Genomic DNA, 72089 nt, shown 5'->3' with positions numbered 1-72089 from the left:
ATTAAAAAGAAATGAAGATTGAAGAAACATAGTGGTACACTTCCCCACAGCATAACAATACTCACATGTGATGTTGATCAATTGACATGCATTAAGCTTCAACGGCTAGCTTTAAAATGCACCGTTCTTAAAGAAAACCTTAATTATATAAGATGAGAAGGCAGTTATTTAATCATTGATAATGATATCATGATATGGGCCTTATCTAGCCATATACACAGGCCCACAAAGAGTTGCCACTCTTCTCGTGGTATTCCAAGTTCAAGTCTTGCCTACACTGTCATCATTTATATTTGGGAATGTTTTGATTTGACGTCAAGTAGCTCATGCCTAATGGGCACTCACAATTATTGGTACCCTCATCCACAACTTCCTCTTTACAAAAAACCGTCACCAACAAGAATCCCCAGGCATCATAACCAAGCGATTTATTTCATTATAATATATTTGAACTTCTTCTAATCACTTCAATTATTTAACGTCGTCAAAGGTTGAAAATGAGTTCGTGTTGTATAGAGGTGGATTAATTATTTTGACGTAGGCCACCCAATGGAGGATGTGAGACACGCCATGATTAGTAGCACTCATGAATTGGTCCAAATAGTTGTGTGCTGATCCTAATGGAGCTTACTGTAATGTCATTTTGCTTTCAGCTGTTTAAGCGTATGCAAATATAGTTCCTATTGTCACATTTTGCTCCTCTTTGGAAACACACATGAGGGAAGCATTGAATTGTGGGAGAAAGCTAATGGTGCCCCCCTCATAAATATATATTCACCAATCATAAATTAACCAACATTGATCAAAATCAATATCATCATGATCAATTACATGTATGGATATAATGAAATAGTTACATGACGACATCGTTATAGATAAGGAGAGAGGGAATACCAGACAAGGTTTCCTGCGGCATTTGCACATATGATAACAATATTCATGTCTTACTAAATTTTACCCTTTTAGGCTCTGTATACAGCAACAAGATATTCTTGAATTTTCGTTTTCTTTCTTTTTTTGATATGCAGTTTTTGTTTTCTTTTTATTGATACCATATGTAGAGCTTTCTTTAATAATGCAAAGATCTTTTAATACAGACAATTTCGTTGTATCAATGTCAATAAAGCCTTAACAACGACAATGAGTGTTATGCGATTTGAAAAACATACAAGCTAAACCAGTTAGACGCATAGGACCATATTTATCCCAATAAGTTGCCATTTTCATTATCATAACAGATGTTACTTCCACTTGTGAAGTTTTGCTTCTTTCATCCTAATTCTTAAAATTGCAACCTTAACTAACTTCTTACTTCGTTTGATCATTATTGGTATGCATCTGCAGCTTTCATCGTTTTCCTCAATTTTGTTTTTGAAAAACAACTTCAATTTCCAAACAAAAAAAAAATGTTTGACAAAATGACTTTTCTCTCTAAAAATAATGACTTCTGAATCACTAAAAAAATAAGCACTTATTTTTAATTACGTAAGAAGAGATGGGGGAGGCTGTGACCTAAGGCAAACAGAGCCAGCCAAATTCTGCAACAAACTCGATCACCCTTATTCCTAAAGAGTAGAAATCCAATGATGTAGCACATATTTGAAGGTAAAGTGAAGCCCATTAAAGAATATCAATGGGCCTTGTTAATTTCAATATTACTATATTTTTAGAGACACCATCACTTTAAATTAGCATTTTTCCTTTCACTAAATCCATTTTTTTTACACAGTAGCTGAGTAGGGATCTTAAAACTAATTTCTAGACTAAGAGCAATACGGTTACCAGAATATGGCAACAGCTTACAGCATTCATTCTGTCAGCTATCAAGCATTTCATTTTGTGTGTGTCTATTGTATAGTGAAACCTAAATTATTACTACACGTATGGACAAGTTTTCACTATCGCGTGGTGCATATTCGTGTTTAACATGAAAAATAATTGACATACATTACTTTTTTTTTTAATCTCATTTTTATCCCATTTTCTTTCTTATGTCTCTTTAATTTCTATCACATTTTTTTTCTCCATCTTCTTTTATTTTTCTATTTATCTCCTTTCTTTTCACCTATACACCCTTTTTTTGGGATGTATGAATATTATAAGAGTAAGTATTGATATTCATTCACCATTTTTTTTAATGGATTGAGGAGAAAATAGAATAAAGATAGAGAAAAGAAAAGAAAAAGGAAGAGAGATAAAATAATAGAAATGATAGATGATGTGATGAAAAAGGAAGAAAGAAATAAAAACAACATAAAATAGAAGATAAAGTGAATACATAATGAGTATTATTGGAGAAAGAATATCTCTATTTCTTTTATTCCTTAATTAATCTTTTGAGAAAATAAATAAATGAAGAAGATCCATACTTTGTAAAGAGTGAAAATTATTTTCTCAAATTTTTAGTAATGAAAGAAATAAAAAAAATGGAAAGAATCTTTTCTCATATTATTGATATTGTAACTCCTTGAACATCTGCTGTAAACCGAAAGATGAATCAGAGAAATTTAGTGGTTTTAATTTTGCTACGAAGGATAATTTAGTCGCTAACAATATTGAATATTTTTTTATAGAAATAACCTGTGCATGATTTAGACCATGAAGATTATAGATGAACAATATTTTTGGTGAACGAGTACATCAAGGTCTACCCTAAAAGGCATATGGTGCGCTACACTATGCAATTGGAGGACGCATTTTCTATGTAAAAAAGCATAGAAGCTCAAGTCAAACAACAATGGAAGCGTTGTCATCATCTTTTTATCTTCTTCTTTTTTCATGCATTTGCAAATTGCTACATAATAACATAATTAACATTAAAATATTTTTCAATAAATATTTTATCTCCATATATGTTGTTGCTTTAAAGAAAGCAAGGCAAACAAATTGTCCACATACACTTGGCAATTAATATTATATTTGCTTAAGATGAAGAATAGGAAACGATGGACTCAAGCTCACCTATTCCACATTATTGCATAAAGATTCCTCTATATTTTCTTTTCTTTCTGCTTTGGTCGAAAAACTACAAGAATTAAAAGATTGTTTCTATTTTATAATTCTCCCCACACTTTACCAATAACTTTTCTGAGGGAATATATAAGTACCACGACGCAATTTGGTTTGTCACTTAGTCCCCCGTATCAATGTCATTATCAATATACTGCATAGTGATTTATTTTATTGGAAAATGTTAACAATAATGTAAAACTATTTTAAGTTAAATCTTAATAATAATGTGTAAAACTATTTTAAGTTAGTTATTCTAAAAGTTAATAAAAATATCTTTCAGGATGTGTTGTGATTTGATTATCATGTAATTATTTTATATTTGATAGTGTATAACTATTTTTCTCTTACATTATGTTTGATAAGACAAAAATAGAAAGAAAATAAGAGAGAAAGGAAAGAAGTGTGGGGACATGATAAATGATCAGATGTGAAAATAAGATGGAAAGAAAAGAAGTGTGTGAAAATAAAATATAATAAAATATTTAATAAATAAGAAATAGAATAAAATTCATAATAATTAAAGTAGTGCTATCAAAATATATATATATAAACTTCCTCTCAAAAAGTGCATCAAAATCGCACAGAAAATATGGGGAGCGTGAAGTTTCGAAAGGGAAGTTATGTTTTTGCATCTTTTACTATTGTGAAGAATTAATAAGCGTGGACGTGATTTATGTAAAAAAAAAAAAATTAGTCTTCTCTTTGTTTTAGTTTTCAATTATTATTTTTTCTTTCATAGTTTTAATTTTAAGATTTTTGTAAAAAAAATTCAGATTTAATTATTATTTTATGTTAAAGATATTAATTTATTATTTGGTTGTATTTGGGAGTGTTTTATTATTTTTTTTATGCAGACTTAATTTATCTATAATAAAAAAAGCAACAACATAATAAAGATAAAGAGTATAATTTAATTTATAATACCAAATTAATTTTTTATTTAATCTAATATAAATCAATTAAAAAAATTTCTTTCTATTTTTTTAAAATTCTTATTAAACAATTCTAACTCTCACTTTATTTCTTACTTAATTAATTACTTTATTTTTCCTTCCACTTCTCTTCTCTTCTCTTCTCTTTCAATTTCTTCCCACTATTAAGAAGACATGTGCAGTAAAAATAAGATGACGTGATTAAAACAAAATAGAAAGAATATTTAATGTGCTAAAAAAATTGTTAAGTAAATAATATAATTCTACCGTTTTAATTATGGAACTAATAAATTTATTTAGATTATTTTTTCTGTCAATATGTAAATTCCCCATATGATTCGATGTTTCCTGTCTTGATCATATTTGTCAATTTGTGAATTCGTCTTTAGAACGTCGCACACCGAGAAGAAAAAAAATATATAACCGCACGGCTCTATATTCTCAAATACAAAAGGGGTAAAAAATAGATATAAAAGAAATTATTGTTCTTCTATATAAAAAAAATTGTTATATTAAAGGAATAAAAATGAGAAGGGAAAAAAAAAATCACCGCCAGAGTCAGCTTTTGTGTTTGTACTATCTGCACTGCTATACAAGTGTAGTATAGTTCACAAGTACCCATATACGAACCATTGTGTTTAGTGCTTATCATGATTTGGAGACACACTGGACATACATTAAACTGAGAATAGCGTCACCCTTACCCCCACTCCTTGAATGCCTGAAAAGAATATCAATCAATAAAAAGGTCATTCTAGACCTCACGACAAGTAAAGCAGTCTACTAAGAGCAAATTACATTTCGTCCCCAAAATGATAATATCACATTTAAAATCATAAGTAAATAAATAAATAAAATACATGGAATGAGTAAAGCAAAAAGTAAAATAAACGTTTGAGTAATTAAACAACATGAGTGGTGAATTGTAGAACGTAATAAAACGGATCCGGATGCAGGGAAATGTTAGTTTGGTATGAAAGGTGAAAGAATAAAACCAGGGGCAGGGACATGCAAGAGTTGAAAACAGGTAGCTGTTTGAGAATTTCCAGGGGCTGTGTTTGATACATCCCTGAAATTGAGAATGTTGTGAACAGAAGAACACAAAAACAAAAACAAAAAAAAGAATAAAAAACGGAAATTAGGCGAGTGGCACGAGGTGGAACAGTTTAGCCATTCACAGCTTCTTCTCGCCGCATCAGACACATCACACATACAACAACACGTTACCTTCGCCTATGAATTTTTCTTAAATCCGGAAGAAAACTAAAATTGTGAAACATCCAATCCAATCCATAATCCATAATCCATAATCCATAATCCATTCCACCTCAACGAATTTACATTCCCGAAATAATGTACAGACGAGAAAGAAAAGAAAAATAAAAGTAAAAAAGGATCTAAATTAAAGGAATTAATCCCCATATGAGTTGAAGATGGTGTGAGGAGTGAGGAGGTAGAAAAAAGAAAAGGGCGTTGGGTTGGGTTCAAGGGTTGTGATGGGAGGAGCCCTGTTTGGGTGGAATTTGGAGCGATGTGGGGTTGTCTTGGCAGGTGCAGGGGGTGGTGTTGTCGGCGAAGGAGGAGGTTCTGCTAGTGGTGGAGCTGGAAGAGACGCTTGGGGTGGCTAAGAATGTGGGTTTCTCTTGTCCAGCCATGATGACCAAGATCTTGTCCTCGTACACTCTCTGAGGTTTCTGCTCCTGGTCTGTCTTCCCTTGGCCAGCTTCCAGGTCCCTCTCCGATTCCCCGTTCCCCTCCAGGTACCCAGACAGCTTCCAATAGGAACATGCAAGGATTAACAGAGCAAAGGCTATGAGACCCAACATGGCCGCTAATCCCCCGAAGAGATAGGGAACCGGAGAATGCCACGGCGAGTGGGGTGCCTGCGGTGACACCGGGGCTCTCTCGCTCATGCTCATGCTCATGTTCATCGGTTCTCTGTATGCTGCCATCTTCCTTTCTTCTTTCTATCCAACACAGCAGGAAGAAGGACCAAAATTATTGAGATTGCCTTCACACTCCACACTTGAGACTTGAGAGGTGCGTGCTGGGGTGGAAATCTATTTATAGACAGCTTTTCATTATGGGGGAGAGAGAGAGAGGGGATTAGTATCGCTATTCACTACCAACAAACAGTGGCCCATTCCCTATTTCCCTTTGCCTTCCTCACTCTCTCGGGCTCGGCTATGCGTTTTCTTACTTTCTCTTTTTTATTTTATTTTACACAACTAAACTTATGTATTGCGTCTTTAACAACACTTTTATACTATTTTACATGCTAAATTTATTAGTTCTTATAATAATTATGTTTAATTGTTAATCATATCCATGATGATTCTTTTTTTAATAATATACCATTATTAAATTCTCCATTTATTATATTCTTTTTTTGGTAGAGGATTGGATTACCATCGCAATTCGCAAGGAATGCGCACTCGGGGGTCTACTCGTCATGTCAATTTCAAAACAGGGGAATAGGATCCTCTTGAATGTTTCGCAACGAACAAACACTAAATTAATAATAACAAAATAAATGAAATACCGCTGGATGTATATTCTATCGTTATAAAAAGTTAGATAAAATAGATGTAATAACGAAGACAGATACAAAATTTATAAATAAAAAAAAATACGGTGTAAAAGGCTGCAAGAATAATACTCCTACACTGTATAAGATTATTTTTAGATCAATATTTGGCACAGTAACAAATTCCTTCTTCTATTCGAATTTATGTATTCTAGAGAAAATTATATATTAAAGAACTTGTACTCGATGTGTGACCTCATTCTCATTCTAATTCTAAATAACGTACAAATGCATGCATGATTCATGAGATTGGATTAATTATTGTAATCTGCTAAAGTTTATGTGTGATATTTAGATAAATAAAAAAGCAAAAATGCCCCCGAATTAGTCTGTAGAATTTGGATCTTTCTTTCGTTTCAGTCGCATATAGAATTGTAAATTCTATCCGGTTATAGAGATTCCGACTTGGGAACCTTGTGATTTGCTCCTTGGCAATTAAGAATTTAAGGTGGAATAATAATAATATCTAAAAAGGGATTCCCCTACTAGATTGCTTGGGATTAGGATGTTTTATTTTATCTATGCAGCAGTATTTTATAATAATTCTAATTGAACCATTTAAATAGGATTCAGCCTGGGGTGCCGTACCCCTTAGGATGATATGTATTATTTTCTGAAAAAAGGAATGCAACATAGGACCATCTGACATAATAGAGTTTAAGATTGGGGTGGGGCCCATTAAGGTAAGGTGGTTCAGTGGTTGTGTAGAGCTAGAGCCCCTGATGAAGATGAGGTAAAGCACAAATCATACGCACTCTACTCTACACTACTGAGTACAGTGGGAGGGGATTCTGTTCCAGCCGTTGGATTAAAGAAGAAAAAGATTCACTGTACTTAAGAAATATCCGTCCTCAAACGGCTGCGCGTACATGCCGTGACGGGAGCGTCCACGCTGTACTCGTTTCTCACGGAATCATTCGTTCCCCGTTTATTCTATTTCGTAGATTTGTGTGAGAATATATTAGTGCATCGCTAATAAATGAAGTGGGTAGAAAGAAGCTGGAAACGGTTTCAATTTTTCAAAAAGCTGCTGACTTAAAAACAAAGCTCAATATAAAAAGTGGATTAAGTTAACAATACTTCAATTTTTTTTTAATTATACGGTGTTATCGATCATTAATTTCTATAAAAAAAATTCATCCATGATTTTTATTCAATTTTTTTCTCTAATTATATATTTTTATATATAAAATTTGAGTTAATATCAAATGAATCGATGACTTGTCCGTATATTTATCCTCTTTGAAACTTTAAAAAGTAAATTTATATTATTTATTGTATCATTTAATCTACTTTATTTTATTAGTAAATTTAAATTCTTTATTGTATCATTTAATCTATCTTTTTTATTTATTAGTACTTTTAATGTGTATGTGTGAAAAATAATAGAAAGAAAATGACATTTTCATAACTATCGTGCAAGAAGCTAAAGGCATATTAGATATCTTTATATCAAACACTATTAATCATTTAGTAGTTAACTGAAATTCAACAATACTTAACTTAATTTAAAACTTTACTTATCAAAATGAATATGAGTAGAGTTTTACAAAAAGAATTTCCTCTAAACATTATATTTGATTGCCTCAAAATTAGAAAGAAAATAAAATAAAGAAAACGAGAGAAAGGAATTGCCTTTAACCATTTAATTGTCATATAAATAAAGAAAAATATTATTTTGGTGGTTTCGCTTCAAAATTTGTTTCCTTCCTATTAAAGTAGAAAAAGAGAAAAATATGTTAATTTAGTTGAAAAGACATAAATGCCATTGAATGATAAAATATTTTTTAATTTATATGGTAATTTATTTTATCATAGGTGGTAAAATACTTTTTAAATCATTATTTTGGTGGTTTCGTTTCAAAGTTTGTTTCCTTCCTATTAGAGAAGAAAAGGATAAAAATATGTGAATTCGGGTGAAAAGACATAAATGCCATTGAATGATAAAATATTTTTTAATTTATATGGTAATTTATTTTATCATAGGTGGTAAAATACTTTTTAAATCATTATTAATCTTTTTAATTTATCATGTGTTCTCGTTAGTTTATTGTTATTATTATTAGCATAATTTATATATATTTTTATTACATTTCATTTTTGTTTATGGAGAATTATGTCACCTTAAATTTAAGGATTTTTTTCATAAATTTTATTGAGTAAATACTCAATTTAGTCCCTAAAAGATGATAAAAGTAGTCGTTAGGCCTTTGAAATTTTTTTTTTTGTGACATTTAGGTCCCAAAATTTTAACTTTATTGAGAGTTGTTACGGTACCTTCAAAGATAGAGGGGTTTTAATACATTTTTTTTATATAAACTCATAAAAGATTTTAAAAAAATTAATTTAATTATAAAATGAATAATCTAAATTATACTTATAAAATAAAAAGTAAGATAAAATTATAGAGATTAAAATTATAAGATTTCAATAATATTATAAAATATTAGAAAAAAATTAATAAATAGTAGATATAAAAAATTATTAAAATTACAATATAGAAATTAAAAAATTTAAGACAAAAAGATAAAAAATATACTTAAAAAATTATTAAAATTAAAATATAGAAATTCAAAAAATTTAAATGAAAAAATAAAAATATATTTAAAAAATTATTAAAATTAAATTATTTAAATATATAATAATATTATTACAAATAAATTAGAATATATAAAATAAAAATAAAATAACTAAATAATTTAAAAATCGAAAGAATAAAATATCATAAATATTATTTAAATAAATTATTAAAAATATAAAATATAAAAAATTGTACCGGTACCCTCTCAAACAAGATGGGTACCATAGAATTTCTCTAGGAATTATAGTTATTACGCACTACTTTCTTTGTCATTACTTTAGATTCTTTTGAGATTGACAAACTTGTTATGATTCTTTTGGCCTCGAAGGTAATATGTGTTCCTTAATGTTAAAAAATTAAACCAAATAGATTTACTAAAATTTATGGCTAATAATCATTTATACTTGTAGCTCTAACTTGAGTTTATTCAAGAAATAAATATACAAATACAGAGTCAGAGAATATCTTCATAATCTTTTTCATGCTTAATTAAATTTAATTTACTTGTCACAATTCACAATAAAACTCTCTAAAAAAAAGTCACAATAAAACTTTTTTTAATCAATAAAAAAGTTGTCTTTAACGTGGAATATAGCATGACAAATAAAGTTTGTTTCACAACGTGCGTTAAATTCAAGGTTTATATATATATATATATATATATATATATATATATATATATATATATATATATATACACGGGAATGCTAATGCACTCCCACCTATTTTTTAGTGGGAGTATGTTAGCAACATATACCAATTTTTTAGGACAAAAAAATCACTCATTTATTTTGATTTGGTTCATTCGTACAAAGGATATTATAGTAATTTAATTTAATTTTAAATGAAAATAAAATATTTTTTCTCTCTTATTAATTTCATTCTCTAAATTATTTCTCTCTCTTATTAAATTTCTTCTCCAACTCATTTTTCTTTTTTATTAAATTTTTTCTCTAACTTATTTATCTCTCTCCTATTAAATTCTTTCTTTAACTCATTTCTCTCTCATATCTCATGATGTCTCACTCCTCTCTCTCTGAAGAAATAAAAATTAATTAATAGAAAAAATAAATGAATTAGAGAATGAAATCAATAAGAAAGAGAAAATATTTTATTTTTATTTAAAATTAAATTAAATTACTATAATATCCTTTGTACGAATTAACCAAATCAAAATAAATGAGTGGTTTTTTTATCCTAAAAAATTGGTGTAAGTTGTTAACATACTCTCGTTAAAAAATAGATGAAAGTACATTAGCATTCCCCATGTATATATATATATATATATGTTAAAATTAACATTATAAGTTGTTTAAGAACTATTATAGTTACAGATGTTACAAAATCTTAAATTTTGTGTCGCGGTGAATGAACGGATGTAAAAAAAATACTTTTTTAAGTCGATTTCATTAAAAGTTGATATAAAAAGTTTAGTTACTACATAACTGATTTAAAAGTCGAATCTTTATGTTGATTATATACATAACTTCCATCAAAATAAACTTTTATTTCTACGAGAAGGGATGGGTTGATTTTAAGAATAAATTTATCTAAATTTATATTATTTAATAATTCATACTTTATATTAATTTTTAAGAATTTAATCAATAAATTTAAAGTTCTAAATATATAAATTAAATTTACAAATTTTTAAAAAATTTAAAAATTATTTGATATTTTGACTCATTAACTCAAATCAGCTTATAAAATAATTTTATGAATTATCAATCAATTTAGATTCATGAAACAAAGTATTAAATTTTTAAATTTTTTTTACAAATTTAATCTATAAATTAAAAACTTCAAATTCAATGGTTGGATTATTGAAATTGAATGTAGAACATGAGTTATTAAATAAAATAAATCTAGATAAATTCACTCATAAAGTAAACGAATCTCTCCTCAGTTTTTATTTTTAATATTTTATTTATTTTATGAGTTGTCCTCATTGTAAGACAAACAAACAACTCTTGACACTTTAATAATATGAGAAAACTAATCACTAATGATAATAAATATTATACAATCCTTAGTAATTATATACTAAATATACACGATCAACTCTAACCTAAATCGAAACAAATCAACTAAGTTGGTTCATATTTTTTTGTTCAACTCAAACTAAATCAATTAAATTCAATGTTAATTAATTTAAGTATCAGATTTACAAATTTAAAAACTGAACTAATCCAAATTAAATCAATTAATTTATATATTATTTTTTAATTATTATTTAGTTAACAATTAATATATGTATTATTTTGATTATTTTAAAGATGTTTTTTTGTTACAACATGTAAATTTTTTCATTTATTTTCTCAAATATTTAAAGAAACTGAGATAAACTATATTGTAACATTAAATATTATTGATACATATTGTAGTGTGTTTGAAATCTTTAAGTAAATTAAAAAAAGAAACCAAGAGGAATTATGTTGCAAATTTAACCCATTTAGTTAGTTTTGATAATATATCAGTTTAGTTAATATTTGAAAATCCATTTACTTTGAGGAAATCTTTTTTTTTTTTAAAGTTCATTGAATATTCAATAATCTGAATCAACCAATTTGATTAATATCAAATCAGTTCGATTGAGATTAAGCCAAAAAAATATTAATTAGATTTTTTTAATTCTAATATAATTAAAGATTAATTTTTTCGGGAACCATAAATCAATTATTTATACAAATGAAATCCGAGAAAAACGTTGATCTCGTGCAATTCCACTAGGGTGATCAAGATATACTTTTTTCAAGGCTATACCAAAATTAAAATTTAACAACTATTTTTTTAATAATATTCAATAATAAAATTTAAATAGATGAAATAAATATCCATACTAGAAATATTTTAAATAAATTTACGAGAAGAATAAAATTTGAGCTATAAGTTATATTAAAATAAAAATATTAAAAATCCATTACGCATTATTAAAACCATTGTCTTGATCAAAATCGGCACGTAATTGATAAAGACTTCTACTTCAAAAATAACATGAAATATTTTATCAATTACATTATTAAAAACTTAAAGTTACATATAATGTGTTATAATTTAGTGAAATTCTACGATACTCTTTTATATTTAAAAGGTTTTGGAACTGTTTTTATTCTTTTATTTTTAAAATATTTAATCATTTGATTTAGAATTGTTTAATTTTTAATATGTTTATATTTTTTATTTCAATATATATTTCCTTATAATTCTCAATATATATACAAAATATTTGGATTTAGTAAGAATGTTTTTTTTTTTTTTTTATATTATGAGTTATGATAAATTGAAATCTTTTACACTTGTATACAAATTATAAGAAGCAAATTGAATAAAAAATTTATAAAATTTCTCTCAACTTTCACAAATAAAATTATTGTGTTCTTCTGTAAATTATTTTAATTTTTACAAAACGATTTAAAACACTTAGACCATTATTTGACAAAAATAAATAATGAGTTAATTACTTAGATCATTTGTTTGTTAAGAACACATCATTTAGTATAGAAGAAAAAAAAATGAAAGTGAAAAGAAAAAAATTATATTTACATTATTTTTATTAATTTAAAAAATTGATTGTACCAAAACATCTCAATTTACAAGAGCACTATAGTAATTCCGTATAATTTAATATAAATAAAAATAGAAAGTATATGAAGAGGAAAAAAAAGGGACGAAAAAGATGTGTCTTATTAATTTTTTTTTTTTATATTTTATGTTTGACGATTTTGTCAATTCTTTCATTTAGAACATCTTTCACACATAGAAAAAAAATAAGTGAAAAATATAGTGGAAAAAAAAGTAGATGAATAAAAATGAACACGAACTGAAATATAAGTTTGATTATCTTGTTTAAGAAAAATAGGTAAAAAATAGATAAATAAATAAATAAAATAATATTATAATTAAAAAATTTATGATGAAATTATTTTTTTTCATTTTCAGGGTTTAGTTGAATAATAAAAATTGTAATTGATTTTAATAGTTGATGGCAGTTTTTAAACCATAGATATTTGTGAAAACAATGTAAATAAATAATTATAACGACTTAAAAAGTTGTCGATATTTATTAAAATAATATACGTGAATAATTGTTGTCGCTCAAAGCTATCAAAAACTTTTTAAAAATATAAAAATAATGTATTTTAAGATGATTAAAAATAATAAGAAAATCCGTCATAAAGTACCACACATAATCATTCTTCACGATGATTTTGCTTTGTCATGTGTGAAAATAAAAAGATAGTGAGACCCGTCACTTTTTTATTTTTCACCCCACATTTTTTATCAACTAAATCACTAATCTTATTTTCACTCTCCCATTTTCATGCTCTCATTACGTCTCACCCATTTTATCCAAAACAAAGCATTAATTTTTAAGATGGTACATTTTATTCTTAATTTTTAAAGTATTGTATATTTTTTTTCATTCTATTAGTTGATCATTTAATATTATTAGTTTTAATTATGATGCAATATATTGATGGTTAATATGTCAAGTTAAATTAATGTGATATGATCATTGATGTAAATTGTTAATGGACATTATATAACGTAATATAATGTCACAATAAGAATCAATATGAAATGTCAATCAATCATACCGTTCAATTAATAATTTTAAATAATTAATTAAAAATAATAATTTATGTAAATTTTAAGAGTTAAAAAACAAAATATAAGTTCAAGAAATGAGATTTTCTACACAAAAATATTTACAACTTAAAGATAGCCAAAGGGTTTGAAATTTTTTATTTTATAACTACTTATATTATATTTTAAAGATTACTTTTTTCATCATAAAATTAATCATATTGCATTCTTATTAAGATAAATTAGATAAGATATAATAAATGATAAAACATTTATAAAATAATGATATTGAGAACAAAATACACCAATATCTAAGTTTTTAATTTTTTTTATATGTTTTTTTATCTAAAAAAAAGTCCTCTTATAAAGTATTATCGTGAGAGAAAATCAAACATTACATCAGACTTCAGATTTTTTTTTTAATATAGAATTGTACTACACTTGAGATTAGTTGATGAATAAGATATATAATACAAAAACCCCACTCATCCATTGAGAATCTACTGACATATTTATAAGTTTTTTTATAAATATTTTTATCATTAAATAATTACTTATATATATATATTTTTAGATCAGCGACATATCTCTAGTAGAGGTTTATTTAATATTGCTTTTTGTGGGGTTTAATATTAAGTGTTTCTTATTTGAATATTGAGCTTTCTATATCATTAATTGTGTTGTCACAAAACCCATGATGCACTAAATATTCGATACCTTATAAAATAAAAAAAATAATGATTAATTTTTTAGGTCAGTGTTTGAAACTAAATCCAAAAAGTGGATCAACATTTTTTTGTAACATTTAACAAAAAATAATAAAAAAGAACTTTTCCATGAATTAATGTGATTAATTTTTAAATGGAGATTGTCATAAGAAGATATATTGAGAGAGGGAAGCAGTTGTGGCTGACTGCCACGTGGTTTGTTGTTCCTCTTCCCATCCGAGGCTTCTGAATTTAGGGGATTGGGCTCTGTATACTTACTGTACACGCATCGATATGATGGTCGTCATCTTTCGGTTAAGAACCTAACAAAGCAGACATCACCTCTGTAATTGTGCTTCCATATGCATGCATTATGCAATAGAAGAACCAACTATAATTAATCAGCACTTCACAACCATAACGGAAACTTGACATCAGATATGATTCCCCTTACAGAGAGAGATCTGCTTATGCAAGAATACAATTGATCTAGCTATGTGCATTCCAAATAATGCAACTTTGATCATGAAAGCTCCTACACAAGGAGCACCACGCGTCCTAAATTGGTTGGCGACATGGACCTCTTCTTTTGGAGGGACATAGTCATCAAAATAATAAATTACAACAATATTCAATTGCCCTCCACCCCGTTCCTCCACTATCTATGATTTGCCTGCCACATATTTTGCACTAGGTTTCCCATTCATTATGCACGCCTTTAAACTTATGTTTGTATTGTCTCGCGATTTGTGGATTGTGGATTGTGGATCATAGCTAGAGCAATTTTCAAACTCATACTTGGTAGCTTAATCATCATCATCATCATCTATCCATCTTCGTCACAAAAGCAAGTGCCCTTAGGATATAGATAAATTAAAAATAAATAAAAATTGAATAACGATGGAGAATGCAAATTTCAATCCTTATCATTAGTCCTAACAGGAAAGGCAGTAAAAAAACTAACAAAAAGAGGCAGTGATTGGAGGTTGAAAGAGCTGAGGTATATGGGCCCCAACCAAAAGCATGTTCCATGTTTGGGGCCCATTTTGAAGAGTCTTGAATCGTCACCTTCCACCACCCAACGTACACGCCAAGGACAACAGGGATACTACGATATTCCTTTCCTCTAAACACATATTTAATTCTATATTATTTTATGTTTAAGTTCCACAATCTCCCTTTATTTCTGTTGAATCTTCACTTACTCACCTCCCACTGAGATTATTCTAGCTACTCACTACCAATAAGATAACAACAAGCCAAACAAACAAATGCGCTGAGAATGGATTTGACGTATAAATCCAAACCAAATCCCACTAATTGCATTAATATAATCATGATTAAGTGAACTACACGTATATCACTTTCCTATAATAGTTTCTCTTGCTTTCTAAATAGTTTTTTTTTAATAGAGATGCCAAATGAATCCATTAATTCATCATCTATCTAATTCATTCACACAAAAATTTATCTAATTTATTTATTATTAAAAAATAATAAATTAAATATAATTTATGTAATTATTTTTATGAATCACTAGTGATTCATTTACTATTTTGTTTAAAATATATTCAGAAAATGTATTGAATTGAGACATTAAAAATTAGTAATTTTGACATAAAAAGTTTTGTCAATTTTAAAAAATTATATGAAAATATAATAATATATAATTCTTTATAAAAATTAATTTATAATCAAAATTAGATAGTTTATATTTTAATATATTTATATCAAAATTTAAAAGATTTGAAAAGACGTTATCAACTCATAAAATTTGAAGAACTCCATAAATTTTTAACAAGCATAAATTTTTTTACAAATGAATGAAAATGATAAAGAAATGATAACGTTTAGAATGGAAAAAAAAAATAAGTAAAAACTAATTTTTAAATTTCTTTTTTCCAAGTGAATAAATCTCACTTTTATAGGAAGATGAACAACCACTGTAAATAAAAATATGTTAATTTGCAGTAAATATAAATTTTGTGAGCAATGTATTGACAGCGTATTGTTAAATTTAATATATTTGTATACAACTTTCAACACAAAATTGTATGGTACACATACATACAATATATATATATATATATATATGAGGAGGGTTAAAACAATACCGGTGTAACTTTAACTAAGTGTTACACTGCTCAATAACTTTATATTAATTATGAATTTTGTAAATCTAACCGTTAGATTGAAAGTTCATATCACTTTATATGTGTATATCAAATTTTGTTAAAATTGAACAACTTGAGGGTAATCAAAGTGTTCATATTTTAGTATATTTTGAAATAAATATATTACGTCAATTTTATTTTATAAGAATGAAATATCAAATCATCTTGGATTAATATAAAATTTTATATATATGACCCTCCTCTATATATATATATATATGCACTGGTCCTCTATGAAAATTTGATGATTTTTCGATTTTTAAAACCTTGAGATGAAACTTGAATTTATATAAAATTAATTATTTAATATAATAATCATACTCTATTGTTATATAATTAATTTAAATAATATATATATATATATATATATATATATATATATATATATTCATATACTTCAACTAGTTTATAATTTAGTTGTTATATTATTATTATATTTATTTCATTTTTTTAGCTCTTTTTAAGATATGATAAAATTTCTTATAAACATGAAATATATAATAAATATTTTTTTAAAAAAATTAATAAAGATTGGATCATAATTAGTAACTCATCAATTAAATTTAATAATCAATTTGGATGAGGATTTGTTTAAATAATGACTAATTGTTATAATTTCATTTTTAATATTTAATATGTTTATATATATTAAAACTTCCAATACGGGAATAATATTGTCTTATACTTTTTATTTTAATAAAATTAAATTTTTATATTTAATCAATGTAACAATATTTTATATTTGAATGTATACGTCACGTTATTTAATAAATTTTATACTTTTAATTAATATATTATGATGATAATAATTTTAAACAAGTCATGTGGAAATTAATATTTAATAAGCTAGTTAATTATAAATTGATATCACAACAGCCTATAACCATTTGTCAACTAGGCACAGTTAAATGATGTAATTTACATATGATAGAAATTGAAAACTAACCTACTCTATTGATTATTATTATGCTTCTATAAATATGGACTCAATAGTATGAACCCAAGCTTTACGTAAGTGGAAATGATGGGAGAGCAAAGTTGGTGGCTTGTAGTTTCAGTACTACTTTTTTATCCAAAACTTTTAATGCAAACTTGAAGCACAAAAAGATCCAATTATTTAGAATTATTAGTTGCATTTAAGAAAGATAAGGGAGTTTAAGACGTGCAAAGGTTCAAATCTGAAATGATCAAGGTAAGCCAAATTGTGTCAATTGGAATGGACTTGTGGACAATCATAAATGCCATGAACGAAAAGATAAAGAAGTCAAAGCTTATTCAAAAAGCTTGAAAGTAGCTTAACCATGGAAATGACTAAGATCGATACATATATGCTTTACAGCTTTTGGTGAGGATGAGGTCGAGCGACGTCGTTTTTTCCCAATTAGTTTCACGTTGCCATCAACACCTCCATCTATATTATAAACACGCGTGGCATACGCATACCAATCACTTTTCAATTTATTTTTTTTTTTTGCAAGCATCACATACTTTTAAGTGGTTTTTTCAATTACGCATACTTCTTTCTTTTCATCAAAATAATAATAAAAACAAACACACATACAGAAACAACGGATGGCCAGAATCAGAAGCTAATTAATGACTTCCTTAACGGTGGGATTGATCCAAATGAAACCACCTTTAAAATGAACAAATTAATGGATCATTATTATATGTAAAGTGGGATTATACCCAAAACTTGATGCCTTCATGTCACTCATCTTTCCTTTGATTTAAACCAATTGTTAATGTATATAGCTTAAGGTGTCCACATTCATAGTTTAAACAATGGGATTAGGCTATAATTTCAACCTTTTAATTTTATATATGTTAGTTAAATTGGCGGCTTTTTTATCTATAGATAATAAATAATCAACGGATAAGGCATTTGAGTGGAAGCGCGGTGAGGAGCTTAGGCATGGGCCACTTATATATAAAAATTAGTAAATTAATATTCATCCTAATCAGAATCAGAGGCCACAAGTGTTGCAAGCCTAACTAATAAATTAAGCTGGAGATACCAACTGAAATGAGTGGCTAAATGTTGGAATCTATTATCACAACCAAATGGCATCAAGTGAAGACTACTTAATTGTTGCCTTCTCGGAGGAAAAGTCTCACTTTTGTTGTTTTGGCTTTCCTAAGCTTTTCTAGTTAAACTCAATGAAGATGTTCTAAGTTAAACACGTGGGATTTGATTATCACTTTGGATAGAAATTAAAAGAAAATAAAATATGCGCATACTCACACATAACATGTTCAATGCATAAAGTGGCAGTATATATATATATAATGTATATATTTGCACAAATAAACTAAACTTGTATGTGTGTATATATGCTCAGAATACATTAAATTAAATCTTAAAAGAAACCACACAAAAGTTGGATAATTAATTATTCATGTATTTTTGTCCTATGCCGCTCTAAATAAGGATGTCTAGAAAATCTTATATCTAACGCGTAGCTATATTAACTAGAGGAAATCTCACCCGTACACATGTTATACATGTATAGTTGCATATCATAAGTTTTAACAACGGAATACTCTCATTTCAATATGTTCTATACATTTTTGTTTTATTACTTTATACTTTAACTACTCTCCGACTTGCTTATTTTTCTATCTTAAATTCTTTTGTCAATTTAAATTAAATTAATCACAAAACAAGCAAAAAAATCAAACAAATTACAATTAAACACAAGAACAAAAGAGAATCAAGAAGGAGAACAAGAGAATTCAATATGAAAAGATTATAATAAAGAAATATAAATATATTGATTCACTCACTATAAGATGATTCACCAATTTGAAGATTCTTAATATCGACAAAAATATTTAAAAAGTAAAAAAGAAATTAAAATAATTTTGTATGAAAAAATATCGGACATATACACAATCTGTCTTTCTGCAAATCATAATAATCACATTTGCACCAAATACATCAAATATGAAATACATGCAAATTTAGTTCATCCAATTAGTGCAATGCATTAGTTATCCCTTCTCAAGTTAAATAGTAAGAATCTAATACCGACAATCACTGATTTTTAGAATTAATATTCTTGAGACTAGAGTCATACAGAAAGGAGTAAAAGGACAAAGCTCTCCGCTACAAATTCTCTTATAACTATATCCTCTATAAACGCAAGATATTTAGTTAATTAAAATGATTTTGACTAAAGATTTTGAAAAGAAAAAAAAAATTGTTCACCGAATAAAAGAATACAAAGAAAGTTGTAAACTGTTTTTCTTTTCTTTTGCATTCTCTTTTATTGTCAGTCTTTAGCTAGTTTTTTTATTATTCTTTAAGCTCAAGTTCCCACAAAGTTATTTTGAAATATTTTTGAGAAGATTATCTTACAATAAAAGCTAGCATCTCTTATTATTATATACGTATACTTAGTGAACACTATTATACTTTCTCATTAAGAATTTATTTTATATGTAATTGAATAATACAAATATCTTTTTGAATAATAAAAAAAATTGCAATTATGAAGAAAAATGTCATTGTTTCCATCAATTAAAATTTGATTCTCACACACGTATATATAACAAACATATTTTAATGATACAATATTTATTATTAAAAGTTATTTTTATTTATATTATAATATAATATATGTTAGTATATTGTTAAAAAAATATAAGTATAGATTATAGTAACATATAATACATATTGTTAAATATCATCTAAAATTAATATTAAAATTATATATAATTATATGTTAAATAAATTTATTTACATATTTATAGTAATATATATGTATATATGTGTATCATATGATGCAATGACAAAATTAAATATGTAAAATTGAATTATATATATTAAACAAGGCGACAGAAAAGAAAATGAAAGCTGCAAAAACCACCAATTAAAGATCTCAAAAGAGAAAAGAAATTCACTCAATAAGACTGCTTTTTGAAAAGGAAAATAAAAGCAAATAGTTATTTGTTTGGTTTGAACAAGGCGCAAAGGTAAAGTTGTTTAGGAGCATTAATTTGTCATTTTGGGATTTGGCTTGTTTTGAAGAAGCGCAAGCTCAGCGGAGAAGTAACTTGTTGATACTGATCGCCACTAACAAATGCCAATATTAAAATTGAAGGATGTCACTGCCATGTTCCACCAAGTCACTAATCCCTCTCTTTCTCCCTCCCTCGTTAATAATTAAAGTAAAATGTATTGAATGTACGGCATACTGCATGTATTATAAAATCAAAATAACATAAAGTTTTTCTTTTAGTAAGGAAATTTTTGAGATTTCAAGTCCAAAACACTTCAAAAAAATCTCTTATCCTTTCTCTTATGAACACCAAGTCTTGTACGCTTGTAGTTGCATATTTCAATCCCGAATTTTGGAGGAAATTTCCTACATTAAAGAGTGATTAATTATCTATATATTACCTTCTTTTAAACTTGATCAGGATAAGTCAGTGATAACTTGCCCTATACAGCCTTATCTAGATGAGGTTCTTTTATAGTTATTTAACGAAATTGATTAAAAATATTGATTTAAAAGTAAGGATGGTTCAGAAAATTTAAATAATTAGAGTAATATTTATATATTTAAATCAGTGGAAATAATATTTATATTATAACTTATTTATTTAACTATATTTTAAATTATGAAACAATTTATGAACAAAATATTAAAAAAATGAAAAACATGTAGGACTACTTGGAAGGATACATAATCTTCTAACCTTGAGTGTGAAAAGAGTTGAAAGTCATGTTAGAGTTATTTTGTGAATTTGTTTAAGAGAAATATATTTATTAAGAGAAGAGTTATATCTTATATTATTTATCAGATAATTTTATGCATAATTTCAAATTAGTAAGATATTGTCAATTTTATCGATGTATTTAAGAGATATATATTTATTAAAAGGTAGATTATATCTTATATTACTTTTATTGTGTTATTTTATACACAATTTCACATTGATAAAATATTATCTATTTTAGAGTTAAATCATCACAATTTTATTTTTATTTATCATTTAAAAAGTCTCATATCTAATAGAATATACTTGTATTTTATAAAATATTATTTATTCTATTTTTCTGATGATTTGGAACATAGTCTGTGTTTCAATATTTCGGTTCGGCCAAATTAAAAACTGACTCAAGAGAGACTAAGGTTTCAAATTCATTAAAAAAAATGGTGAGGACTTCGTTAGTTTTCGAGATGCTGTATAAAAACTTTAGTTTTTCATTGTATAAACAGACATGGTAGAGCAGTAGTACACGACACCATCACTATGCCGTTAAATAAAGAATTAAATGGAAAGATGGTAGCAAAACTCACTTAGGGAAAAAAAGAAGAAGCAGATAATGACTAGAGAAGAAGGGATGTGCCACAAAATTGTGAAGCACAGGAATCAACATCATGACATTTCCATATTAATAACATATCAACAATTTTTTTAACATAATATTAATATTATAATTAATTTTTAAAAGCTTACATATTAACTTTTTTAAAAAATATACCAACAGTATACATCAAATGTTAACTTTTATACATTACTTTGTAGCAATTTGATTTTTCAATTATATGAACCAATTTATTAAAGCACAAAAGATTATATTTCCACCAAAAAGAGGGGGGAAGGAAACTATAGGGGAAAAAACTTTCCTATATTTGCCGCACTATTATTTTTGAAGGTCTAACTTAAAAGGTAAATAAATAAAAATGTACTAACGACATTTTTTTATGATGGAAGAGTTGTTCTGCTGTCATGTCTATTAGAAACTTGATTGACTTTATTGACTATTACAGTAAAAGACTAAAAGCAGACGCAGAATTCAATGATTGATTAATTGCATATAGAACACAGAAACATTGAAAGACTTCAAGCTATTTGGATTGTCACGTTAGTAATATGACAATATTTTGTATAAAAATAAAATTAATAAAGTCATGATGATGAGTCTAATTACAATTAATATATTTCTTTCTTGTAATTGGCTTGATCTACAGTGGAAGGATTTTCATTCCACTTCAAGTAACAAGACTTTGTTATTTAGAGGTACTGATATTGATTCTATTGAGAACTACTTTAATCTTAATCATTGGTACCTCGACAAGATTACTTAGTCTTTTTATATATCCACCAGAATTCTATGACTTGGTTTTAAATTAATTTAAGTTGATTAGAAAGTAAATACTATTTGATCAAATATTTTTTTTTTCAAGAATAGAATTTACTATTTAAATAATTTGAACTTAAATTTAATACATTAATTATTTGCGTTCAAGACTAAAAAATTAATTAGTCTATTTTATTGTAATATTTTTTTTTTACATAATTAGATTTCAAGAACTATACTTTTTAAATTTAAAAACACTAAAATTGGTGTAATAAATACTACTAAAATGACTTGGTGATAAAAGAGTTAGAATAATATGCATTTAATTTTAAATTTAAATTTTCATGCTTTCACTAATTTTTATGATCAAATTTTAAAAATATTAAAATTGGCCTAGTATCATTGAAGTTAGAGTAATATGTAATTAATTTAAAGTTTGAATCTAAGTATTGTCACTATAACTTTTATGATAAAAAAAAAATACGTTTTAAGCTTAAAAATGAAAAGTTAATTAAATTATGCTTTTATTTTGAAAATTACATTAACTTTATCTGTTCTTTAAGAAAAACATTAACCACAATTTCTTTCTACCTATGTTAAATAAAAAATAGTTCATGATAATTTTTATATGATTATGAAAGAAATAAAGGAGGAAAAAATTCAACTTCCATCGTCTTTTCCTTTACCTACCCCTCGCCCTTCCAACTTTTACTCCACCGAACACAGGCTATAAAATGATCATAGAATTAATGTTTATTATATACATTGTGGCGTGTAATTTATAGTAAAGTCTTACATTAATTAATTAAAAAATATCTGTTTAAATTTTAATGAAATATAAACATACAAATTAAATAACAAATTATTAACTGCAAATAAGCTTTATTAGGTGGAATATTGAATATTGAATATTGAATAGATTTACCAAGGTGGCACAATACCTGTGACACAGTGAATCCTCTGTTCCATTTTTATTTTCTTTTTCTTTTTCTCTCAAATGAATATATGTTGACTAAACTTAAAATGTCACTTTATTTATTTGGTAATTAAACTAACGAATATTTAATCCTATAGAGCTTCACCACACGGAAATGGATTGCATGCATTCACGCATTCATAAATATTGGACAATTTGTATTCTATTTACGTGTGTTTTAAGTTAAATTTATGGAGATAATAATAATTTATAATATATAACTCATGACTCATTGGTTCTTCATCTAAATATTTTAATTCACTTAGTGTGTGAATGCGTCTATTTTGTGAGTGCAGTCAATCCAAAAATACGAGTTCACCTGCACCCACTCAATACTCATCACGTCCTCCTTCATCCAAACCAAAACTTATTTCCTTCTCTTCCAATCAAACCAATTTGGAGAATATTATTAAAAGAAATGACTAGGATAAAAGAATTCCAATAAATTTATTTAAGAGAAATATTTTATATAATTTTGTAATCGTCCAAAATTAATTCAACAATTCTTTTTTTCCTAATTACAATGACGGTAACATGCACTAACAGTACTCAACCATATAGTATACATATATATGATTTAACCATACGTATGACATGACTATGCGCTATTAATGCTTGTTCTAATTTAAGTAAAGTAGTAGAATTTTAGTAATTAAGATAGGAATCTCTTCATGTGTTCAGGTAAATTTTGATCTGATGCAAAGTTCTATCAACGAAACAAGTATGGTAGTTTCCGACTTAGGAGTGTTCATAAAGGTTTAACTAAACTAAATTATTTTTTAATTAAATTGAACTATAAAATTAATTAATTTGAATTGAATGAAACTATAAAATAGTTTAAAAAATTCAAATTAAACTATTTCTAATTTAAAAAATTATAATTCTAAAAGTTTGAATTGTGCTATAATTTAAATTCAATTAATTTTTTTTATTATAAATTTAACTAATTACATTATAAAAAATATTTTTTATTTCAAATTAACTCTTATTACCAAACTTATACTAGTAAACTAAAATGTGTACAATGCCATTTAATTTATAAAAATTACAATTTTTTAAGTGGTAAGTCAATTAAAATTTCTTATAAATAAATTAAGGTAAAATAGTTCAAATTTACAAGAGTATAATCATTAGTCAATGTTTCATTCACTTGAACTATACTTTGTATTGAATTAAATTATTTTTATACTATAAATAATTTTTTTTTCTCATGATTTGAGTTGAACGGAACTGTTTTTTATAGTAATTTAATTTTTAAAATCAAACTTAAGTTCAATTTTGTTTTTATAAAAAATAATTGAGTATTTTTTATAGTCTAGTTAAATTTAATTTTTAGAAATTTAACTTAAAATAATTTTTGGATAGCTCTATCAACTAATAAATTTTAATCTATAATTGAATAACTTTAAAAAAAATCTTTAAAATATATAGTTTTATTTATAATAAAAAAATTATTAATTATGCAGATTGAATATAACCATTATGCAAAAGTCATTATAACAATTTTTTATATAATTAAAGTGCATTAAACTACATTTTATAGAAATTTAATTTTTTAAACTGAACTTAAAATATAGTTTCATTTAGTTTTTATAAAAAAAAATAGTTCAATTTTTTATAATTTATTTTTTAAAATAATTTAGTTCAAAATAATTTTAATAACACTCCTAATTTCGGTTGAACCTGCTCATAGAGATGCACGAAACAAGACATTTATCTGGAAAAATAATTATGAGAGAACATTGTTTCATATTTAATAAACCGTTAAAACAAAGCACAAACTGTGTGATATCCGTAAAATCATGAATCTTTTATCTTTTAATTTTCTAATTAACCAGTTAAACATGAACATGTTTTTGGTAATTAAATTTTGTACCATATATCTTTAGATACTATTTAGCATTGCTCGTTATTTTCTAATCCTATATCATATTTGTATTTCTGTCTTGATATCTGTAGGCCTCATGTGAAGTATCACTAATCATTTTTGTTGACCAATAGAGTGAAACTGGGGTCCAAGTCAACCACCATGGCTAAACAAAGGTTCTACATCATGGCATCATGCTTTGCCTGGCTTGTTTGTTTTTGTACATGAATTGCAAACCGAAAATCCCAATCATTTTCACAACGCAAAACTCTGATTATTAGCTTATTAAATTGATTGTGAAGAAGATTTGAGGCAACCAAAAGCAATTTAATAACTTAGTTATAAGCTGAGTCTGAAGAGCACTAAGGTCTGTTGGTGGCACCCTGGCCCCGTCTATGATTCCAATTTTGACGAGAGGTAATGGGGTGTCGACATTCACACATAGTTCTGTCCTCTACTTAATTTCTTTCTAACTTTCAATGACACACAAATCTAATCATGTTCTGCTTCATGATACTCATTTAACTTCACATGTTCCACTTGACAGCATTTTTATTACTTTTCACACTCCAATTGGTTGCCTTGCTAATCCAAATCTAGGAGAGGCAGTGTGTTTGTTTCACTGAGGATATGTTGCTACACAAGTGTGGAGAAGATACTGATATTCTTGTTGCAAACCAAAAATCTTCCGAACAATGCATGAGAATAATAAACAGAAACAACCTCTAGTTTTTGCTTCTACCACTTAAGATTGTGAATAACTGTGGTAGGACATGTTGCCGTTTTTTGGGTCAACATGATGAGACAGATTAAGAATAGGAGAGCCAAATCATAAAGATATATACAAATTTGAACAAAGATATATACAATTATGAAAAGGATAAAAAGAGAAATAAGAAAAATCTTTGATTTGATACGTGATGTGATAAAAAATAATAATAATCTTTCACATAATGTTGTGGAAATACATTTGTATGAATAATATTGAAGTAATATATGTATGTCTTTATAATCACATAATTTATCTTATTTTTATATGTTTATAACTATATAACTTTTGAACAAAACAATTTCTGGAATGATTTTTACTGACTTTAAGAAAAATCGAAACAGTTCATAACAATCTCTTCTGAACTCTAAGATCTCCAAAGTTAATTTGGATTTCCCTCCATAGCCAGCCATGAGATCACTTCATAAGAGACCAAAAAAAAGAAAGAGCATCAGAACCCAGAGAAGTGCGCGCGAGGCTGCACTAGGGTCATTTCTGGTTCGGTTTTCAACCTTTGCAATGTAGCTATCTCATTCACAGCAACCTCACTTCAATTATGAATTACATTATTTTTCCTCTGCAATCATTCCCCCACTAGAAGTAAGCAGTTAAGAGAACTTGTGCCATCCACTAGACTCAACACAGTAATATTCTTTGTGCATTAGCATGAAAAACGACATAATCGTAAATATCCTCAAAGACAGTACCAAGTTGTCACTTCAGGGGGGGATTTGTACTACGAATTATGTGATCACGAAAAATGAAAATGCGTGATTACATGATAAAAAAATGCGACCGAGCCATTGAGGTGTGGTTTTAGTGGACACTAGACACCAGCTTTCCTAATGTTAGCGTGTCCTATGTGTAACATTTGCATTTCCCGAGATAAGGAATATAAGGTAGTAGTACTATGTAGTAAACAACAGAAAGGAAATAAAACAATGGGAGTGCAGGATGTGATATATGTGGATGATGCGTGGGCGGAAAATAACAAAAGATGAACAGCACATATGTTTGGTAATGGGGAGACATAAAAATAGCTAGCTGACGACAATGGTGCATTCAGGGCCCTTGCATTGCTACATTGGAATACCCTTTGGAATATGGATTCAGCCATATATATATATATATATATATATACGCGAGGGTCACATTCACACCATTTCTGATGTGTCTTAATCACATGAAAGCTCCATAGCTTCAACCATCCTTACCTGGTTTCCAACTCCGGAGTTCGGATCACCAGAAATATCCTTTTATTCCTATTTCTTCGGATACTCTTCACTTTTTCTTACCACATGTACATATTTTTCTCTTTAATTATTATACTTTTTTTTTTTGTATAGAAAGAAATATAAATATAATTTCTCTTTTTCTTTTCTTTTTCATAATTAATGTCTCTTTTTTCCTTTTATCCTCCTTTTGTAATTAAGATTACCCTTCGCGGTTGGAGATTTGTATATAAATCGAGGTCTGTGAGTCACACGTTTAACCTATAGCTACATGAGTTACGATCTTAAAAATGTTAACCCATTTAAAATGTTGGTTTCATGGCCTTAGACTGCTTAGCCTACAAATTAAATAGATTTATTTGCAAATGTGAGTTAGCTTCCAAACTTTTTGCACCGATGAGGTGCTCCCTCGGAATCTATCAAAGTATTTGCAAGTAGTAATTGATGAGATATTTCCTAATGACTTACCAAAGTTTTGACACATGCATTCATGAGGTACTCCTTAAACCTATTAAAAGTACTTGAAAGTAGTAGCTGATGTAAGTCATCTTGCATATGTCATGAGCAACATCACCATCCAATGCTAAACCTATTAAAAGTACTTGAAAGTAGTAGCTGATGTAAGTCATCTTGCATATGTCATGAGCAACATCACCATCCAATGCTACTCTTATGGTAAGATCATATGTGATGTAGAAATATGACTATACCAAAGATAATTGGCACTAAGAAGAATTTTTATTATTAAGAAAAGAACAAAACTATAAAGAAGAATTCTTAATGAATTCTTTATCTCTCATAATGTTTTGTAAAGACTATTTTCATTCTTCTATTTGAATGAATTGTTACAATCTTATGCACTTATTTATATTAGAATACAAGTAACACAAGTTTCTTGTTATGAATGGTTCATATTAACTAAACCATTAATTTGATAAATGATTTATAACTATTAACTATATATATGAAATGAATTCTAAGCCACATGTAACAAATATCCACCGTGGCTTGAATTCCATATGTCATATAGTTTTCGTCATTCCTCTATGTCGCTCCACTCACTTCTAATGTCAAAATTTGTTTCATCACTATAATGTCCTCACACACACATGTTCCTACCTATTTGGTGTCAAAAGGTGATAAACAACTTCTTTGATCAATTAAGAAGTGATAATTTGAGAAAAATATTTAATGTAAATATTTATTACACCAATGAACATTTCTCTCCTCAATAAGCAAATTGTGAAGATAGATGAAGCAAGCCATTGTAGACCCCTAAAATTGTCCGGGTCGGAAATAAAGCTTGAAGACTCTCGAAGACTGAAGGAAGATCAGCCAGAAGGACTCCTGGAAGGCCCTAGGAGGGTTCTCTGTAGGTCTAGAAGTCTTAGAATAGCTCAAAATAAGGAAGTGGAGGGAATGAAGCCCAATACGGCCGTACTGAACTTAATACGGCCGTATTGAAGCTTCAATACGGCCGCAGTGAACTCAATACGGCGTATTGAAGTTTCTGAAACTTCAATACGGCCGTACTGAAATCAATACGGCCGTATTGAAGCTTCAATACAGCCGCAGTGAACTCAATACGGGCGCATTGAAATTTCTGAATTTCAATACGGCCGTATTGAACTCAATACGACCGTATTGAAGTTCAAAAATTTCAATACGGCCGTATTGCTCCTGTAGGCCGTATTGCGCCTATTCCCTATAAATATGACGTCAATTGGACGTCATTCCACACTTTTGCGGATAGTTTTAACCCTCTCCTTGAGTATTCTGGGGTTTTTGAGCAGTGTTCTGCCCTAGAAATCACTCGGAGAGCTGATCCGACAAAGTTCTTGAGCCCCGAGCCATTTTGCTTGAGGATCGAACCTAGTCGAAGGGAAATCCTCCGGATTTCCATAGTTAAAAGTTTTTAGGAAGGAGCGAGCGAGCTTGTAGAGCGAGGGAACGCCAAAAAGCTTCCCAGTTTTACTCAATATATAAAAGCACGCTTCAAGAGGTTTCTTCTTAAATCCTTCCTTTTACTGCTTTCTGTGTGCATATTTAAACTGTCATCATGTAGATAGTTAATTTATAATCGCTTATAATAAATAGGGGTAATTTAGTAATTTTACACTGTTATTTTAGAAAATAATCTGTCATAGGGAACCCGAAAGGGGCGCTGTGGGGTGCTAACACCTTTCCCACGCGTAACCGACTCCCTTACCCGACTCTGGTTGTAATGGCCAAAGTTGATTTATAAAATCAATTGCCTTATCCCTTTTTCCAATGTTTTGAGTAAAACATTGGTGGCGACTCCACGAACCCTCCTTTTGCGAAAACCACTAATCCATGGAGGGTCCCGCTTGGGATTAATATGGATTAGTGAGACTTTTAATAAATAAATTGGATAAGATCGACAAGGTCTCAGTTTGAGAACAAGTCGTTCTAATAATCCAATACATTTTCAAAACTAAAATAAAAGCGAGCTCGACCGTCTTCGCGACCGCCGAGGCCCGTTTGGGCCGGTGGCGACAGATGGCGACTCCACTGGGGAAGCTTCGAGAGTCAGTCCCATTTAGTGACAGATTATTTTTAACAAATAATAGTTAAAATTACTTCATTACCCCTTGCTTGTATGATAACATGCTTTATATATTTGGCTTTAAATAACTGTTGTATTTTTAAAATTTACGCAATTGTTTGAAATAAAAACTGCACACAAACCTTTGCACACAACAGTTCCCTCTATACCCGGGGGCATGAGTGATTAACCATAGGGAGTGGATGTTAGTACGGCCGGTTGTCGAATGGGTCTATAGGTGCCCGTAGACCGTTGTCGGAAAACATCACTCAAGGTGATAACCATGAACTTGAGTCCGACGGTGCGTTGGAGCTTTCCATCGACCTACGATGAGAGGAATTGGGTCCCTATAATGGGGGCACCTTGGGGGCCTTTGACCAAGTGAGAACAGTTAGATCCTCCTTGAATATGCACTTTTCTGCAGGAGACCCCTACCTCGTGATTCGCTCGTGACTGTTCGTGGATGAGTGAATTGTTTGTGCATTCGTTATGTGACATTGTTTGTGCATTAATAAATAACCTCGTGATAAGGTCTAAAGAATAATCCCCATGCATGAAAAAACCATGACATGAGAGGAAAGACCATGTGTAAAAATATAATAAAAATGAGGAGCATGTGCATCATTACCAATAAAGATATCATGCATCCTCATAAACCATGCATTTTAGGTTCACCAATACCTCTTGACATGAGTAAAAGTGACCCATAATTATCGAGATTCTCCGTTGAGGAGAGATCATAAGTCAAGGAGGGTGGTAACACTCTGTTTTAAAAAGGCAGCGCCTTAAAAATGGAGGGTTATCAAGCTCATGTCAAGAGCGTATTCATTCCATAAATTAATTAGATTAAATATTCATTTTTAGAAAGTGGCTGGTCATCTCTCTGTCCTCACACGCGCAAAGAAGATCAAGAAAATGGAAGCATTGGAGGAGCAAAACAAAAAGCTCACAACCGAGCTTTCACAACTTAAAGACCAAATGGCGCAAATGATGGAACTCATGCGTCATCACAACATCCATGAATCTCATCACAGTGATCATGGGTCCCATCATGAGGGAGAGGAGGAAGAGCATGAAAAAGATCCTCCACACGCTGTACACCTTGGGGCTGGAATTATGATTAAAGAGCCCGAAGTATCAAAGGAACAATTCCACGCCCTCGAGGATCGGCTAAGGGCTATGGAGGGGCATGATTTTGACATCAAAGATGCCGCCGACATGTGCTTAGTGAGGGACATTCAATTCCCTCCTAAATTTAAAGTGCCGGATTTCCCAAAGTATGTGGGATCGACTTGCCCCAAAAGTCATCTCACCATGTACTGTCGCAAGATGGCTGCATATGCCACAAATGAAAAGCTCTTGATCCACTGCTTTCAAGAGAGCTTAGCTGAAACTGCACTCAACTGGTATATGCAGCTAGATGGAAATCTAGTACATACATGGAGGCAGTTGGCCGACGCCTTTCTCAAGCGCTATAAATACAACATCGACCTAACACCCGATAGGTCTGATCTTCAAGCCTTGAGCAAAAAGAACGATGAATCCTTCAAGGCGTACGCCCAACGTTGGAGGGAGTTGGCGGCACAGATAGAGCCCTCGCTGTCGGATAAGGAGACGGTGTCCTTATTCATCAACTCGTTGACTGGTCCCTATTACGATAAAATGATAGGGAACACAACGACACTCTTCTCGGACATCATCACCATTGGAGAAAGGGTGGAACAAGGACTTAAAAGTGGGAAGCTGGCTAAGCCTTCCCAACCATATGAAGCTAAGAAGGCCTTCGGGAAGAAGAAAGAAGGAGGAGTCAACGCTATAACCATTTCTCCATCTTCTTCCGCTTCGAAGTCAGGCAAATCGCAAAACAACTCTGTGAAGAAGTTTGATAAACTTCCGACCACTTATAGCGATCTCCTGCCGAAGCTAGTGGAGGCGCGTCTTATAGCTTACATTCCACCAAAGAAAGTGAATCCACCTTACCCCGATTGGTACAATCCACAAGACAAATGTCTATACCATTCGGGGGCACCGGGACATTCAACGGAGAACTGCAGAGCTCTCAAGTATAAGGTCCAAGACCTTATCGATGCTGGGTGGGTCACTTTCGATTCGACGGCGCCCGACGTGAGCAAGAATCCTCTACCGCAGCAGGAGTAGAGAGAAGGGCAAGCCATGATAGGGCCCCTCCACATTTTTTCTTTTAGGGACTCATGATCAGTACCCGAGATCATGAGGACCTTTTCATGTAAATAAAGGGTTTTGTACAGTTTTACATACATATATCAATAAAGAGGCATTTTTCACACATTATTCTCTCATTTTGTTCTATTCTCTCTCTCTCATTAATATTAATAAACTCTAAACCTAAACAGAACCAATAAATAATTATGTCTGTGATTGCTCGCTCTGACCGGGATCCGAAAGCCGAGGGTGAATGGGTTGAGTTGGACAGTGATGAGGAGACCATCTCTCCGGATCTGCAAAGACTGCTAGATCAAGAAGCTCGTCTACTCCAACCGAATCAAGAAGAATTGGAGACCGTGAATTTGGGGCAGGATCAAGAATTGAAAGAGGTCAACATTGGGACCCGTATCAGTGATGGAATAAAAACACAATTGATTCAATTATTGAGGGAATACAAGGACGTATTTGCATGGTCGTACCATGATATGCCCGGTTTGGACTCCAACATTGTCGAACACAAGTTGCCCTTAAAAGAGGGGTTTCGACCCATTAAGCAAAAGCTTCGACGAATCAAGCCCGAATGGTCCTTAAAGATTAAGGAGGAGGTAGAAAAACAATTGGATGCGGGATTCTTGGTTGTATCCCAGTATCCCGAATGGCTGGCTAACATTGTGCCAGTCATCAAAAAGAATGGGAAAGTTAGAGTGTGTGTTGATTATAGGGATTTGAATCGTGCCAGTCCAAAGGACGATTTTCCCTTGCCCCACATCGATACACTTGTGGATCACACCGCCACAAACACACTCTATTCCTTTATGGATGGATACTCGGGGTATAATCAAATCAAGATGAATATAGAAGACCGCGAGAAAACTTCTTTCATTACACCCTGGGGCACTTTCTGCTACAGGGTAATGCCTTTTGGACTTAAAAATGCGGGTGCCACCTACCAACGAGCGATGGTGACGCTATTCCATGATATGATCCACAAAGAAATTGAAGTATACGTGGATGACATGATCGCAAAGTCAAAAGACGAGATGGACCACATCCAATATTTGAGAAAATTATTCAATCGGCTTCGTAAGTATCAGCTTAAGCTAAACCCGGCTAAGTGTACTTTCGGAGTTCGGTCAGGTAAGCTTCTCGGGTTTATCGTCAGTGAAAAAGGCATAGAGGTGGACCCCGATAAAGTAAAGGCAATAATGGAAATGCCTCCTCCTAAAACTGAGAAAGAAATTAGAGGATTCCTCGGCAGGGTGAACTACGTCGCAAGGTTCATCGCACAGTTGACTGACACGTGCAAACCAATATTCAAGCTGTTGCGCAAGAATCATTCCGAAGTTTGGGATGAGAATTGTCAACAAGCTTTCGATAAGATCAAACAGTGTTTGGCCAATCCACCAGTGTTGGTGCCACCTGTCGAGGGAAGACCATTAATCCTCTATCTAACGGTGCTTGATGAGTCCATGGGAGCTGTGCTAGGACAACAAGATGAAACAAAGAAGAAAGAACAAGCCATCTACTACCTGAGCAAAAAGTTCCTTGATTATGAAACCCGCTACACGCCACTAGAAAAGACGTGCTGTGCGTTAGCATGGGCAACACAACGGCTCAGGCAGTATATGATTAGGCATACTACTTGGTTGGTTTCCAAAATGGACCCAATTAAGTACGTGTTCGACAAACCGATAATCACTGGGAAGATTGCCCGATGGCAAGTGCAATTATCAGAATTTGACATCATACATGTCACACAAAAGGCCATCAAGGGTAGTACCCTAGCTGATTACCTAGCGCACGGGCCGACCAATGACTATCAATCCCTTCAGGATGATTTCCCCGATGAGGATATAATGCATTTACAACATGAAGATCCTAAGGATGATACGTGGACCATGTATTTCGATGGAGCCTCCAACATGCTTGGACAGGGGATTGGAATAGTATTAATCTCCCCACAAGGAAAGCATATCCCCTTAACGGCAAGACTCAACTTCGACTGTACAAATAACATGGCCGAATACGAGGCTTGCGCGTTAGGAATCCAAGCAGCAATCAACAATGGTATCCTAAAGCTCAAAGTATTCGGAGATTCGGCTTTAGTCATCCACCAACTGCGAGGTGAATGGGAAGTCCGAAATCCTAAGCTGATACCATATGTTGAGCATATCAAAGACCTGATACAATTCTTTCAAAATGTCGTCTTTGAATATATCCCAAGGGAGGAAAATCAGTTCGCTGACGCCCTTGCCACACTATCATCGATGTTCGCCTTGGATAAGGAGCATGAAATGCCCATCATCAATATCCGGCGGCACGATAAGCAAGCATTCTGCCTACTGATAGATGAAGCTGTTGACGATCATCCATGGTTCCATGACATCAAACAATATCTGTCAAAAGGGGAATATCCTGATATGGCTAGCGATAATGATAAAAAGCATATCCGAAGAAGGGCCATGGGATTTCTGTTGATTGGAGAAACCCTCTACAAAAAGAATTATGACTCGGTCTTGTTGAGGTGCATAGACCGAGTCGAAGCTCAAAATGTAATCAAAGAAATACATGAGGGGGTTTTCGGTACCCATATTCCCGGGCCTGCAATGGCTAAGAAAATCCTCAGAGCAGGATATTATTGGTCGACCATTGAAAGGGATTGTTACCAATACGTCCGGAAATGCCACAAGTGTCAAGCATACGCCGACAACATTCATGTCCCACCAACGCCACTCAATGTGTTGGCTTCACCATGGCCGTTCGCAATATGGGGCATGGATGTTATTGGACCCATCGAACCAAAGGCATCCAATGGACACAGATTCATCCTTGTGGCCATTGACTATTTCACCAAATGGGTAGAAGCGGCATCATATGCTCGTGTGACCCGAAAGGTGGTAACATCCTTCATAAGGAAAAACATCATATGCAGATACGGTATTCCCGATAAGATCATCACTGATAATGGATCCAATTTGAACAATAAGATGGTGGAAGAACTGTGCAAAGAGTTCAAAATTCAGCACCATAACTCTTCCCCATATCGACCAAAGATGAATGGGGCGGTCGAGGCAGCCAATAAGAATATCAAGAAGATAGTACAAAAGATGGTTGTCTCATTCAAAGACTGGCATGAGATGCTACCCTTCGCTCTCCATGGTTATAGGACTTCAGTACGTACATCCACAGGAGCTACTCCATTCTCCCTTGTTTATGGAATGGAGGCAGTTCTGCCGGTTGAAGTCGAGATACCGTCTCTGAGAGTAATCATGGAAGCAAAACTTTCCGAGGCAGAATGGGTTCAAAGTCGACACGACCAATTGAACCTTATCGAAGAAAAACGACTGAACGCCATATGCCATGGTCAAGCCTACCAAAGGAAGATCAAAAAGGCTTTTGACAAGAAAGTCCATCCTCGAATCTACCATGAGGGAGAGCTGGTGATGAAGAAATTGCTACCAGCTCAAAAGGACAAAATCGGAAAGTGGGCCCCAAATTACGAAGGACCATACGTGGTGAAGCGAGCCTTCTCCGGAGGAGCATTGATTCTCACAGACATGGACGGAGAAGAACTTCGATACCCAGTCAACGCTGACGTGGTAAAGAAGTATTATGCTTGAAGACGTTGCTTGCATCAGCCCGTTAGGATGAAAACCCAAAAAGGGCATCCTAGGCAAAAGTTAGGGCAAAACAAAAAGCCCGCCAGTACAAGGGTACTAGGCAAAACAAAGGCAAAATTATCCCCGCTAGGACATGTCCTAGGCAAAAATTAGGGGCAAAAGAATAAGATGCAAAAAGTAAAGCAAGCAACGATCACTTGAACCGAAAACCGAAAGGCGGTTCAAGTGATAATCTTCTAGAAGCAAGCGTCTTGCAGTATCTACACTCCTGGCTCAGGCATCTCACCCGAAACAACTAGGGAAACGGGAAGAGCAGCAATCACAGATATAATTGTTTAAGCCAAAAATGTATAGCCCACCTCGGCCAGCCATTCTTCAGAAATTCCCTTTGTAAACCTTTCTGTAAAAAACACTTGTGAATATCAATAAAATATCCATTTGTTTCTTTTCTTTCTTGACCATGTGATTATGCCTCTGAATTGGTTTTTCATAAAATTGTACGAAATTCCATTAATAATCGGTCAATAAAAGAAAATTGGAGGGGTTCCTGTAAAATCCATAATTTCCTGCATAAAGGCTCACAAAAATACTCCCTCGCGTCAATGACAGAAAGTCCTCCAAGAAGAAGAGGATAGGGAGAGCCACTCACTTTTCTAAATAAATGAACAAAAATAAAAAATTGTATTGCATTTGTGCATCACACACACATTAGTTGTACATTCAAAGACCTTATCATGAGGCAACCGCATAAAATAGAAAAATAGAAAATTGCTTGTGTATGACAGCAGCAAGCAAAATGCAAAGATTCAGAAAATCAACAGCATCATACAGAATAACTGAGCCTGGAGAGGCTTGCCGAAAGAATACTCTCAGAATAACTGAGCCTGGAGAGGCTTGCCGAAAGAATACTCTCAGAATAACTGAGCCTGGAGAGGCTTGCCGAAAAAAAATATACTCTTAGAATAATTGAGCCTGGAGAGGCTTGCCGAAATAATACTCCTACAAAATAACTGAGCCTGGAGAGGCTTGCCGAAATAATACTCTCTCATAATAACTGAATTTAATTTCTTTAGCACTTTTAATTTCTGTACAGCAAAAGCCAAAAACATAAAAAAGGCAAAATACAGAAAAAAGCCAAATCAGAAGAAAAGGCAAAATACAGAAAAAGCCGAAAATGAAAAAAGCAAGGATATAGAAAATCCAACAAAAAGATTGCACAGAATAACTGAGCCTGGAGAGGCTTGCAGAAATAATACTTCCTCAGAATAACTAAAGCCTGGAGAGGCTTGCAGAAATAATACTCCCCCAACTGTACAGAGTAAATGAGCCTGGAGAGGCTCGCAGAAATAATACTCCCCAGAGAAAACCTCAACTCAAGCTCATGGAACGAATCCCCAGCAAGAGCTATCAAAGCAAAATCGACGCAATCCCCAATGGAAGTGCGATCATCCAAACAGTATATACAAGTCAAAGGACTTAACACTTCCTCAGTGGAAGATAGCTCTCCGACTCAAAGCGCCGAGTGAGGCTAAGCCTGCAGAGGCTTCCTAAATAATACTTTGGGATACATAAGATCCCTCATTCCCCAATCGCCTACTCAGAGGCATCCCTGCAAAAGGAGAAAAAATCAAAAAATATCAATAAATATTTCCCAAGCGGAATTCGGCATTCAGCCAATCATCAAACATCAAGATAATTCGCCTACTCAGAGGCATCCCTGCAAAAGGAGAAAAATCAAAAAAACATCAATAACTATTCCCCAAGCGGAATTTGGCACTCAGCCGAACACTGAACTCCAATTCCTCAGTCGCCTACATAAGAGGCACTCCTTCAAAAGGAAAAATCATAAAAAGATCAATAATCATTCCCCAAGCGGAATCCGGCTCTCAGCCTATCATTGAATATCAAGATGATCTGCCTAACAGAAGAGGCCAATCACAACCAATGACAAAATCCCCTGGCGGATAACAGCCTACACAGAGGCAACAAAATCCAAAAATTAAAAAGAGTTACCCGAATAAGGATAAACCGGGATACTCCACCAACGTCAAAGGACGTCAGCCAAACATAAGGCATCGCTCAACTCAGAGAGAAAGAGCATCTGTGTCTATACCCCAAGGAGTCAGAAATTCCCCAAGGGTACCAACAATGCAATGCAAGTTGGGGCACAGGAACCTGTGAATGACTGCACATCCCCTAGACGGATCCCTGCGTTATCCAGCCCTCAGTGGCACAAAAATCAAAAACAATCGTCGAAGCAGCATCGTGGACTGCGGAGACAAAATCAACATCCAGAATCCCCAGCGGATAACAGCCTACACAGAGGCAGCAAAAAATCAGAAAATCAAAAAGAGTTACCCGAACAAGGATAACCGGGATACTCCACCAACGTCGAAAGGACGTCAGCCAATCATAAGGCACCGCTCACATCAGAAAGAGCATCTTTGTGTCTGCATCCCTAAGGAATCAGAAATTCCCCAGTGGGCACCAACTACGCAATGGAAAGTTGGGACACAAAAAACCTATGAGTAACTGCACATCCCCTAGACGGATCCCTGCGTTATCCAGCCCTCAGTGGCACAAAAATCAAAAAAACAACCGTCGAAGCAGCATCGTGGACTGTGGAGACAAAATCATCACAAATCCCTGAAAAGGAAATATTCACGCTACCCTGTCGTCACAAACACGGAGGTATGCAGCTTCCGGCTCGAGCAATGAGCGAAGCTATCTCTGGAAAGGAGGTACTCACTGCTACCGTTTTCACAAGGGTACTTAGCTTCCGGCTCGAACAAAGAGTGAAGCTAAGCCTGGAGAGGCGGTACTCACAGCTTCCAGCTTGGGCAGCAAGCAAAGCAAAGCCTGGAGAGGCGAAACTCACACTGCTCACCGTCGTCACAAAGGTGCTTAGTTTCCGGCTCGAACAAAGAGCGAGACTAAGCCTGGAGAGGCGAAACTCACACTGCTCACCGTCGTCACAAAGGTGCTTAGTTTCCGGCTCGAACAAAGAGCGAGACTAAGCCTGGAGAGGCGAAACTCACACTGCTACCGTTGTCACAAGGGTACTTAGCTTCCGGCTCGAACAAAGAGTGAAGCTAAGCCTGGAGAGGCGGTACTCACAGCTTCCAGCTTGGGCAGCAAGCAAAGTAAAACCTGGAGAGGCTACTCGACAATTTTCCACCGGAAGACGCTACAAGTCAGAAGGTCGGCGCATCACCCGGACAATTGGGTCAACTCCTTTACTTGTCAGCCGGTACACCAAAAGGCCGTCCGACTAAGTAAAGGGGGGGCAGCTGTAGACCCCTAAAATTGTCCGGGTCGGAAATAAAGCTTGAAGACTCTCGAAGACTGAAGGAAGATCAGCCAGAAGGACTCCTGGAAGGCCCTAGGAGGGTTCTCTGTAGGTCTAGAGGTCTTAGAATAGCTCAAAATAAGGAAGTGGAGGGAATGAAGCCCAATACGGCCGTACTGAACTTAATACGGCCGTATTGAAGCTTCAATACGGCCGCAGTGAACTCAATACGGCGTATTGAAGTTTCTGAAACTTCAATACGGCCGTACTGAAATCAATACGGCCGTATTGAAGCTTCAATACAGCCGCAGTGAACTCAATACGGGCGCATTGAAATTTCTGAATTTCAATACGGCCGTATTGAACTCAATACGACCGTATTGAAGTTCAAAAATTTCAATACGGCCGTATTGCTCCTGTAGGCCGTATTGCGCCTATTCCCTATAAATATGACGTCAATTGGACGTCATTCCACACTTTTGCGGATAGTTTTAAACCCTCTCCTTGAGTATTCTGGGGTTTTTGAGCAGTGTTCTGCCCTAGAAATCACTCGGAGAGTTGATCCGACAAAGTTCTTGAGCCCCGAGCCATTTTGCTTGAGGATCGAACCTAGTCGAAGGGAAATCCTCCGGATTTCCATAGTTAAAAGTTTTTAGGAAGGAGCGAGCGAGCTTGTAGAGCGAGGGAACGCCAAAAAGCTTCCCAGTTTTACTCAATATATAAAAGCACGCTTCAAGAGGTTTCTTCTTAAATCCTTCCTTTTACTGCTTTCTGTGTGCATATTTAAACTGTCATCATGTAGATAGTTAATTTATAATCGCTTATAATAAATAGGGGTAATTTAGTAATTTTACACTGTTATTTTAGAAAATAATCTGTCATAGGGAACCCGAAAGGGGCGCTGTGGGGTGCTAACACCTTCCCCACGCGTAACCGACTCCCTTACCCGACTCTGGTTGTAATGGCCAAAGTTGATTTATAAAATCAATTGCCTTATCCCTTTTTCCAATGTTTTGAGTAAAACATTGGTGGCGACTCCACGAACCCTCCTTTTGCGAAAACCACTAATCCATGGAGGGTCCCGCTTGGGATTAATATGGATTAGTGAGACTTTTAATAAATAAATTGGATAAGATCGACAAGGTCTCAGTTTGAGAACAAGTCGTTCTAATAATCCAATACATTTTCAAAACTAAAATAAAAGCGAGCTCGACCGTCTTCGCGACCGCCGAGGCCCGTTTGGGCCGGGTGGCGACAGCCATGAAAGAGAAGCTCAAGAATTTATAACGATAATCATTTTTGAAGCCTTATAAAAGGAAGTTTGAAGTTTAGAATGAGATGATGATTTTTTTAAGAGATCAATTTATTGTATAATATTCTTTCTTTCTGTAAAAAGTCTTTGTATGTTATTCATTGTATCACGTCATGAAAAGAAGATGAAACAACTTTATAAACCTCAATAACTTTCATTTATTAGGTTTGAGCTTGGAAAGACTTGATTGTAAAAAAATACTCAGTGTTGAAACTTGGAAAGGCTTTGTGTGAAAAGAATAATTGAGTAGATTACTTGAAGAGGCAATTGTTAAGTCTCAATTATGCTTCTTTTTGGACAAGACTTATTGAACAATTCCACTCATCCTTTGCACCATTGCAACATAATTGTTCTCTTTTTGATTCATTTTGTGTGCAGATATAGCTAACCCATAATTTAGCTAACAATACCTTAATACACCTCATTTTTGTGCAGGTATTGAGCTAGAGACTTGAGGATTGAAGACCCTTAGGATTGGAAATCTAAGGAGTAGGGAGCAGAGCAGAGTGGTTGCGCCGGGTGCAATATTACCTGCGTCGGGCTTGAGAAGAACAGAGTGCCTCGTCTTTGCAAGCAATATATGCGCGTCGGGGACTTTTCTCCCCATTCACGCAGGGGCGCCTCCAGGAGCTGCGGAAGGGATTCCCAGGGGTTGGGACCGTTCGTGTGTGGATCTTTCCTTCGGTTCTTCATTTCCTCTTCCATCTCTATTTTTGTATTTACCCTCATTGTTGAGTGGTTCTATCCATTTTTGTGGGGTTAGATGTAACCAACGTACTCTATTGTAATCCTTACGTTTTTAATGATATATATACATGTTGTTTCATTCTTTGTTGTGTACGTTTCGATGTTTAATGCATGCTTTGGATTGATCACCCTTTGCATGATTTAAGGTTCCATTGAGTATTGGGAAATACCATTGAAACTAGTTCTGAAACATATGCCTAGTGGGGATTGTATCTAGGGATAGAGCTTGACCCATTAGTAGTCTTAAACTCTAGCCCGTAATGCGGGTGTAGATATTGGGTACTCAAGGGATTGATATTCAATATCCACACCTAGGCTCTTGCTCTAAGGGATTAGGTCTGAGTAAACTTATGGGTTGACTGAGCAATGTATGTAACAAGAGATTAAGGATTCATTAGTCTGACGTTTGGTAAAATCTGACCCCACAACCTCACAAAACCATTATACCATTTCTACCTTTGTCCACTCACAAACAAATATTTTTATAACTTTCATTCCAATAGTCATAACCTTGAATTCACATGACAAACTATGAATTTGGAATCATTCTTTAGTCACGAATAGTCAATAAATGCTTATGTTACCTTCTAATCCCTATGGATACGGTAATTTTACTACTTGAACGGCCGATATACTTGCCGTGTTTGAGACCGTTGACAAAATTCTTATACCTTTGAGGTGGTCTAGTCTATCCTCTTAGCCTATATATAGCCAATATCTACTCAGACTCTATTATTATGACTTCATCTTGTGTCTCTTCTGGTTTTTATTTAAAAGCATCAATTTCAAGATTTACCTTTTTGATAGCACCATGAGATTCAACTTTATTATCATGGTCATGTAGTCTTGAGTTAAACATGATTGTCTCGTCAAAAGTCATGTCTCTACAAATCATGAGTTTTGATTTCTTAGGGTCCCACAACTTGTACCCTTTTACACCATCTTGATAACCCAAAAATATGCATTTTTTAGCTCTCGATTCCAATTTTCCTTCATTAACATGAGCATAAGTTGGACACCCATATACATGCAAAATTGAATAATTTTTCATAGAGCCTAACCATATTTCTTATGAAGTCTTACATTCAATAGTTGTTGAAGGAAACATATTCACCAAATAACATGCAGTATTAACTACTTTTTTCCAAAACTACTTAGGCAAACTTGCATTTGAGAGCATACAATGAGCTCTCTCAAGCAATGTCATGCTCATTGTTCTACAATGCCATTTTGTTGTGGTGTGTGTCACACAATTGTATGGTGAGCTATTTCTTTATTTGCGCAAAAATCATTGAACTCCTTATTACAAAATTCCAACCATTATCTTTCTTGGGTCGTTTGACCTTTTCCTTCGTCTGCTTCTCCACTAGAGATTTTCAATGCTTGAAGTTGAGGAATACATCACTTTTTTTGTTTCTAGACATAAATCCAAACTTTTCGTGAATAATTATCAATGAAAGTTAACATGTACCTTGTTCCACCGTTTGAAGGAACACTTGACAGACTCCATAGGTCAAAATGGATATAATTAAGAGTCCCTCACATTTTGTGAACTCTAGTGCTAAATTTTAGTCTGCATTGTTTTTCATTGTCGCCACCGGCCCGAAACGGGCTTTCGGCATTCGCGAAGGATGGTTGGACTCTTTTATTTGTTTAAAAATATGGATTGCTAGAATGACTTATTCTCAAACTGAGACCTTGTCAAACGAGCAATTTTATTAAAAGGCTCACCAATCCATGTTAATCCCAAGCGGGACCCTCCATGGATTAGCGGTTTTCATAAAAAGGAAGGGTTCATGGAGTCGCCACCAATGTTTTACTCAAAACATTGGAAAAAGAAGTTTAAGGCAATCGATTCAAAAATCGACTTCGGCCATGACAACCAGAGTCGGGTAAGGGAGTCGGTTACGCGTGGGGAAGGTGTTAGCACCCCACAGCGCCCCTTTCGGGTTCCCTATGACAGATTATTTCTAAAAATAATAGTGCAAAATTACTAAATTACCCCTATTTATTCTAAACAATTATAACTTAACTATCTACATGATGACAGTTAAATATACACATAGAAAGCAGTAAAAGGAAGGACTTAAGAAGAAACCTTTGAAGCGTGCTTTTATATTCAAGTAAAACTGGGAAGCTTTTTGGCGTTCCCTCGCTCTACAAGCCCGCTCGCTCCCTCCTAGAAAATTTTAACTATGGAAATCCGGAGGATTTCCCTTTGACTCAGTTCGAGACTCAAGCAAAAGCTCAGAACTCGAGAACTTTGTCGGATCAACTCTCCGAGTGATTTCTAGGCAGAGCACTGCTCAAAAAAACCCAGAATACTCAAGAAGAGGGTTAAAACTCAGGTTAAAAGTGTCAAATGACGTCCAATTGACGTCATATTTATAGGGATGAGGCGCAGTACGGCCTCTGGGGGTCAATACGGCCCGTATTGAGTTTTTGAACTACAATACGGCCGTATTGAATTCAGTACGGCCGTATTGAAGTTCAAAAAACTTCAATACGGCCGTATTGAGTTCAGTGCGGCCGTAGTGAAGTTCAGAAACTTCAATCCGGCCGTATTGAGTTCAGTGCGGCCGTATTGTAGTTCAAAATGTTCAATACGGCCGTACTGAACTTTTGGGAGGCCGTATTGGGCTTCATTCCCTCCACTTCCTTATTTTGAGCTTATTACAAGACCTCTAGACCTACAGAGAATCCTCCTAGGGCCTTCCATGAGTCCTTCTGGCTGACTTTCCTTCAGTCCTCAAGAGTCTTCAAGCTTTATTTCTGACCCGGACAATTTTAGGGGTCTACAGCTGCCCCCCCTTTACTTAGTCGGACGGCCTTTTGGTGTACCGGCTGACAAGTAAAGGAGTTGACCCAATTGTCCAGGTGATGTGCCAACCTTCTGACTTGTAGCGTCTTCCGGTGGAAAATTGTTGAGTAGCCTCTCCAGGTTGTTGCATACCTCGGCGCTTCTGACAACCTCGGTAGCTAAGTTTACCCTCTCCAGGGTCAACTTCACTCGACGCCCGAGCCGGAAGTTGAACACCAACGTGCCTCTAACGACGCTGATGGTTGAGTACTGTCTCTCCAGACCTTGAGTACCGTCTCTCCAGACTTTGAGTACCGTCTCTCCAGACCTTGAGTACCGTCTCTCCAGACTCTGAGTACCGTCTCTCCAGACTCTGAGTACCGTCTCTCCAGACTCTGAGTACCGTCTCTCCAGACTCTGAGTACCGTATCTCCAGACTCTGAGTACCGTCTCTCCAGACTCTGAGTACCGTCTCTCCAGACTCTGAGTACCGTCTCTCCAGACTCTGAGTACCGTCTCTCCAGACTCTGAGTACCGTCTCTCCAGACTCTGAGTACCGTCTCTCCAGACTCTGAGTACCGTCTCTCCAGACTTTGCTTCGGTTGTCTCTGAAGACCTAGGCAACTGAGTTTGCCCTCTCCAGGGTCTGCGTCCGTGTCTTCTGATGACTTCGGCAATGCGAGTTTACCCTCTCCAGGGATCTGAGATGATTTTTTGTCTCCACAGTCCACTATGCTGCTTCGATGGTTTTTCTGATTTTGTGCCACTGAGGGCTGGATAACGCAGGGATCCGTCTAGGGGATGTGCAGTCATTCATAGGTTCTTGTGCCCCAACTTGCATTTGCATAGTTGGTACCCATGGGGAATTTCTGAATCCTTGGGGTGTAGACAGAGATGCTCTTCTTGAATTGAGCGATGCCTTATGTTTGGCTGACGTCCTTTGACGTTGGTGGAGTATCCCGGTTATCCTTATTCGGGTATCTCTTTTGGATTTTCTGATTTTTGCTGCCTCTGTGTAGGCTGTTATCCGCTGGGGATTCTGGATGCTGATTTTGATTAGCCTCTTCTGTTAGGCGGATCATCTTGACGTTTAATGATTGGCTCGATGCCGAATTCCGCTTGGGGAATGATTATTGATCTTTTCGATTTTTCTTGAAGGGGTGCCTCTGAGTAGGCGAGTGGGGATTTAAAGTTTATATATCCCAGAGTATTATTTAGAAAGCCTCTTCAGGCTTAGCTTCACTCATCGCTTGAGTTGGAAAGCTATCCTCCACTGAGGAGGTCATAGTCCTTTCGACTCGGATATTCTGTTTAGATGATCGCGCTTCCATTGGGGATTTTGACGATCTTGCTTTGATAGCTCTCGCTGGGGATTTGTTCCATGAGCTTAAGCTGAGGTTTCTCTGGGGAGTATTATTTCTGCGAGCCTCTCCAGGCTCAGTTATTCTGAGAGAGTATTATTTCGGCGAGCCTCTCCAGGCTCAATTATTCTGAGAGAGTATTATTTCGACAAGCCTCTTGTCGCAACATCTGTCGCAACCGAAATCGCGACGGGACGGCGAAAAATAAATGGAAAAGAGGAGTCGCCACCAATGTTATTTTTATATGGAAAAACATTGGAAAAAACCATAAAGTAGAAAACAGTCTACGAAAACCAAATTTTGAGTTCGGGAGTCAATTACGTGTGAGGAAGGTATTAGCACCTCACAATGTTCGTCCTAAGACGATTACCTTTAATTAATTAAACTAATTATTTATAATTTATAAAAATATTTATCTCACTAAAATAATCAAATATATTTTATTTTTTTTTGGGCTCGACAAGATTTAATTCTTGCTCCTACGTATCTTCATGTGCAATGAAGAATCAGAGTTACGTAGTTCTTTGTGGAAAATATTTGAGTGTTGACGTTTTTTAATTAAATATTATTTTAGTGAAATATAGGATTCTTGAACCGTCACAGCTCATTCATCCTAAGAATATAGAATTGACTAAAGTGTACACCAAAATCAATTCAATAGAATTATAATTAAAATTATTGTTATAGATGTTATGATCTTAAAATTTCTTGGTAGAACATTTTTTATTTTTACTCTCACTTTTGGAAAAAAATTTAAAGATAAGCTGTCACAACTTACTTTGAATTCCAAAGGTTAAAAAAGATGTCACATCTAATTAACCATTCCTTTAATAAAATTTTGATATAATAACTTCAAATATTTATATTGAATATTGTAATATTATATTTGATTTTTAATCATATTTTAAATTTAGTTTTTTTTTATGATAATAAGTTGTCACAACTTATATCCTTAAGTTCTAGGATTAAATGAATATCACATTCAAATAATCTCTTTTTTATAGATATAATTTATATTATATATTAATAAAATATTACTGTAAATATTATTATTGTTGTTGGTTGTTATAAATATCTAGCACCTTAAAAAAAACTAACTTAATCAATAAAATCAAGTAAACTAATTTTGTTAAAACAAGAAATAGATATTATCATCTAAGATTAAAGGGATACCACATAAAAATAATTTTTTAGAGAAAATAGATATTATTAATTTTTAAAAATAAATTATTATTATTATTATTAAAGTAACTATTACTATTATCCAAAGAAAAAAACTAATGTACATAAATAACAAAATAATTTAATCTACCACGATATACTACATTGTTTTCTATGGTTAAAAACCCATTATCATAAAATATTAATATAATGCATACCTTAAAAAATGTGATGTAAAAAGGAGAACATTGAAAAGAATGGAATAAAATAAAATAAAAATGGGCTAAGAACAAAGGAGGTATGATAAGCCTACATGGCTTGATGCAACGTGAGTGGGTGAGAAAAAAAAGATGGCATTGACCCACTTTGAGCCCACCATGGAACATGAAAACAAGATAGGACAAAAGAATAGGAAAAGAAAGAAAGAAACAAAAAGGGAAAACGAAAAACAAATGGGTCAAGCATTAATTCGTAGCAGCAGGGCAAAAACAGAGAAAAATGAAAAGGAAATCGCCTTCACTATCGCTGCTGCTGGAAATTGCCTCCGGTGTTGGCATGCGGCAGTGCATGAAGGTTCTCGGGATAACTTATTCAATTGTATTTCCCTGGTAGTGTTTGTTAACCCATTTTATGTATCTCTTTCATTATGGCCAGGTTTTATTCATAAAATGATTTGCTGAAGTTTGAGGGGAAGGGTTCCGATTCCATAAATAAATTTTGTTTTAATCAAAGAAAATTGGAGAAAGTAATTGATACCTACACTATTTTAGTCTCTTGCTTGATCTTCCGCTTGAGTCCTCCGTGCTTCCCCTCGCTCCCTTTTCTCCGTCCTCCCCCTTTTTTCCTGCCCTCTGTTTTTGTTCTCCTTTTATGGTTCTTCCCCCTCCGCTTTTGGCAACTGCCCTTTTGTTTTTTTTCATTTTTTTCCTCTCTTTTATCAATTGTTTATAAGCACCGAAAATTTTTTCAAAGCTTCCGTGAAGTCTCCAACTGCTCCCTTTGATCTGTCTCTTTTTTTTTGCTACCAGCTTGCTAAGTTTGAAATTCTAAGAATTGTTTTACCGCATGGGGTCCCAAAACCAAGACTTTCTTACTAGTACCAAGACTTTGGCTTCATCTATTTGGCATTTTCTGAGTTTTTTTATTTAAAAAAAAAAAAATTGGTGTTTACAGTTGCCCCTCTTTACTTAACTTTTACCAAATGATATGAGTAACACGAGTTTTCATATCATAGTAGTAAAAGATAAGTAAAGACTTAAACTCCAATTTTGTCTAAAACAAAAGTTGCATGTATTAGAGAAAAGATAATCACGATATTGTAGCATGAACTGGAGAATATAAGATCTAAAAGCAACAAAAAAAGTAGACTCATGGTTCCAAACTGTTGGGAGTTAAGATCACGGGGGCTCGAATCACAAAAGAAGGTGAGCGCAGAGCTCGAAACATTAAAAGAATGAGCACCGAGGCTTAAAAGATTGATAGAGTGAGCATAGAGGCTTGAAAATTAAAAGAGTGAGCATAGGGGCTTGAAAGATTGATAGAAGCTTGAAAATTAAAAGAGTGAGCACGGGGCTCGGAAGAACGATAGAGGTTTGAAAATTAAAAGAGTGAGCACGGGGGCTCAAAAGATTGATAGAGGCTTGAAAATTAAAAGAATGAGCACGGGGCTCGAAAGATGGATAGAGGCTTGAAAATTAAAAGAGTGAGCGCGGGGGCTCGAAAGATTGATAAAGTGAGCATAGAGGCTTGAAGATTAAAAGAGTGAGCACATAGACTCAAAAGATTGGTAGAGGCTTGAAAATTAAAAGAATGAGCACAGAGACTCAAAAGAATGATAGAGTGAGCACAGAGACTTAAGATAGAGTGAACACGGGGGCCCAAGCATTGATAAAATGAGCACAGGGGCTCGAAAGATTGAGAGTGAGTGCAGGGACTCGAAATATTGATAGAGGCTTGGAACTTTAAAAGAGTGAACATAGAGGCTTGAAAAGTAAAAGAGTGAGCACGGGGACTCAGACGATTGATAGAAGCTTGAAACATTAAAAGCGTGGACATAGAGGCTTGAAAAGTAAAAAAGGTGAGCACGGGGACTCAGACGATTGATAGAAGCTTGAAAATTAAAGAGTGAGCACGGGAGCTCGAAACATTAAGAATCGGGACAACAACCAAGTAAGTATAGGAAAATTCAAATTTAGAAATTGTAATAAACATTCAATCGGTTCATGATGTATGCATGACATGCAATGAAATGGTTTTAATGGAAAAATAATAACAAGATGAGTTTTGACCTTTCATCCCGTTATTATTATTTTTTTTTTTGCATCATTTTTCCAACCTTTGACCCCCTCACGAGCATGAGTGTTCAGACTGACCTTTTGTCAAATTATTGCGTCGCTAGATAAACTATCTTGTCTGATAGTACAATTCAAAATTGTCAACATTTGTAATCTTCTCAATAAAGTTAGCTAGGGATCTTTCATTTCTTTGTGACTCTTAGAATCAATCATCGTAATTGAGATATTTTAGCCTATTTTTGACTTTATTTATTGGTTTTTCTTGCATCGCATGTTGCACTTTTAGCATATAATAATGAAATAAACACACAAAAATGACAAATGGTGGGGAATATGGGCTTTTATTGCTTCAAGGAAGAAAGCACAAGTATATGAGAGTGGAGATAAACAAAACAATGGGAGAGTAACATATCATATTTTTGGGGAAAGCAACACTAATTCCCCACATCAACAATTTTGAGAACCCCATTAATTGGCCTCTAAAGGTGTGAAATGCTTGTTGAGCATCTTAATATTGCCTTGGCCTTCCAGTTTGCCCCGGCTTCGCACTTTGGTTGTCATATCTACTTCCTCCTTCTCCGCCTTTCTTTAGAAAAGTTGCATTTGTTAAAGTTGCCCCTTCAGTCTAATGGGTATTTCTTTTATTTTTTTTTTAGACCTTAACTTTTGCATAGGCCGCTCTTTTCGAGTTTTCAGCCTATCAGGTCACTCTAAATTTTGCCTAAGCTGCCTTTTCAGGTTTTCAGCCTAGCGAGCCTTTTCTTTTTGTTATTATTTTGTGCTCTCCTTTATGCATAGTATTTCTTGACTGCATCAGAGTTTATCGGATTCAACAGATCTTCTCCATCCATATTTGTGAGAATCAAAGCTCCTCCTGAAAAAGCCTTTTTTACCATATAGGGCCCTTCATAATTCGGGGTCCATTTCCCTCTATGATCTCTTTGGGGTGGCAATATCTTTTTTAATACCAAATCTCCTTCTTGAAACTCTCGCGGATGAACCTTTTTGTCAAAAGCTCTCTTGATCCTTTTTTGATATAATTGACCATGACATAAGGCATTCAATCTTTTCTCTTCAATGAGGTTCAACTGATCATAGCGAGCCTGAACCCATTCCGCTTCCTCAAGTTTGGTTTCAGCCAATACTCTTAGAGAAGGTATCTCAACCTCAATGGGAAGTACTGCTTCCATACCATAAACCAGCGAATATGGAGTTGCCCCAGTAGAGGTGCGAACGAAAGTGCGATATCCATGTAGGGCAAAAAAAAGCATTTCGTGCCAATCCCTGTAGGTGACCACCATCTTTTGAATAATCTTTTTAATATTCTTGTTTGCTGCTTCCACTGCCCCATTCATCTTAGGGCGATATGGTGAAGAATTGTGATGTTGAATCTTGAAACTTTCACACAACTCTTTCATCATTTTGTTGTTCAAATTGGTCCCATTGTCAGTAATGATCCGACTTGGCAACCCGTATCTACAAATTAAATCTCTCTTGATGAATTTGACCACCACATTTCTGGTCACACTGGCATAAGAAGCTGCTTCAACCCATTTAGTGAAATAGTCGATAGCAACAAGAATGAATCGATGCCCATTGGATGCTTTTGGTTCTATTGGACCAATCATGTCTATTCCCCACATTGAAAAGGGCCATGGAGCGGCCAATACATTCAAAGATGTTGGGGGAACATGAATATTATCTGCATAAATTTGGCACTTGTGACACTTCCTCACATGACTACAGCAATCAGCCTCCATGGTCAACCAATAATAGCCAGATCTTAGGATCTTTCTTGCCATTACATGTCCATTTGCATGTGTTCCAAATGAACCTTCATGGATTTCTTCCATGATTTCCATAGCTTCTTTAGCATCAACGCATCTAAGCAATACCATGTCATGATTTCTTTTATAAAGTACTTCTCCATTTAAGAAGAAACTCATTGCCAACCTCCTTAAAGTTTTCTTGTCATTTTCTGAAGCTCTAGGAGGGTATTCTCTGTCTTTTAGATAGCGTTTGATGTCATAAAACCATGGTTTTCCATCTGGTTCTTCTTCTATTGCTTGACAATATGCTGGTTGACCTTGATTATGTATTCTTATCAGTGGAACCTCTTTTCCTTGACTAATCTTGAACATCGAAGACAATGTAGCCAAGGCATCAGCCAGTTGATTTTCCTCGCGAGGGATGTGATGGAAAGTTATTTCCTCAAATTGTTCCATTAAATTTTTGATGTATGAGTGGTATGGGATTAATTTAGAATCCCGAGTTTCCCACTCATCTCTGAGTTGATGGACAACCAATGCTGAGTCTCCATAAACTTCTAACACTCTAGCCTTGAACTCCAAAGCTGCTAGAACCCCCATTGCACATGCTTCATACTCTGCCACATTGTTAGTACAATCAAAACCCAACCTTGCAGTGAAAGGGATTAATCGGTCCTCTGGAGTGATCAACACTGCCCCAATTCCATGCCCCAGTGCATTAGAAGCTCCATCAAATAACAACATCCACTTCTTTCTATTTATGGACTCTCCCTCCTCAAACAAAGCCATGATATCTTCATCTGGAAAATCATATTGTATTGATTGATAATCGTCTATGGGTTGATGAGCCAAATACTCAGCCAACGCACTGCCTTTAACAGCCTTTTGGGTTACATACACAATATCATACTCTGATAATAACATTTGCCAGCGAGCGATTCGACCCGTTAAAGCAGGCTTTTCAAATATATACTTGATCGGATCCATCTTGGACACTAACCAAGTAGTGTGACTTAACATGTATTGTCTTAAACGTCGAGTAACCCAAGCCAAAGCACAACAGGTTCGCTCTACCAGAGAGTACCTTCTTTCACAATCTGTAAACTTTTTGCTCAAGTAATAGATTGCTTGTTCTTTTCTTCCAGATGCATCATGTTGCCCCAGTGCACAACCCATAGATTCCTCAAGTACCGAGATATACAAAATGAGAGGTCTCCCCGAGGTGGGAGGTACCAAAACTGGAGGGTTTTGTAAATACTGCTTCATCTTCTCAAAAGCTTTTTGACAATCTTCATTCCATATCACTGGTTGACTCTTGCGCAGTAACTTGAAAATCGGATTGCAGGTTGCAGTTAATTGAGATATGAACCTGGCAATATAGTTCAACCTCCCCAAGAAACCACGAACTTCTTTTTCAGTACTTGGAGCTGGCATTTCTAAAATTGCTCTCACTTTGTCAGGATCCACCTCTATACCATTTTCATTAACCACAAATCCCAACAATTTTCCTGACTTCACACCAAAAGTACATTTGGCAGGGTTAAGTCGGAGCTTATACTTCCTTAGCCGCACAAATAGCTTTTGTAGATTTGTGATATGTTCTACCTCCGTCCTGGACTTAGCAATCATATCATCGACATAAACTTCAATCTCTTTATGCATCATATCATGAAACAAAGTCACCATAGCTCGTTGATAGGTTGCTCCAGCATTCTTCAATCCAAAGGGCATCACTTTATAACAAAATGTTCCCCATGATGTAATGAATGTAGTTTTCTCCATATCTTCAGGAGCCAGCCTTATTTGATTATATCCTGAAAATCCATCCATGAACGAAAAGAAAGCATGTCGGGCAGTGTTATCCACTAGAACATCTATATGTGGCAATGGAAAGTCATCTTTGGGACTAGCTCTGTTAAGGTCTCTATAGTCAACACACATTCGAACTTTTCCATCTTTCTTTGGGACAGGAACTATATTGGCAACCCATTGAGGGTACTTTGCCACTGCAAGGAATCCAACATCAAATTATTTCTTTACTTCTTCTTTTATCTTTAAAGAGACCTCTGGCTTCATGCGCCTCAATTTTTGCTTAACTGGTGTGCATTCTGGGTTCAATGGCAAGTGATGCTCAACTATGCTAGAATCCAACCCAGGCATGTCTTGGTATGACCACGCGAAGACATCAGCATACTCAAATAACAACTTAAGCAACTTATTTCTTTCTTCCCCTTTTATAGCAACTCCTATTTTTATTTCTTTTTTATCATTTTCATTTCCCAGATTGATTACTTCAAGTTCCTCTTCATGGGGTTGGATCACCCGATCCTCTTGTTCTATCAACCTTTCTATTTCTGGTGGAGTGCTCAGGTCATTGTCATCTTCTTCAGCCTCATTAATGGGGTGATCAAAATCGTGACATGGGATATTAGCGTTATTATTTTTGGCATGGTTATTATTGAATCTGCAATTTAGGGTTGATGAAAGAAAATGAAGGTTGGAGCAATAAATGAGAGAAAAGAAAGATTAAAGGATAGAGAGAACATATGACAAAAAGATCAAAATGCATTTCATTCATATGATATACTGAAAGACAACATGCAAGCCCATTAACAAAAAGTCATACTAAAATCACGGGAATAATTGTAGAGTTTGTGTGACAATTACTTTGAAATTGAATTAAGAGTCACAGGAAATTCAATGATCTTCCAATTATGGAGCTCTTCACATGGATCACACGGACACACAAAGTTGGCGTGATTATCATCATTATCTTCCTTAATCATAGCCACTTGGTCTGCGTGCACCACCCCTCCACTTTGAAAGCTTTGATAAAGATGACAAATGGGAATCCTCTGAACTTTAGGCTCTCGATTCTCTAGACGAGCCAACCTTTTCTCTCTATTTTCTTCTGCCATTCTTCTTTTATCGGCTTGAGTAGGTTTGTACCCTAACCCCCATCGACCCTTGTTTTCTGGCAATTCTATTAATTTCGTGACTCCTTCCAAGCATGTTCCCAACCCAAGTCCTGGCTGATACCCTCCATTCATCATGACCTTTGCAACCATCATGGATGCACTTGATGGTTGTGGACTTCCCATTGGAGATTCAACATAAGCAGTACTAATTATTTCCAATGACTGAAACGAAGTTTCCAAAGCCTCCTCAGCTGCTTCAATATAACGGGTGGGAGCAGGACAACTCACCAACATGTCTTCCTCACCCGAGACAATCACTAGCTTGTCCTCCACAATAAATTTCAGCTTCTGATGTAAAGAAGAGGGAACAACCCCAGCTGAATGGATCCATGGTCTTCCCAATAAACAACTGTATGCAGGTTTAATATCCATGACTTGAAAAGTTATGTTGAAGGTGAATGGGCCAATTTGGACAGGGATTTCGATCTCCCCCATAACTTCCCTTCGTGATCCATCAAAGGCCCTCACAATCATAGAACTGGGTTTCATATGTGTCCCATCACAAGACAATCGATCCAGTGTTGACTTGGGCATCACATTTAATGAGGACCCATTATCGATAAGCACTCTAGCCAAAATGTGATTTGCGCATTTCACAGAGATGTGTAAAGCCTTGTTATGTCCCCTTCCTTCAGCTGGGACTTCATCATCTGTGAAAGTGAGGTGGTTATTGGCTGTAATGTTACCAACAATGCCGCCAAATGTGTCTAATGTGATGTCATTGGACACATGAGCTTCATTCAAGATCTTCATCAATAATTTTCTATGACTTTCAGAATTCATCAGCACTGATAACAAAGATACCCTTGCAGGAGTATGATTTAATTGATCAATGAGCTTGTACTCACTTTGTCGAATAAACTTAAGAAATTCTGAGACTTCTTCATCCGACACTTCCTTTTTCTTTTTCCCCATGACTTTTTCATCATCTCTCCTCTTAACACTTGAAACCTCTTCATTGATAATTGTATTTTCCTTTTGCTTATGGTTTTTTGTCAAGCCTTCTACTCTTAACTCTTCTGGAGTATAGACTCTACCACTACGGGTCATTCCACCTACTCCTGCGATATTTGTTACGTTGGTTTCTGTAGTGTCAATTCCTTCTTTTTGTTGGGCATTCACATATTCACTTTCTACCTTCATTTCGTAACACCATGGAACCGCCTTAGTGTCCTTGTAATGGAAAGGAGCTGGAATTTGCACAACAAGTGGCTTAAGGGTACTAGGTGTTGACGCGAAAGTGTTTTTTGTGAAAGTGATTACCAGTGGTTTTGGAGTAGTCATGCTGGACTTCTCGTTTGATTGAATCATCAATACATCCTCTTTTGTACGCACCTGGCTCACCTGAACAAAGTTTGAGTTAATCATGCCTTGTAATATTTCCTTGAATTTGCCACATTCCTCAATAGAATGTGTGGTTGTAGGGTGGAAATCGCATACTCCTACTTTGCGAGACTCTCCCTTAATCATCCCATATTTGCACAATTCTGAAAAAATGAATCTCATGGGGGTTCGGATCTTCTCTACTTCTGTCACTTGTGGAGTACATTCTTCTTTGATAGCATTAACCGATGAAGTCCCATGACCTGGAAGTGGATTATTTCTTACATTCGGCTCGCTTTCCTTAAAGCTTAATAATCCTGCATCTATCAAGTCTTGTACCTTGTGTTTCAAACCCCAACATTTCTCAGTTGAATGGCCTATTGCCCCAGCATGATATTCACATTTGGCATTTGAATCAAAACCTCTTGGATATGGAGGTTGGACAGGCTTTATAGGAAGAGGCTCAACTAGAGCATTTTGAACCAGATGTGGTAGCAGTTCAGTGTAGGTCATAGGGATCGGAGCTAGAGTCCTTGGTTGATTATTTCCCCTTCTTTGAGCATTATTCACCATGGGAGGCGAAATTGCCGATTGATTTTCTTGGGGTACTTGAAATTGTGGTGGCGCTGTAGGTGGCCGATAAGGCATTCTAGATGGATAAGGTTGTGGGTATGGTGGCAAAGAAACTGCTGCAATTTGTGGGTTATACATATATTGGGGTCTATAATTGGGTATGAAAGAAATAGGATTGTAGTTAGGTCTGACTGGTGTTGTCATCACTGCATTTGTTTCACCTCCTTTCCTCTTATTTGTGGTTTCTAAGGGTTTCTTGATGGTTGTGGATCCTGTTGTCATGTGTGCAATCTTCCCATTTCTAACTCCCATCTCAACCCTATCTCCAATGATGACCAAATCTGAAAAGTTTGATGATACATTTCCAATCATCCTGTCATAAAAGGGGGATTGGAGTGTATCAATGAACATTGTGACCATCTCTTTTTCCAATAATGGAGGTTGTACCTGAGCAGCTACCCCTCTCCATCGTTGGGCATATTCCTTGAAGGTCTCATTCTCTTTTTTTATCATATTTTGTAACTGTGTGCGATCTGGGGCCATGTCCATATTATACTTGTACTGTTTCAAGAAAGCCTCTGCCAAGTCTTTCCATGTGCGTACTCTTCCTCGCTCCAGGCTCATGTACCAACTTAATGCTGCTCCAATAAGGCTTTCTTGGAAGAAGTGAATCAACAATTTGTCATCATGAGCACAGGAGGCCATCTTTCGACAATACATAGTGAGATGATTCCTTGGGCATGTATCTCCCTTGTATTTATCAAGTTCTGGAACTTTAAACTTGGGAGGAATTATAACATCAGGAACCAGACACAAGTCCACAGCATTGAAACCATAATTGTCGAATCCCTCTATGGCCTTTAATCTATCTTCCAACGATTGAAGCTTATCATCATGGGAAATATCTTCCGAATGACGATGGTGTACAATAACAGTTGGTGCAAGAACTAATCCCTGGTTATTAGGAGGCCTTTCGCCATGACTTACATTAGGTGGTGCATGAGCAATTGAGTGGGTTGGAATTTGTGGGTCATTAGCTTCAAGGGTTAGGTTTTGGGTTTGTGTTTGATGTGATGGGTTTAAGGTGGAGGTAGATGGATTACCCTCAGGAATATTAGCCACTGTAGACCCCTAAAATTGTCCGGGTCGGAAATAAAGCTTGAAGACTCTCGAAGACTGAAGGATAATCAGTCAGAAGGACTCCTGGAAAGCCCTAGGAGGGTTCTCTGTAGGTCTAGAGGTCTTAGAATAGCTAAAAATAAGGAAGTGGAGGGAAAAAGCCCAATACGGCCGTACTGAACTTAATACGGCCGTATTGAAGCTTCAATACGGCCGTACTGAAGTCAGTACGACCGTATTGACACTTCAATACGACCGCCGCGAACTCAATACGGGCGTATTGAAATTTCTGACTTTCAATACGACCGTATTGAACTCCAATACGACCGTATTGAAGTTCAAAAATTTCAATACGGCCGTATTGGCCCTGTAGGCCGTATTGCGCCTATTCCCTATAAATATGACGTCATTTGGACGTCCAACCACACTTTTTTACTCAGTTTTGACTCCCTCCTTGAGTATTTTGGGGTTTTTGAGCAGTGTTCTGCCCTAGAAAACTCTCTGGGAGTCGATCCGACGAAGTTCTTGAGCCCCGAGCCATTTTGCTTGAGGATCGAACCTAGTCGAGGGGAAATCTTTTGGATTCCCTTAGTTAAAATTTTGTTCTAGGAGAGCGAGGAGCGGGCTTGTAGAGCGTGGGAACGCCAAAACGCTTCCCAGTTCATTTTTTTTATAAAAAAGCACGCTTCAAGAGGTTTCCCTTCAATCCTTCCTTTTACTGCTTTCTGTGTGCATATCTAAACTGTCATCATGTAGATAGTCAATTTATAATTGTTTAGAATAAATAGGGGTAATTTAGTAATTTTATACTGTTCTTTTAAAAAATAATCTGTCATAGGGAACCCGAAAGGGGCGCCGTGGGGTGCTAACACCTTCCCCACGCGTAACCGACTCCCTTACCCAACTCTGGTTGTAGTGGCCAAAGTTGATTTTTAAATCAATTGCCTTATCCCTTTTTCCAATGTTTTGAGTAAAACATTGGTGGCGACTCCACGAACCCTCCTTTTATGAAAACCACTAATCCATGGAGGGTCCCGCTTGGGATTAATATGGATTAGTGAGCCTTTTAATAAAATTGCTCGTTTGACGAGGTCTCAGTTTGAGAATAAGTCATTCTAGCAATCCACATTTTTCAAACAAATAAACGAGTCCAACCATCCTTCGCGAATGCCGAAAGCCCGTTTCGGGCCGGTGGCGACAGATGGCGACTCTGCTGGGGAAGCCTCGAGAGTCAGTCCCATTTAGTGACAGATTATTTTTAACAAATAATAGTTAAAATTACTTTATTATCCCTCACTTGTATGATAACATGTTTATCTATTTGGCTTTAATAACTGTTGTATTTTTAAATTTACGCAATTGTTTGAAATAAAAACTGCACACAAACCTTTGCACACAACAGTTCCCTCTATACCCGGGGGCATGAGTGATTAACCATAGGGAGTGGATGTTAGTACGGCCGGTTGTCGAATGGGTCTATAGGTGCCCGTAGACCGTTGTCGGAAAACATCACTCAAGGTGATAACCATGAACTTGAGTCCGACGGTGCGTTGGAACTTTCCATCGACCTACGACGAGAGGAATTGGGTCCCTATAATGGGGGCACCTTGGGGGCCTTTGACCAAGTGAGAACAGTTAGATCCTCCTTGAATATGCACTTTTCTGCAGGAGACCCCTACCTCGTGATTCGCTCGTGACTGTTCGCGGATGAGTGAATTGTTTGTGTAAATGCTTATGTGCAATTGTTTGTGCATTAATAACCTCGTGATAAGGTCTAAAAATAATCCCCATGCATAAAAAACCATGACATGAGAGGAAAGACCATGTGTGAAAATATAATAAAAGTGAGGAGCATGTACATCATTACCAATAAGACATCATGCGTCTTCATGAAAACATACATTTTAGGATCACCAATACCTCTTGACATGAGTGAAAGAGACCCATGACTATAGAGATTCTCCGTTGGGGAGAAATCATAGATAAAGAAGGGTGGTAAACTTCCGTCTTAAAAAGGCAGCGCCTTAAAGATGGAGGTTTATCAAGCTCATGTTAAAGAGTGTATTCATTCCATAAAATAAACTAACTAAACATTCATTTTAGAAAGTGGCTGGTCATCTCTCTGTCCTTACGCGCGCACGGAAAATCAAGAAAATGGAAGCATTGGAGGAGCAAAACAAAAAGCTCACAACCGAGCTTTCACAGCTTAAGGAGCAGATGGCGCAAATGATGGAGCTCATGCGTCATCACAACATCCATGATTCTCATCATAGTGATCATGGGTCCCATCATGAGGGAGAGGAGGAAGAGCATGAAAAAGATCCTCCAAACGCCGTACCCCTTGGGGCAGGAATTATAATAAAAGAGCCCGAGGTATCAAAGGAACAATTCCATGCCCTCGAGGATCGGCTAAGGGCTATGGAAGGGCACGACTTTGACATTAAGGATGCCGCCGACATGTGTTTAGTGAGGGACATTCAATTCCCTCCTAATTTTAAAGTGCCAGATTTCCCAAAATACGTGGGATCGACTTGCCCTAAAAGTCATCTCACCATGTATTGTCGCAAGATGGCTGCATATGCCACAAATGAAAAGCTCTTGATCCACTGCTTTCAAGAGAGCTTAGCTGAAACTGCACTTAACTGGTATATGCAGCTAGATGGAAATCTAGTACACACATGGAGGCAGTTGGCCGCCGCCTTCCTCAAGCGCTACAAATACAACATCGACCTAACACCCGATAGGTCTGATCTTCAAGCCTTGAGTAAAAAGAACGATGAATCCTTCAAGGCGTACGCCCAACGTTGGAGGGAGTTGGCGGCACAGATAGAGCCCCCGCTGTCGGATAAGGAGACGGTGTCCTTATTCATCAACTCGTTGACTGGTCCCTATTACGATAAGATGATAGGGAACACAACGACACTCTTCTCGGACATCATCACCATAGGAGAAAGGGTGGAACAAGGACTTAAAAGTGGGAAGCTGGTTAAGCCTTCCCAATCATATGAAGCTAAGAAGGCCTTTGGGAAGAAGAAGGAAGGAGGAGTCAACGCTGTAACCATTGCTCCGTCTTCTTCCGCTTCGAAGTCAGGCAAATCGCAAAACAACTCTGTGAAGAAGTTTGATAGACTTCCGACCACTTATAGCGATCTCCTGCCGAAGCTAGTAGAGGCGCGTCTTATAGCTTACATTCCACCAAAGAAGGTGAATCCACCCTACCCCGATTGGTACAATCCACAAGACAAATGTCTATACCACTCGGGGGCACAAGGGCATTCAACGGAGAACTGCCGAGCTCTCAAGTATAAGGTCCAAGACCTTATCGACGCTGGGTGGGTCACTTTCGATTCGACGGCGCCCGACGTGAGCAAGAATCCTCTACCGCAGCAGGAGTAGAGAGAAGGGCAAGCCATGATAGGGCCCCTCCACATTTTTTTTTTTCTTTTAGGGACTCATGATCAGTACCCGAGATCATGAGGACCTTTTCATGTAAATAAAGGGTTTTGTACAGTTTTACACTCATATATCAATAAAAAGGCATTTTTCACACATTATTCTCGCATTTTTGTTCTATTCTCTCTCTCTCATTTATATTAATAAACTCTAAACCTAAACAGAACCAATAAATAATCATGTCTGTGATTGCTCGCTCTGATCGGGATCCGAAAGCCGAGGGTGAATGGGTTGAGTTGGACAGTGATGAGGAGACCATCTCTCCGGATCTGCAAAGACTGCTAGATCAAGAAGCTCGTCTACTCCAACCGAATCAAGAAGAATTGGAGACCGTGAATTTGGGGCAAGGTCAAGAATTGAAAGAGGTCAACATTGGGACCCGTATCAGTGATGGAATAAAAACGCAATTAATTCAATTATTGAGGGAATACAAGGACGTATTTGCATGGTCGTACCATGATATGCCCGGGTTGGACTCCAACATTGTCGAACACAAGTTGCCCTTAAAAGAGGGGTTTCGACCTATTAAGCAAAAGCTTCGACGAATCAAGCCCGAATGGTCCTTAAAAATTAAGGAGGAGGTGGAAAAACAATTGGACGCGGGATTTTTGGTTGTATCCCAGTATCCCGAATGGCTGGCTAACATTGTGCCAGTCGTCAAAAAGAATGGGAAAGTTAGAGTGTGTGTTGATTATAGGGATTTGAATCGTGCCAGTCCAAAGGACGATTTTCCCTTGCCACATATTGATACACTCGTGGATCACACCGCCACAAACACACTCTATTCCTTCATGGATGGATACTCGGGGTATAATCAAATCAAGATGAATATAGAAGACCGCGAGAAAACTTCTTTCATTACACCCTGGGGAACTTTCTGCTACAGGGTGATGCCCTTTGGACTTAAGAATGCGGGTGCCACCTACCAACGAGCGATGGTGACTCTATTCCACGATATGATCCACAAAGAAATTGAAGTATACGTGGATGACATGATCGCAAAGTCGAAAGACGAAATGGACCACATCCAATATTTGAGAAAATTATTCAATCGGCTTCGTAAGTATCAGCTTAAGCTAAACCCAGCTAAGTGTACTTTCGGAGTTCGGTCGGGTAAGCTTCTTGGGTTCATCGTCAGTGAAAAAGGCATAGAGGTGGACCCCGATAAAGTAAAGGCAATAATGGAAATGCCTCCTCCTAAAACTGAGAAAGAAATTAGAGGATTCCTCGGCAGGGTGAACTACGTCGCAAGGTTCATCGCACAATTGACTGACACGTGCAAACCAATATTCAAGCTGTTGCGCAAGAATCATTCCGAAACTTGGGATGAGAATTGTCAACGAGCTTTTGACAAGATCAAACAGTGCTTGGCCAATCCACCAGTATTGGTGCCGCCTGTCGAGGGAAGGCCATTAATCCTCTATCTAACAGTGCTTGATGAGTCCATGGGAGCCGTGCTAGGGCAACAGGACGAAACTGGAAAGAAAGAACAAGCCATCTACTACCTGAGCAAAAAGTTCCTTGATTATGAAACCCGCTACACGCCATTAGAAAAGACTTGCTGTGCGTTAGCGTGGGCAACACAAAGGCTCAGGCAGTACATGATAAGGCATACTACTTGGTTGGTTTCCAAAATGGACCCAATTAAGTACGTGTTCGACAAACCAATAATCACTGGGAAGATTGCCCGATGGCAAGTGCAATTATCAGAATTTGACATCATACATGTCACACAAAAGGCCATCAAGGGTAGTACCTTAGCTGATTACCTAGCACACGGGCCGACCAATGACTATCAATCCCTTCAGGATGATTTCCCCGATGAACATGTAATGAGTATACAACATGAAGATCCTAAGGACGATGCGTGGACCATGTATTTTGATGGAGCCTCCAACATGCTTGGACAGGGGATCGGGACAGTGTTAATCTCCCCACAAGGAAAGCATATCCCTCTAACAGCAAGACTCAATTTCGACTGTACAAATAATATGGCCGAATACGAGGCTTGCGCATTAGGAATCCAAGCGGCTATCAATAATGGTATCCTCAAACCAAAGTATTTGGAGATTCGGCTTTAGTCATCCATCAGCTACGAGGAGACTGGGAAGTCCGAAATCCTAAACTGATACCATATGTTGAGCATATCAAAGATTTGACACAATTCTTCCAAATTGTCATCTTTGAATACATTCCAAGGGAGGAGAATCAGTTCGCTGACGCCCTTGCTACACTATCATCGATGTTCGCCTTGGATAAGGAGCATGAAATGCCCATCATCAATATCCGGCGGCACGATAAGCAAGCGTTTTGCCTACTGATAGATGAAGCTGTTGACGATCATCCATGGTTCCATGACATCAAACAATATCTGTCAAAAGGGGAATATCCTGATATGGCCAGCGATAATGATAAAAAGCATATCCGAAGAAGGGCCATGGGATTTCTGTTGATTGGAGAAACCCTCTACAAAAAGAATTATGACTCGGTCTTGTTGAGATGTATAGACCAAGTCGAAGCTCAAAATATAATCAAAGAAATACATGAGGGGGTTTTTGGTACCCATATTCCCGGGCCTGCAATGGCTAAGAAAATCCTCAGAGCAGGATATTATTGGTCGACCATTGAAAAGGATTGTTACCAATACGTCCGGAAATGCCACAAGTGTCAAGCATATGCCGACAATATTCATGTCCCACCAACGCCACTCAATGTTCTGGCTTCACCATGGCCATTTGCAATGTGGGGCATGGATGTTATTGGACCCATCGAGCCAAAGGCATCCAATGGACATAGGTTCATCCTTGTGGCCATTGACTATTTCACCAAATGGGTAGAAGCGGCATCGTATGCTCATGTGACCCGAAAGGTGGTAACATCCTTCATCAGAAAGAATATCATATGCAGATACGGTATTCCCGATAAAATCATCACTGATAATGGATCCAATTTGAACAATAAGATGGTGGAAGAGCTGTGCAAAGAGTTCAAAATCCAGCACCATAACTCTTCCCCATATCGACCAAAGATGAATGGGGCAGTCGAGGCAGCCAATAAGAATATCAAGAAGATAGTACAAAAGATGGTTGTCTCATTCAAAGACTGGCATGAGATGCTACCCTTCGCTCTCCATGGTTATAGGACTTCAGTACGTACATCCACAGGAGCTACTCCATTCTCCCTTGTTTATGGAATGGAGGCAGTTCTGCCGGTTGAAGTCGAGATACCGTCTCTGAGAGTAATCATGGAAGCAAAACTTTCCGAGGCAGAATGGGTTCAAAGTCGATACAACCAATTGAACCTTATCGAAGAAAAACGACTGAACGCCGTATGCCATGGTCAAGCCTACCAAAGGAAGGTCAAAAAGGCTTTCGACAAAAAAGTCCATCCTCGAATCTACCATGAGGGAGAGCTGGTGATGAAGAAATTGCTACCAGCTCAAAAGGACAAAATCGGAAAGTGGGCCCCAAATTACGAAGGACCATACGTGGTGAAGCGAGCCTTCTCCGGAGGAGCATTGATTCTCACAGACATGGACGGAGAAGAACTTCGATACCCAGTCAACGCTGACATGGTAAAGAAGTATTATGCTTGAAGACGTTGCTTGCATCAGCCCGCTAGGATGAAAACCCAAAAAGGGCATCCTAGGCAAAAGTTAGGGCAAAACAAAAAGCCCGCCAGTACAAGGGTACTAGGCAAAACAAAGGCAAAATTATCCCCGCTAGGACACGTCCTAGGCAAAAATTAGGGAAAAAAAGAATAAGATGCAAAAAGTAAAGCAAGCAACGATCACGTGAACTGAAAACCGAAAGGCGGTTCAAGTGATAATCTTCTAGAAGCAAGCGTCTTGCAGTATCTACACTCCTGGCTCAGGCATCTCACCCGAAACAACTAGGGAAACGGGAAGAGCAGCAATTACAAATATAATTGTTTAAGCCAAAAATGTATAGCCCACCTTGGCCAGCCATTCTTCAGAAATTCCCTTTGTAAATCTTTCTGTGTAAACATTTGTGAATATCAATAAAATATCCATTTGTTTCTTTTCTTTCTTGACCTTGTGATTATGCCTTTAAAATTGATGTTTCTAAAAATTGTACGAAACTCTTAATAATCGGTCAATAAAAGAAAATTGGAGGGGTTCCTGTAAAATCCATAATCTCCTGCATAAAGGCTCACAAAAATACTCCCTCACGTCAATGACAGAAAGTCCTCCAAGAAGAAGAGGATAGGGAGAGCCACCCACTTTTCTAAATAAATGAACAAAAATAAAAATTGTATTGCATTTGTGCATCACACACATATTAGTTGCACATTCAAAGACCTTATCATGAGGCAACTACATAAAATAGAAAAATAGAAAATTGCTTGTGTATGACAGCAGCAAGCAGAATACAAAGATTCAGAAAATCAGCAGCATCATACAGAATAATTGAGCCTGGAGAGGCTTGCCGAAAGAATACTCTCAAAATAACTGAGCCTGGAGAGGCTCGCCGAAACAATACTCCTCATCCCCCACATTTCAGAATAACTGAGCCTGGAGAGGCTCGCAGAAATAATACTCCCCAAAGAAACCTCAACTCACGCTCTTGGACTCAAAATCCCCAACAAGAGCTATCAAAGCAAGATCGACGACATCCTCAATGGAAGTACGATCACCCAAGCAGAATATCCAAGTCAAAGGACTTAAACTTCCTCAGTGAAGATAGCTCTCCAACTCAAGTGTCGAGTGAGGCTAAGCCTGTAGAGGCTTCCTAAATAATACTCTGGGGTACATAAGATCCCCAAATCCCCAGTCGCCTATTCAAGAGGCATCCCTGCAGAAGGAGAAAAAATAAAAAAAATCAATAATCATTCCCCAAGTGGAATCTGGCTCTCAGCCAATCATTGAACGTCAAGCTGATATGCCTAACAGAAGAGGCTAATCAAAATCAACGACAATATCCCCCAGTGGATAACAGCCTACACAGAGGCAGCAAAATCAGAAAACCAAAAGAGACACCCGAACAAGGATAACCGGGATACTCCACCAACGTCGAAAGGACGTCAGCCAATCATAAGGCACCGCTCACATCAGAAAGAGCATCTTTGTGTCTACACCCCAAAGGAATCAAAAATTCCCCAGTGGGCACCAACTACGCAATGGAAAGTTGGGACACAAGAACCTATGAGTAACTGCACATCCCCTAGACGGATCCCTGCGTTATCCAGCCCCTAGTGGCACAAAATCGAAAAACAACCGTCGAAGCAGCATCGTGGACTGTGGAGACAAAATCATCACAAATCCCTGGAAAGGAGATATTCACGCTACCCCGTCGTCACAAACACGGAGGTATGCAGCTTCCGGCTCGGGCAATGAGCGAAGCTATCTCTGGAAAAGGGGTACACACTGCTTACCGTTGTCACAAGGGTACTTAGCTTCCGGCTCAAACAAAGAGTAAAGCTAAGCCTGGAGAGACGGTACTTACAGCTTCCAGCTTGGGCAACAAGCAAAGCGAGGCCTGGAGAGGCGAAACTCACACTGCTCACCATCGTCACAAAGGTACTTGGTTTCCGGCTCGAACAAAGAGTGAAGCTAAACCTGGAGAGACGGTACTTACAGCTTCCAGCTTGGGCAACAAGCAAAGCAAAGCCTGGAGAGGCGAAACTCACACCGCTCACCGTCGTCACAAAGGTACTTAGTTTCCGGCTCGAACAAAGAGTGAAGCTAAGCCTAGAGAGGCGGTACTCAACCATCAGCGTCATCAGAGGCGCGTTGATGTCCAACTTCCAGCTCGAGCGTCGAGTGAAGTTGACCTTAGAGAAGGTAAACTCAGCTACCAAGGATGTCAAAAGCGCCGAGGTATGCACCCACCTGGAGAGGCTACTCAACATTTTTCCACCGGAAGACGCTACAAGTCAGAAGGTCGGCACAATACCCGGACAATTGGGTCAACTCCTTTACTTGTCAGCCGATACACCAAAAGGCCGTCCGACTAAGTAAAGGGGGGGCAGCTGTAGACCCCTAAAATTGTCCGGGTCGGAAATAAAGCTTGAAGACTCTCGAAGACTGAAGGATAATCAGTCAGAAGGACTCCTGGAAAGCCCTAGGAGGGTTCTCTGTAGGTCTAGAGGTCTTAGAATAGCTAAAAATAAGGAAGTGGAGGGAAAAAGCCCAATACGGCCGTACTGAACTTAATACGGCCGTATTGAAGCTTCAATACGGCCGTACTGAAGTCAGTACGACCGTATTGACACTTCAATACGACCGCCGCGAACTCAATACGGGCGTATTGAAATTTCTGACTTTCAATACGACCGTATTGAACTCCAATACGACCGTATTGAAGTTCAAAAATTTCAATACGGCCGTATTGGCCCTGTAGGCCGTATTGCGCCTATTCCCTATAAATATGACGTCATTTGGACGTCCAACCACACTTTTTTACTCAGTTTTGACTCCCTCCTTGAGTATTTTGGGGTTTTTGAGCAGTGTTCTGCCCTAGAAAACTCTCTGGGAGTCGATCCGACGAAGTTCTTGAGCCCCGAGCCATTTTGCTTGAGGATCGAACCTAGTCGAGGGGAAATCTTTTGGATTCCCTTAGTTAAAATTTTGTTCTAGGAGAGCGAGGAGCGGGCTTGTAGAGCGTGGGAACGCCAAAACGCTTCCCAGTTCATTTTTTTTATAAAAAAGCACGCTTCAAGAGGTTTCCCTTCAATCCTTCCTTTTACTGCTTTCTGTGTGCATATCTAAACTGTCATCATGTAGATAGTCAATTTATAATTGTTTAGAATAAATAGGGGTAATTTAGTAATTTTATACTGTTCTTTTAAAAAATAATCTGTCATAGGGAACCCGAAAGGGGCGCCGTGGGGTGCTAACACCTTCCCCACGCGTAACCGACTCCCTTACCCAACTCTGGTTGTAGTGGCCAAAGTTGATTTTTAAATCAATTGCCTTATCCCTTTTTCCAATGTTTTGAGTAAAACATTGGTGGCGACTCCACGAACCCTCCTTTTATGAAAACCACTAATCCATGGAGGGTCCCGCTTGGGATTAATATGGATTAGTGAGCCTTTTAATAAAATTGCTCGTTTGACGAGGTCTCAGTTTGAGAATAAGTCATTCTAGCAATCCACATTTTTCAAACAAATAAACGAGTCCAACCATCCTTCGCGAATGCCGAAAGCCCGTTTCGGGCCGGTGGCGACAGCCACAGGTGGCGTGTATCCCGGAGGTAAACCATATGGAGGTAATGGAACTTGGCCTTGAAGGTTTGAAGTGGAAACATGATGGTCATTTTCTGAGGTCGTTAGGATGACAGGTGGTGTGTACCTTTGAACATTCGGGTTGGGTTGCGTGCGTGGAGTAAACCCAGGAGGGTAATCAGGTGACTCATGAGGCTGTTTAGACGACTCTCCATTTGCCCCTTTTTTGGATTCCATTGACTGCAACAAGTCCAAAATTTTTCCCATTTGTTCTTTCAACTGATTTACATCTCCTCTCAGCTCCTCATGCTGTTGCTCCAAGTCATCTACCATCCCTTCCATGATTTTGGTCTTTGTACGTGTCCCGTAAGGGTGTCGAAGGGATGCTTTCTTTGCCTCAATAATTGTTTTCTTTTATAAAAACTGTATAAGAAAATTTAATGAGTATGTAATGATATGAAAATGTGACTATGCATCATGTATGTGAAAATGTTAAATTGTTGGAGAGACATAAATCACATGAATCACGTGGATCATCTTTCTTTAATTGTTTCTTAGATCGTCACGTTCTAGGTACTAGGTCATGGAATCAGTGGATCTTTGTGATCATTATCAATTAAACTTTTCCTTTAGAATGTCACATTCTAAGTACTAAGCGTAATATGAAACGAGTAGCTTTTGCATGAACATCCTCTCTTAGCTGGCAAATTTTATTAATAACAATAGTATAATACATCATGATAACTTAAATTATTCACCGCTAACAACCATCTCTCTCATTTTTGCTATCATATCTCTACAGTATTCAAGGAAGTCATAAATTTCTTTGGGAGTGGAATGTGGGATTGCCATTCCCTCAGCTCGTTGTAGTAGGTGAGAAGTGTCATGGAGCATGTTTTTAACTTGCTGAACTCGATCCACAAGATTATATGCCCAAATTCTTTGATTTTCTTCATGTATTCCGATGACGTCCCTTAATTGCCTTATTTCTTCCTGTAGGCCCATAACCTGATGATTTTTCTCTCCCAATGTGGCTTGATAGTCCATATTCAGATTGAAATTTAGTCTTTTTTCATCTTGAACTCTACTTTCATACTCAGCCACTACCCTTTTGAGTTGTTCTTTCAAATCCTCCAGTTGTTTTTGTGCCGCTTTTTCAGCTTTTTTGGATGTTTCCCAAGCCTCTCTCCATCGTTCACCATCAACCCTAGCTTGATCACGTTCATTTCTTCGCATCTTTAATTCTGTGGAAGCGGCCTCTAAACAACTGCGGGTATTCAACTTACTTTCTTCTTCAATTCTCGCTCGCTTATTGGCTAGTTCAACACATTGTCTTACTTGGGAAATTTCTCTTTGCATTGCTTGATACTCTTGGCGGGCCTGTATTAACTCCCTCTTTATATCTTCTTTTTCTTTCTCAGATTTAGCCAACTCTTTTTTAAGTTTTTCGACCTCTTCTTGACTCATGGGTTCTTGAATTGGCATTTCTTTAATAACTGGAATAGGACCTTGGAATGGTAATTTAACATGTTGGACTCTCTCATTGAGCCACTGCTGATAACTCAACTCCACATTACAATTTCTTTTTCCCAATTCCCTCCCTTTTTTAATCACTTTATCCCAAGACTGTCTAATCTTGTTAAGCAAATCCAACTCCTTAGTCATATCATAGACCATGAAAGGAGTGATCGAATCTTCAACCGGTGGGCTCCTAATCGGATAACCGAGTTGTCTCAACGCAAGAGAGGGATTGTAGTTTACACATCCTTTTGTACCCATGAGTGGTACGTTTGGGAAATCTCCACATTGACAAATCACTTTATCGATGTTTTGTTCTCGCAAGTACCAAGAAATGGTCTTTTCGCTAAGATTAGCTATGCTGTAAGCCCATTCACTCTTATTTTTAATCTCAATCTGACTTCCTCTCTTGAACATGTAGGATGTGAACCACAAGTATAGTATTGGTATACAACACAAAATTGTCCCACCCTTTTTTTCATGACGCAAGGTAAGAGAATGATATGTATCTGCAAGAATGGCTGGTACAGGACTTCTTTTCTCATGTTTGAAAGCTAAGAAGACATCAATTGCAGCAAAGTCAATAAAGTTTTCAATGTTTGGGAATAAGACAATCCCATAAATAATGAGGGCGAGCACATCCATGAAAGCACCCCATCTCTCATTCTCTGCTAAGCTTAGCGCATATCGCTCAAGGTTAGTTCGCGAGAAACCTTCAATTCCCCCTTTCGTCTCTTTCTTGCTTGCTAGTTCTCTGACATTAGTCCCTAAGGAGATGGCAACTTTGGCTAATGAAGGATAATGTCCCATGTACATATACGGATTTTTATTTCCTAAGCCAATACCTAGTATTTGTTCGAATTCCTCAAGTAATGGTGCCAGTTGAAAATCTTGAAAAAGGAAGGATCTCAAGGGAGGATCATAAAATTGGGCTAGGGCAGTGACAGCTCCCTCTTGTACGTCTACTTCCAATAGGTTAAGGATTTTTCCATATCGAACAACAAAAGTTCGTCGCTGACCGCCTTTTAACATGTTACTGAGAGTTCTCAAACTGCTCAAGTTAGTTTGTCTGACCTTTAACTTTAAAGTTTTCCTTAAACCTGATTCCATGACTTCTCGAAAGGTGTTCACAGCGACTTAAGTCTTTATGACTCTCCAACAACCTAGAAATGAATGCAGCATGCTATCAATGAAGTTATCTATTTTATTTTATGGGATTCTTTTTGAAATGCATGATAGGATGTAAGAGTTTATTTTTTAAAATTTTCACGAAATGAAATGCATGATACTTGTTATGAAATGAAAAAAAAAAATCTTTTTTTTTTATGTTTTATGTAATTTGAAAATAGAGGTAGAATATTGCTCCTGTGATACTTAACAAGGGCATTCCTAAGTTGAAAGCTCTATAGACCCCTAATATGTGTTCCTCTCAAAAGAGTGGGACTATGGTTCTAAAACAGGTTCCTAGAGCCAATAACCCTTCTTAGGATATTAATCACAATAATAGGTAAACTATTAGAGATGATAATACCCTAGAAAGGATCAAACTCTAGGTGAGGCCTTCATAATAACCAAACAAGATGTTCATCAAGAAGGTTACTACTACTCAACCTCTTACTTATCATAAGTTGCACTCAAGTCCGGGCATAGGACCCCACTCATAAACGTGTGTGAAATTGTGTAAGTGAAGTGTGTGAAAGGAGCAGTCCTACACTATCCAATCTACAAAACACAACACAAATGATATAGAAAATAAAATTCTTCTACCCTAAAGTTCAAATTACACAACACATATTTAAAATTAATGCAAATAAAATAAACAACAAATAAGAGACATAAACCAAAGATAACAACAATAATAAAAATAAAACAAAAGTGAGAAAAGCATTTTTAAAAATTATTAATTAGTTTAACTAATTATTATAGGCTCGACTCTCAAACAGTCCCCAGTGGAGTCGCCATCTGTCGCAACATCTGTCGCAACCGAAATCGCGATGGGACGGCGAAAAATAAATGGAAAAGAGGAGTCGCCACCAATGTTATTTTTATATGGAAAAACATTGGAAAAAACCATAAAGTAGAAAACAGTCTACGAAAACCAAATTTTGAGTTCGGGAGTCAATTACGTGTGAGGAAGGTATTAGCACCTCACAATGTTCGTCCTAAGACGATTACCTTTAATTAATTAAACTAATTATTTATAATTTATAAAAATATTTATCTCACTAAAATAATCAAATATATTTTATTTTTTTTTGGGCTCGACAAGATTTAATTCTTGCTCCTACGTATCTTCATGTACAATGAAGAATCAGAGTTACGTAGTTCTTTGTGGAAAATATTTGAGTGTTGACGTTTTTTAATTAAATATTATTTTAGTGAAATATAGGATTCTTGAACCGTCACAGCTCATTCATCCTAAGAATATAGAATTGACTAAAGTGTACACCAAAATCAATTCAATAGAATTATAATTAAAATTATTGTTATAGATGTTATGATCTTAAAATTTCTTGGTAGAACATTTTTTATTTTTACTCTCACTTTTGGAAAAAAATTTAAAGATAAGCTGTCACAACTTACTTTGAATTCCAAAGGTTAAAAAAGATGTCACATCTAATTAACCATTCCTTTAATAAAATTTTGATATAATAACTTCAAATATTTATATTGAATATTGTAATATTATATTTGATTTTTAATCATATTTTAAATTTAGTTTTTTTTATGATAATAAGTTGTCACAACTTATATCCTTAAGTTCTAGGATTAAATGAATATCACATTCAAATAATCTCTTTTTTATAGATATAATTTATATTATATATTAATAAAATATTACTGTAAATATTATTATTGTTGTTGGTTGTTATAAATATCTAGCACCTTAAAAAAAACTAACTTAATCAATAAAATCAAGTAAACTAATTTTGTTAAAACAAGAAATAGATATTATCATCTAAGATTAAAGGGATACCACATAAAAATAATTTTTTAGAGAAAATAGATATTATTAATTTTTAAAAATAAATTATTATTATTATTATTATTATTATTATTATTATTATTAAAGTAACTATTACTATTATCCAAAGAAAAAAACTAATGTACATAAATAACAAAATAATTTAATCTACCACGATATACTACATTGTTTTCTATGGTTAAAAACCCATTATCATAAAATATTAATATAATGCATACCTTAAAAAATGTGATGTAAAAAGGAGAACATTGAAAAGAATGGAATAAAATAAAATAAAAATGGGCTAAGAACAAAGGAGGTATGATAAGCCTACATGGCTTGATGCAACGTGAG

At 35.4% G+C, this 72089-nt stretch overlaps 1 protein-coding gene across 1 annotated transcript; it reads right to left on the bottom strand.

Annotated features, from left to right (window-relative positions):
• Window positions 1–52594: 52594 nt before the first annotated feature.
• On the bottom strand, window positions 52595–67594 carry LOC145958152 (uncharacterized). The gene is made up of 4 exons (XM_083074634.1): window positions 67262–67594; window positions 53289–56626; window positions 52914–53085; window positions 52595–52627 (listed from the first exon to the last, which is right to left on the bottom strand). The coding sequence occupies exons 1-4, from the start codon at window positions 67592–67594 to the stop codon at window positions 52595–52597; spliced, it is 3876 nt and encodes a 1291-aa protein (XP_082930760.1).
• Between the last annotated feature and the right edge of the window lie 4495 nt (window positions 67595–72089).

Source organism: Cajanus cajan, chromosome 5, assembly GCF_000230855.2.
Source record: "Cajanus cajan strain Asha chromosome 5, NIPB_CcT2T_4, whole genome shotgun sequence".
NCBI classification, from domain to species: Eukaryota; Viridiplantae; Streptophyta; class Magnoliopsida; order Fabales; family Fabaceae; genus Cajanus; species Cajanus cajan.
The sequence above is the reverse complement of the archived record's forward strand: the minus strand, read 5'-3'. Positions and strand labels throughout refer to the sequence as shown.

Excerpts from the sequence above, each read along its gene's own strand:
- LOC145958152 (XM_083074634.1), bottom strand. The coding sequence starts at position 67,594 with ATGGAAGGGATGGTAGATGACTTGGAGCAACAGCATGAGGAGCTGAGA. Across the intron at positions 53,086-53,288 it reads ACTCTTAATTCAATTTCAAA|ATTCAATAATAACCATGCCA; the intron begins GTAATTGTCACA and ends CCTAAATTGCAG. Across the intron at positions 52,628-52,913 it reads CCCATGAAGAGGAACTTGAA|TGGCAAAGTACCCTCAATGG; the intron begins GTAATCAATCTG and ends GATTCCTTGCAG.